Source organism: Pelmatolapia mariae, linkage group LG10_11, assembly GCF_036321145.2.
Source record: "Pelmatolapia mariae isolate MD_Pm_ZW linkage group LG10_11, Pm_UMD_F_2, whole genome shotgun sequence".
Lineage (NCBI taxonomy): Eukaryota > Metazoa > Chordata > Actinopteri > Cichliformes > Cichlidae > Pelmatolapia > Pelmatolapia mariae.
The window spans coordinates 2311707-2382853 of NC_086236.1; the positions used below are offsets into that span (position 1 = coordinate 2311707).

Here is a 71147-nt window from a genome sequence, read left to right on the forward strand (position 1 = left end):
ACTTAATAATCTTGATTAACTGTGGAAGTGAACACTAACATCACTTTGTTTGGTGAGTGTGACAGTCGCACAAACCTCACAGCAGAAATAAACATATTTAAAGCCCACTACAAAAAGCAGCTTTGGTCGCTCCATTCATAACATCTTTATGGGGAGAAGTTATAATGTATGTTTGTATGCTCCCTATCTCCTCCTAGACAAGCAGAGGAATCTTAATGAAGCTTTGCTACATTGTCAGTGCCAACGTCTGTTTGGCATATACAAATATTTTCTACAATTCCTACTACCATATATATATTTGCACATTTGAAAGTTCAATTGAGCTCTGAATGGTGACCTCATGACTGCATTCACCGTGCGCACATTTGCTGACAATTAGTATTTGTTGCTGTGTTCATTTAGTTAGTGCATATTCTGCATTTATTATGCTGCTGATTATTGATCAAGTTGTTGAAAGAAGCCACCATAAAATGCTTAAAGTCTAGAAAACAGTGACCCACAGCAGAAAACAACAACGTTGGTATAAGAGGACGAGGATTGGGTGAGCATCATCATGTCACAACGCAACTCGTTGGATATTAAATCTTCTATATCAATGTATCATCATGTTACAACATGTATCTATATTATTTTAATACATTCTTCATTTTACATATTTATATTGTTCAACATATGACATCTAACAGATTTGTTACAGTCTTACAATCAGTATTGCTCTAATAAATCTCCCAGGATACTGAACTTGCTAGTTTTATGAAATTCTGTGTAAAAAACATCATCTACTTGTGGCCTCAAGTTCAAGATAGCTCTTTACCTGTCGCCATTATCACCTGACACACGCACACGCACGCACGCACACACACACACACACACACACACACACACACACACACACACACACACACACACACACACACACTGCTGATAGTCTCTATCAGAGCTAAGATAGGACTGTTGTTGAAGGCAAAATGATCTGAGAAGGACAAAGGTCCAAGTATGGACGCACAAACACACACACAGCAGATAGCAGGATACTGTGCTCTGTTTGCCTAGTGTTCCTCTCTGCCCTTTGGACACCACACCTCAACTGCTGCATCAGTTAGCAAATACATGTGTGTGTGTGTGTGTGTGTGTGTGTGTGTGTGTGTGTGTGTGTGTGTGTGTGTGTGTGTGTGTGTGTGTGTGCACGCAACTATGTTTGCTTTGAGACCTGAGTTTAACACTTGACCCTGAAAGATGGTTATTAAACTACAATGATAACCTAAAACACAAAGGAGATTTGGATGGTGTGGGTGCACTCTGACCATTGTGTGGACGTCCTTCTGAACCAAAAAGTATACCTCATCCAGTTTTCCCTTACACAATAATAAGAATGCAAAAGCTGGATACCAAAACTAAAGCTGCACATTGTGGAAGAACAAAGCCCCGGTGTCCAGGTTGATTGTGAACATCAACACATGTAAGATTTGCTTTCTTCCCTTCTGACACATCAGTGATTCCTGATTTTTCAATAATGCCGCCTCACCAACATCCATCCACAGTCTGCAAGGACGATGTTTACTCATCAGCTCTAATTATAATTTAATGCTGTGATAAATTATTTTAAATGCAGATTATCTGAGTAGGGCAGCACGGTGGCAAGGTGGTTAGCACTGTTGCCGCACAGCAAGAAGGTCCTGAGTTCAATTCCACCATCAGGCCGGGGTCTTTCTGTGTGGAGTTTGCATGTTCTCCCCGTGTTTGCGTGGGTTCCCTCCGGGTACTCCGGCTTCCTCCCACCGTCCAAAGACATGCAGCTTGTAGGGATAGGTTAATTGGAAAACCCAAATTGCCACTAGGTGTGAATGTGCGAGTGAATGTGAGTGTGAATGGTTGTCTGTCCCTGTGTGTTGGCCCTACGACAGACTGGCGACCTGTCCAGGGTGTACCCCGCCTCTCGCCCTATGACAGCTGGGATAGGCTCCAGCGCCCCCCGCGACCCTGAAAAGGATAAGCGGCAGTGAATGGATGGATGGATGAACTTCCTTTATTTTTGTTGGTGCTCAACCTGCAATTTAAATACTTTTAAACTGAAGGAAATCAAACATGTTGGAGTTTCTTTTAACATACTCAAGGCCTCCCAGTTTCTGTTTTATAGGGGGAGCCTGTAATTTGACTTTGTTCTCTAGTTTGGATCTTGGTACTGGACAATACAATTACACAAACTTTCCTAAGAGTCAAGGAACCACATAACATGTGGCGTTCCTCAGGGCTCCGTCATTGGGCCTGCTTTATTTAATACTCACACTTAGATTGGATGGGATTTAGGTCAGAAAGAGGCTCTATGCAGGTGAAAAATATTACATTTATGGGACAAATCGTTTTTCTTGTGGTATTTTTCATATTCACATCTGTTGTAGTTGCATTGAGAGAGGATGTCCCGTTGTAAATATTTAATGTTGATTAACTGAACTGAAAGACCCGAATAAGTCTAGAAGCACCCTGCAGTCTTTCTCAGTACAACCTTACTGTAATACATGTTTGTTTGATTGTTGCCTTCAAACACTTCTACACATTCAGGAGTTAAGCAACCAAACTTGGCACACAGGTAGATCTTCAGCCCCTGAAGGTTGTTATTCATATCAGATATTACGACATCATCGCATTGCACAGTAACAACCTACAAATGAGCTAAGAAGACCCAAGTGCAGCATTTCAAAACTTCTAACACCTATGAAAAGCATTACATGATTTTATGTTCATAATATTGATGTCTTACGACCACATCACAGGGACCTAACAACAAACTAAAATCACAGACCAAACACTGCTGTAGCGTGGATGTGTACTAGTGAGGTTTAAAAGAAGTGAAATTACTTTCTAGTGATCGGCTGCAGCCAATCATGTTACACCCAGTTATTTATCAGTGGTGTTTACTGCACAAGACTTTTGCTCTTTGACTTCAGCTTTAAGGCAGCCCTTCCTCCCAGTCAACATCCTGGAAAAGAACTACAGCAAGTCTGCCAAGAAGCACTGCCTCAAGGACAAACTCCACTGTAACACTCGGGCGTTCTGTTTAGTCTGGAAAATACATTTCTTTAACATTATGTTGCTTTTCTAATTATGTGAATGAAAAAAGAGATCATCAACCTCTTTTATGATAAAGCTTTTCCTTTTTAATAAAAATTACATTTGAAAATATACATGTGACAAAGTCTGACAGGTGAGATCATAAACATTTACAAGACATTCACTGTATGTAGAGCAGAACAACAAAAAAAGATTTGACTGATTTTACTCACTCATACCACTGCTTCACTCATCCATGTGCCACTAAATAGGTTTACAAGCACTAAAGTAACCAGATTACTTAAAGTAGTCTCATCTGGGCCTTATTCTGGAGGGATGTAGCTTCCTGTTCTGATATCATGTTAGTATTTTGTCTGTTAAAGTGGACTGAAAAACAACTTTTCCTCACAGTTTAACAGTCTAAAGTCAAGTAAAATTCTTGCAACTTCTGAAATGTGAGGACTTAAAAGTTTTTGTTTTTGTCACATATCATCCTAAAGTGAACAATTTCATTAAAAAAGAGAAAAAAGCCCAATCAGTGCTGGAAACCAGCTCCAGGTGCTGCAGAGACCAGGAAAATCAGGTTTAACTATCATACACAGAAACCAGGACTGCTACTCTCACAGCTTTATCCATTACAATCAGCATTACTGTAACCTGGCTGACTAAATCTGTCAGCTGAAGAAGATCCCGAGTGAACTGAAGACACTGGGCCTTTAATATGCTAACAGGTGATCTGCTGAACCCGTTTCACATTACAAACATGTTGCTTTAACCCTTTGGGCCATCAGGCAGTAAAACGACAAGAAAAGCAATCAGTTCATGCTTCTGTTTGCTTCCAGAGACTTTGGGCTACAAGTTTAAAGTGGACCCATTTCATCTGCAGTGGTAGATGTTCATGTTAAACATGGACACCGTCAGCAGGCTACCAATCAGAAGAAAGTGTGCTTTAAAGTTGGAGGGCACTGCACCAAGGCCAATCAGGAATCATTATTATGAGCTCTTAATGAAGAAAAGCCACTCTAACAGAGCTCAAGAATAAAATATGGAGCTGGAAATGAACATAATCCACTTTAACGACACAAAACACACCTAACCAAAAAACAAACAAATTACAGGATCCATTTATAACATTGAGTGGCGTCACATCAGTGACTTTCTTATCTCTTAAAAAGAAAAATACACTTAATTTAGTAAAGAGTAAGAAATCCAAGGCTTCAGTGAAACAACAGTGCAAAGACCCTGAAGAGACTAATGAATGCTAGATTTGTTTTGATTAGTAAAACATGAGCTGATCACATGATGCAAAAAGAGTGAATCAGGGTCAGTCTGATGACATCTGAGCTGATGTGAGGCTAAGAACCAAACCCCATGAAACAAAGGTTTCTGTTGAAGTGGGCACCAATGGCTTCTGAAGTCTCATTTAACCTTCTCATGTACAAAGCTCAAGTCTTAAATAAAGACATAAAACTTTCCTGGTTGAAAAATCTGTTCAAAATACAAAAAATTATTTGATTTTTTAAAATAAAAACTGAAAATTTTAAGAAGCACGTGGACATAAAAATGTCTCAGGACGGGTTATTCCACTAATACGTTAAAAATAAACATCCAAAAATCCAGAATCTGCTCTCAAAGTCAGAATTTCATCCTGTGTCACATCTTTATTTTATCCTCCTGACTTCACTGAAATATTGATGGATGGCAGTTTTAAATAAATGGTTACTTCTTGCTATAACTGACTGAATATGAAACTCTGCAAGACTACAAGTGTCTCAGAATTTGGAGTCCAAAGTAAATACATTTGATTCTACTCAAACAGCTTGTTAAAACTTTTCCTTAACTACTTAATTTCAAGCTTTAAATTAATTGAACAGGCTGAAAGTAGATGTTTAAAAGTCCCTAAAAACCATGAAGAAAGCTGCAGAAAGACATGCAAACACTTAAGCTAATAGTTTTCTACCATTGTCCACGTTGAGTTCTACATGCTGTGAGTCGTGAACTTCCCTGAGCTCAATATCTGGACTTCCAGCTTCAATTAAATGCAGCATTAAAACTGGGTGACACTAAAAATGGACTCAAACCAAAGGAGCACTTCCTTTAAGCAATCATGGTGCCATATTCATGCATTCAAAAACATTGTTTTTGAATTCACAAGCCGAGTTCAGCAGCAGCTCCGGCTGGAGGGTTTTAAGCTCACACAAAAAAGTTGTCATATTTAAATCAGCACAAAATCCGAGACAGTTTTATGATCAGTAACATCGGGGCTGTTGCTGTGAGGAACACCAGCTGTTTCTACACCTTGTTAGTTCATGCTACACTCATAACATTTATAGTTTAGTGTTTGGATCAAATAAGAAGATTTCACTCTAACAACATTGAAACAATATTAAATTGAAAACAAACTTCTACAAACTTAATATAATTTGAAAATACCCTCCTTAAAGTATATTTAGTGTTAAAAAACGACTATTTTCCACACTGACGGTACAGTTTGTATCCTGTATCTTCCTGCTGCAGCTCTTCATAGAGCTAAATGAAATATTTAAACCACTACACTCAAGAATATTTCACAAAAAAAAAGAAAGAAAAAGGAAAGAGACTATTCTGTGTGAGAAGACAATGCACACAAAGTCAGCATTATATTTAGTACCTCTGTTATTTAACTCGGGCTTTTGTTTAAAGAGTTTGAAAAAACTTGTTTTATAAATATAAATTTGCAGTGATGAGCTCAACAGCATCTCTGTCACAGGTGAAAAATGTGTTTTTCCCCAAATACAGAGCTCCACCCACCACAAAGTTAGTCTAGGACATGGTATGGTTGTCCTTTAACGACTGACCAATCCTTCGAGAGATGGAAATCACCTGCAGAGATTCCTTTTTGTTCAGATCCAATCACAACAGGGAATTATTTGATGGACTGGAAGTTGTTAGCAACATCTCTCATTGAGATTTCTCTGATTTTCAGTGAACTTTAGCTTTAAGAAGGCAAACAGCAAGGTGCAGGATGAATGTCTCAGTCTGTAGTTCAGGATTTTTAGTCCACATCCCCGAAGTCAGTGTCCAATAAAACATCGTCCTCAGTACTCCTCTTTGATGTTCAGAGCTAGAGAAGGAGACACCAGCCCGTTGCTCCCACTGCTACTTGTCACCATCGCGACGTTGCTGCTCCCGTTTGCATGGAGGCCATTGCCTCCACCTCCTCCGCCGCTGCCGTTACTGCCGGTGGGAGGGGTTGGCGTAGTGGTAGAGGAAGCCGGCTGCTGGAGTTTCTTCTTGTTGATCTTGCGCTCCTTTGCTCGCCGGTTCTGAAACCAAATCTTTACCTGGGATAGAAAAAAGGTCAGACATTGTTTACAGATTAACATGAATTATTCAAACACTTCCAACTATTGCACATTTTTTTCAGTAACATATTATTGTTTCTGCACGATCAGTAAGAATTTGAACTCTGAGATCTAACTTATAATTAGTGACAGCAGTCTGAGCTCTGAAACCTAAGATTACGTTTGGGAAAAAAATAAACAGTTCTTCAGTCTTTGTTCCCCGATTGCCGGCACTCTACGATCATCACACATGAGGACTTTAACAGTGTTTAAGGCTTCGTTCTTTTTGCTTAAAGGAACTCGTCTAACTTCTAAGCTACAGGAGATGCCAGAATTAAAAAAATCAAAAAAAAAAAAACCCACCCAAAAAAAACCTGCCCAATGGTCAGAAGCCTCTGAGTGTCTCTACATCCATACTGCTTTTGAAAACTGCAGTTTTTCCTTTTTAATTTGGATCCAGTCTAATTAATCACCGAATGTATGCAGATGATACACTCAGTTTTGTGTATATCAGTTCTGAACAATAAGCATTATTTATAGGCTAAAGATCCAGATGTGACACCTTACTTATGGTAAATGGCCTGTATTTGTATAGCGCTTTACTAGTCCCTAAGGACCCCAAAGCGCTTCACACATCCAGTCATCCACCCATTCACCCATTCACACACTCATTCACACACTGGTGATGGCAAGCTACATTGTAGCCACAGCCACCCTGGGGCGCACTGACAGAGGCGAGGCTGCTGAACACTGGCGCCACTGGGCCCTCCGACCACCACCAGTAGGCAATGGGTGAAGTGTCTTGCCCAAGGACACAACGACCGAGACTGTCCGAGCCGGGGCTCAAACCGGCAACCTTCCGATTACAAGGCAAACTCCCAACTCTTGAGCCACGATCGCCTTAGTGTCAAGAAATGAAGAAGTGCATTAATAATTCCCCTCCTACCCAGTATCCTCCCAGTGCCAAGATAAATGCGAGGGTTTATTGACTTCACCTTTAAGCTGTGCAGTTAAAACAAACGAGAATCTCAATTGTTTTCCTCATACTGGACAAAATCTATATTTTGACATAATGTCAGTGCTAAAAATCATCACGTTAGTTTAAAAGGACAATCAAATATTTCAGTGGTCTTTCTCAGTAACAGGACAAAACATTTAGCTTTTGTGTACCTGTCTCTCTGACAGACTGAGTGCCGTGGCAAGCTCCGCCTTCCTTCTGATGGTGATGTATTTGCTGTAGTGAAACTCCTTCTCGAGCTCGAGCCGCTGGTGGTCGGTGTAAACCACTCGGTATTTGTCTTTAGTTCGTGTCTTTCCATCTGTAAAACAGAAACAAAACATTGTTTTAAAACTGTTTATATGAAAAGCTGAAGTCTCTTCTGCAGGATGTGTCCCCTGCAGGTAATCACTGCAAAGTTAAAGGGGGCTCATGTCAGTTTAACTTTTCTCGCTGCATCACTCAGCTCATGCTCGATTTGTGCAATATCAGCTGAATTTCTGAAGCAGTTTTAGCAGAAAGATGAATAATTTAGCTACAATTAGCCAAGCTACAACATGTATTTACTTGTCAAGTAATCACAATACAACTACTCAAAGTCCCATAAAAGCATATTATTCTGTTAGAGGCTATTCCTCTACATAAGCAGTGTGCACTGAAGTCATAATTTATATGGCTTCAGTGCACACAGGACATCTCACACCTCCATGTTTAATCATCTGCTTCAGCTACACAAAAATCACACCAGCTATTAGTGTGTAAAAGTGTGAATGAAGCGTATGTAGTGGAAGCATTTTATATTATGTGCTATAAACCTGTGAGACAAACTGCTGTAACCCTGATGGAGCTGCGTGTTCTTACCATGACTCCTGCATTCAAATTGACTCCCCGCCTCGGCTGCATTTGCATAAAACAGAACCCTATCTGCTTTTATTCCTTTATGGTCCCGGTGTTCGTGTGTTACTGTGAACGCTGAAAATGAAACGAGCTGTTCAAACATTCAGTTAAATATTAAACTTTGAAAATTGGTTGTATACTACACTATTCCTTCACCTTAACTTAGGTGCCTACATTACCCACAATGCAAGTGGACTCCCAAAACACCCAAGAGCTTAAAGTCAGAGTGCTTTTAACCAATAAGTCAATGGATCCCATGAATAACTCACACAGTTGGCTTATTTAGCAACATTTTTGGGTTATTTGCAAACACTTCATATTATGCAATGCATTATTTATGTTATTATTTAAAAAAGAAAAGAAAAAGAAAAACCCCCTGAAATGATTCAGTCTTATATGAAAAGATTACACAATACAATAGTTGTTGATGTGTCTCAGAATCAGGACAAAAAGATCAAAGGTTTGAGTTTTGTATGTCGACCTCGAACAGCTCATGACACCTGCTGTGAGAAAAGCACAGTGAAATGTAATCAGTCGTGTTTAGGCAGTAAAGCCTGCTTCTTTTTAGTCAACACAAATATACTCGGTTACCTACATTGGTTACTTTGTTACTTTAACTGTCAAGAAATACATAAATCTTAAGGTCGTGCTGTCCGTTATGAAAAATGATGTATTCATATCTGGGAACTGCTTTGATTATCTTCTGTGCTGGAGGGGGAAAGAAAAAGAAACAAAAACAAATCAGACATTTTCATTGGTGGATTTTGAGAGAATGGGCCCTGATGGAGGGTGAAAAACAAAAGCCCCCAAACCTCCTAAGATTAAACCAGAGACTGAAAGTCATTCCAAAGACAATGGACAGATTAGAATTTGTCTCTTTGCGATTTTCCATTTCTATGTGAATGTTTAGAATCCTTCTTGGCCATTTTTCATCTATTTTCAGTCTTTTGTATCCTTTTAAAATAATTTTTTTTTTTAGTTGGTGGGATTTATTGAAACTTTGCTTTTTTAAAATTGGAATAAATAAAGAGTCACTTCAGAAGGAAGTCACTGAGTTTGCGCCTTCTAGAAACATTTGGTAAGTCAACCACGGACATAATCTAAGGGATGATTTTAGTTAAATTGGGAATGCAACTTCAAAACTAAAACATGGAAAAGAAAGAAGCTAAAGGAATCATTTCACAGCTTTAAACAAGAAAACAAACCTACTTTCTGTGTATGTGTGCACATAACAGGAAGACAGTTGTGTTTAAGTTAATTAAAAAGGCCTTCATGGCTCTTTAACACGCTCTGATTCAATATTAACACTAAACACACAACAGCTCAATAAGCAGCGTGCCACCCCCGTCTGTGCTCTAATCGCTCACCGGGGCGAATTAAAACTCAAACATTTTAGTTTGAGAGGGAACATCTGTCTGAACTTTAGAGTTTCTGCTTCATTTGTTAGAAAGTAAAAACCAACAGTTTGATTCTCCTTCAGCTGATAAAGAGCCGAGAGAGCGGAGACGCTAATGAAGGAGCGTAAATCAAAAAGACAGAGAGGTTTACTCACGGCACAGACTGAGCCAAAGATGGGCTTTCAGAGGCACCGACAGCTGAAACTGATGAGCAAATACAAGAAAAATAAGGAATTTTTGCTCATTTCCTAATTTCTGCTTTAACGAAACCTGGTTCTGATTTCATGTGTGCTTCTTGTGGATGTTAACTCACAGTTATGAGACGTATCTACAACAGGGAAACTGATATGACTCTAAACAATATGGAAATGTTGGAAAAAGCAAACACGAGTCCAGGTCTGTTTTTGAAGGACAATAATCCACACAAACATAAACCATTCACTCTAAACTTACAGTCAATAAGAGAAAAGTACTGTATTTTATTTTACAGCTTCTATTGCAGAGTTACAGCTGATTACCAGGAATAAATGTGCAGTTCTTTACTGTATTCTTACATCTTATTATTAACAGTAAATTCCTGCAAATGATGACCTCATCGTTAAATGCTCTAATGCGTGTTTTCCCATGCAGCAGTTTACTAGAAAACTACAGCTGAATACAGCTCAGATTTCACTCCAAACACCCGTCGAGATTTCGAGTGTTGCGTTTTTGTCCTTCTCAGAACCAAGCGGGGCATTTACAAGCGTACAGCTCTCGACTCCGTGGATGTAAACCACTATTTTATTGTCATATTTTCACACTACAAATAAAAACACCCATAAAAGTCAACATGCATACAGAAGAGTCTTGCGTTTAAGCGCCGCACGCAGCCGTAAAACATGAAAATACAAAGAGTACGGGAATAAAACAGCTCCCCAAGTCTCACCCAATAAAAACAGAAGCAGTAAATTATAATAATAAGAGTACAAAACAAAATATTCACATCCACAATAGAGTAGAAGATGAAATTAACTTAACCAGTACCTGAGGAAAGTACTTTATATACGCAGAGAATGAAATGAGACCTAGTGGAGGAATGTAAGATTCACCCGACTGTTTGTTATTCCCTCTCTCTGTCACTGACAGAGTCGAAGCGTGAGGTCATTTTTAGAGGTTTCTCCTGTATGTCATGTGCACCTCCAGTTTTGGGACCTTCTTACTGACAAAAATGTTGACTCTTGCAGGTGTGGTCCGCAGGGATGGGCGGTTCATCAGATGTTAGTCTCACTGATGATTTTAGCTTTAAATACTTCTGTAAACAGCATCATCTGCATCAAACTACTATTCTTTGGGCTTTTTTTTAGCTTTTGAAAAATGCCCAAGTTACTTGCCAACAGCTGCAACTCTCACCCGCCTGCATCTTTCTTTACCGACCTGCACAGCTGCAGACTTCCTGCGGTGGCGGCAGGTCGACAGAGGCCGACTGTTACCTTTGAGTTGGCTTCATGTTCAGAAACACCTGATAGTCCGGCTCTAGCTCCCCAAAGAAAGATGCTTTATCCTCTAACATTACTTATTTATTTCTCATTTATATTTAAAATGAAAAACACATATTTAAGTTAAAGGATAATAGAGACTATAATTATTCTTTTTTTTTTTTTTTTACATAAACTATCAAAATCAGAGAGCTGTGTTCAGGCTTTTCTTTGTGAGGTCTCTAAACCTTCTATATTAACAGGATCCTTTACGATAAAGAGTTTTTAAAAGGCTTCAAAACAATTATCCAACATAAAATAATAAATGATGTTTAAAGTCTGTTGCAGTGCCACTTTTCATGTATATGAATTAGGGAATCGGGCTCCCTATGGAACGTTTTCTACACCAGATTCATGCATTTTTATTAAATATTTTAATCACCTGTGGCCCCCACCTCCCCCGTTCTGTGCCACCCTACTGTAAAATTCCTGGATACACCCCTGCTTAAAATGGACGGTGGTTGACCTCTTACTGACCTCTCATCTCTGCAGGTTTCTAACAAATCCTTTTTAATGTCCATCATAAATGCAACTTCAGACCATTTCAGGGAAATAAAGCTGAAGGTAGTTTTTAGCCAGGTGTGTGAAACACAGGACGTATCCAAAACACCCAGTCAGATCTTACTGACCCTGCATTATTTTATATTAGAAAGTAAGATAAAGAAAAAAAAGAAGAAAACTCCTCCCGTGCACCAGTCAATCCTGCTGTTCAGTTTGATTCACTGATTTTATTTTATTGCTTTTAATTCTCATCACTAAAAAACGCATTAAGAAGCAAGGCTGAAGTTATTTAACAATCATTTCTTTCGAGCTGATAAGATGTTTTGTGACATGTAAGAGCTGCAGAAACCTCGGAGCCTGAGCAAAATTCACACTTCCCACTTCAAAGTGGGAACTATCTTGTCGGCTCTTGTTTTCTCCGCCCAGGGACAAGCGGAGGACAAAGGCCGAGCTCAGCCTGCCCGGAGTCACGACCAGCGGGGCGCATTTACATGACAAGGCTTCAAAACCGGCTTCACACGTTTGATCCGGAGACAGGCCGGGACCGGGACCCGGTGGGAACGCTTCAGCCGTCATGTCCTGACAGCTGCACCAACTCATTCTGCAGGTTCAAACCTCCACGACGAATAAACATCGAGTACCAGTCAAAATCGGTGCAAAGAAGTGAAACATGCGGTTCTGATGAAGAAAAGCTTTCAAAAATAGTCTGAATGGGACGAAAGGAAATATTGGGCAATAAATTTAAAATAAAATAAAATAGCGGCAGGAAATCAAATTAAGCCGAACTGAGGTGAAGCTGCGTGACATGGTGATATATGGAGCTTTTAATCTGAAAGTCTGAAGGAAACCAAAACATTAAAAATAATGAGAGCGGTTTAAAATAAATAAATAAATAAATAAATAAATAAATAAATAAATAGAGCGTCAGTGATGAGGTTCCAATTTAAATTAATTAAATTAAGTTCCAAAGTGACGACGATTACATCCAGATAATAAAATAAAAACGATCTGGGAAATTATTCAGGAATAAATCTGCACAAGTAAAGGGGGAAAACGGAATTTAAGTAAATATAAAATGTAAGCTTTTAAAACGTCAATTATGCGGATTAATAACGTTTAAATCATTTTATTTTTACTGTGAGCATGAGCGGCTACATGCAGCTTATTTATAATATCTATGAAAGGAAAATCATCTCGTCATAAGGAAAAGAAACCATTATCAGGATCATTGCTGCTGAACTTTAAAGAGTCAAAAGGAGGGGCTCGTTTTTCGTTAACCAAACTTCATCTCAGGCCGATTAATCGATTATAAGCGTGTTTCGTGCCGGGCTGCCGCTATCTCCAACCTGAGTACACATGTGCAGACATTTGAGTATCACTGCGTCTCATATCAGCCTCATATTAAAATGTCAAACAGACTGTTGGAGCTCGGTTTGCTTCAGGAATAAAATAAAACCACAAGCAGCTGAAAAGTGACGAGTAAGCGGTTAAAGGCGGAACCATGAGCGGGTTTAAGGTAAAAACCTGGCTATTGTTGGGGTGTTCGTTAGCTTAGGTGAGCGGGAGCAGGTACATCAGCGGCATTAAGAGGGAACAGGTGTGGGGGTCTTACTGGGGTTGCTGGGCGGCGCGGAGGTGCGGATCCACTCGTACGGGGTCCTCCTCCGCGGGGAGCCGGGGGACAGTGGCCCCGCGGAGGCGTTCAGGGAGGCGGGGATCAGCGCAGGCGGCTGGCCGGGGAACTCCGTGGGCCCGAATCCCAGGGTGGTGCCCACCGTACCGGTCACGGAGGAGGCCGCGGGAGGCGCGTAGGGATGCGAGGACCAGTCGTCCCGCGCGGGCGGAGGAGGCGGGTATGCCGGGCTCCAGCCGCCGGCCGCCGGCGGGGCTTGCTGGGCCGGGTGTTGCTCGTTGCCGATGCCGTGGTGGTGGTGGTGGTAGGAGGCGAAGTCCGGGTACTGCGGGGGGGCGGGCACCGAGAAGTTCTGCGGGCTGAGGCTCAGGCCCGGGTGGCGCGTGACCGGGTTCTGGTGCGGGTACATGGCGGGGTCCTTGTCCAGCTGCAGGTAGCTCACGTACATCTTTCCAGGTGAGGGGACTCCCTCAGCATACTGCGGATCCAGCCTGCCTCTCTCACCTGGTCTGCAGGTAAACTTCAGTCTCTGAGTGCGCGCGTGTCTACCTGTCCACACCTCCACCTGCTCGCTCTCTCTCTCTCTGTGGCGTCTCCATCAGCTGCCTGTTAAAAACTGCAGCAGTCACATGTTCACTTTTATTGCTCTTATCTCCCTCCCTCACCTCTCCTCACCACCCTTACACGCTGTCTCTCTTCCTCTCGCGCTCTTCTTCCTCTCTTCACTTCCACCCACTCCTCCTCTTCCTCCTCACATCATCCTCGTTATTTTAAAACTAAAAAACCTCTTTCTGAATTAAACCCTGATAAAAACTGAGACTCCACAGCAGGTTTTTCCCACACTCACCTCCGCCTCCTCTCCTCCCAGGCTCCTCTCTATCGGCCTCCATTTGCATGACAGTCCGCTGCTGGACTTCAAAGGCCTCCATCAAAGGGACGGAGACGATCCGACAAATGACAGAAAACAGCTAATATGTCCTCAGAGAGACGGCAGACCGAGCCATCCATCATTTTTTAATCATGACACTTTCAATATGATCTTTTCTTCAGACACGTTTATTTAGCGAGCTTGAATTTCTTTTTCAAAAAGCTGAAATTTAAATGGAAGAAATCTTAAAATGTGAACTCGAACTGAGAAAAAAAATCTGATATCAAAGTGTTTATAATTAAAATGCATGCAATCACAGTATAAACACGTATATCACATATTAAATATCAAATAAATAAACTCATTAAAAGTTTATCAAACAAAAGACTTTAATAACTTTGTAAATCATCAGGCTTTAAACGTTTTTCGCATCCGAAGTGTAAAAATGATCCATTTCTTGATGAATTCTACATTTAAGGGGAAACTTTTTCTTCATGTGGACAAAATGTATAAAGATCATGAACGAAGCATTTAAATTTTGGATTCCTATTTTGTTTAATCCGTATGAAGAGAGTGTAAATAAAACATCATCTGTGTTCATCAAAGTATTTAAAGGGTTAAACTATTTATCTTTAATCAGCTGATCTGTTAGGAGGTTAATATTGATCATTTTCCTCTGATTTATATGCCTGTCTGTGAGACACATTTCCCTCGTTTTAGTCTCCAGATTTAATGATTTCTAATAAATGATTCTAATCTGAGTATTTCAAAGGCAGATGAACAGAAGCAGCTTTTCACTTTAGGTTAATTATTTTTTCTCTGTCAAAGTTCATATAGTGTTTATTTGTGCAGCATCATTCAAATATAATAACTAAAATAAAACTGTGTTTAAAAAGAGGATAACAGGACGAAAAATAAAATAACTAATATTTACAGGTCAAACACATTTTTCCTTTGTTTTATTTATTTATTTATTATTCTCAAATTTGTGTTTTTAGATGTTTTCATCTACCATATATCTTAATGCTCATATTAATATTATACCTTTGAACTATAAAAATCTGTTGCAGTTCATGTAAAATATGAAATGTGAAAAAGATAAAAACTTTTTACTGTTTTGTAAAAACGTTATTTTTACTTCAAAGTACAAATAAAGTTAAAATAAAATGAATCCCAATCGGTCAAATTTGGTAAGAAACCGTTTCATATTAAAATAAAGTATTTTTTAATTTTGTTTTTTCAATTTAGTTTAATTTAACATGGTTTTATAAATATAAATAATATAAATTATAAAAGCAGATATATTTTACTCCATTTAATCTCAAACAGAGAATAAAAAATAGAAACAAGAATCTTAAATATGTATAAAAATAAAAAATGCAGCTCTGGAGGAAAAAGGGGTTGATAAAGGACGCATCCAGGGACAAAGGAAGGAGGAAGGTCGAGTGGAGGTCAACAGCAGCTTCGTCTCCTTCCTGATCTGAAAGTAAAAAGAAAGAGGGCGCGACTATTTCACAGCACACTGACAGAAGCTAATGCGAGGCTTCAGTGGGTTTAAATATCTTATAACATTAAAGTTTGGATGACTTGTGGAGCTGCAGTGTAGGAGAGGAGGAGAAACTCTTCACTCATTTTACCCTGGAGACGGTGACGATGTTTAATCAAATAGATTTATATGTTTATTGAATTATTGTAGCCTGTATACAAAAGAAAGAGAGAGGGGCGTAGCCACGGTGACAGCACTCGCTGTAACATTTTGAGGCGTCAGCGTTGCTGTTTTGGATGCTGCCATGTTTGATTTTTGGAGTTAGACGTTGAGCATATTTGGATGAGAGGGTGGACTGCGAGTGTATCCCTGCTAATATGAAAGCTACATCAAAGTGATCTACATTTTAACGAATCAATCACTATGATCAAAAAACCCCCAAAACGTACGTCATTCTGCACGATGAGTATTTTTACTTTAGGTACTTAAGATCGATTTGGATGCTACAACTTTGAGTGAGAGTCTGAATAGTTACTTTGTCACTTTACAAAACAGTTATTTCATACAAAATGATGCTTAATTATTCCATAAAAAGTAAAATAAAATTATACTAAGAAAAACTTTTCTTTGGAATTATATTAGAATCTGTTGTTTTAAAAGAAATAACAATAAAATTAATGTAAGGCCATGATTAAAAATAGAAGTTAATGTCATAAAATGTAAGAAAAAAAAAGACAGACACTATGAGAGATAAATGTAGACACTGTGTAGATACTTTTTTACCATTACGAGTTATTAGCGTGTCCTGAATAATCCTCCCGAGTCTTAGAGTTATTTACTTTACTTATTTTATTCAACCTGACATGAAATGACAGCGTGAGTCCAAAAACTCATCAGGCCACTTTATTAGGTACACATTGATAGTGCCGGTTTAGGCCCCCCGGCCAGGAGCTTCCTAAACTCTGCATGCTTCAGATTCAATAATTCCGAGATTTTGGGCTGTGTTGATGTGATGGCGTCCCACAGTCGATGTGTTTTGCCATACACATGACAAAACACACTGAGATTTAAAAAAAAAATTGTCAGAAAACAACTATTTTACCATCCACATGATCAGTTTTACTTTAAATTTTCATCATTTATGAATTCATGTTTTGATTGTTGGGAAGTCAAATATACATTTTGGAAACTTCTAAAATCTTCTGTGTCTTATATTTAATATAGACCTTGAGAGGATTGCATGAACTCATTATGAAAGTGTAAAGACTCCAGGGATCATGTGACCAGGTGCATTTCTGGGGTGACCCAGCAGGGACAATCAAAAAAAGCAAAGTGAGGGAAAAAACACAGTAAGAAATCACTGAGGCCATCCAGTGAGGGCATTACATGTAAAAAAAAATAGAAGAAGAAAAAGTCAGTTATTTATATCCATTATTAATGCTGATAATTTAACACCTCACCATGAGGCTCAGATCCTCCACTGTCCTGCACTGAACAGCAGTTCCACTTTTTTAGCAGCTGAACTGATCAGAGCGGCCTGATCAGCTGACAGGCTGTCCCCGTTTACACCAACACCTAACGCCAGTATACAGTCAGCTGTGAACAGAAATCTGATGTTTTCATCACAATTTTTATTATTTGAGCTACACATCTGTCTCTGTTTCTTATTCTTCGTTGGGCTGAAAATCAGCGCCACCTGCTGTTTGTCTTGTGAACCAAATCCAGATGTTTACAGAACAGAAAACAGAATTCTGGATTTATTTTTAATATTATTTTGAGGATTTTCTAGAAATGTATATAAAGGTGTGTGACATTTGAACAAAAACATACTTAGACATGTTTCATGTAAAAAGAAATCTATGTAAGCATCATGCCGGGCGCTAAAAAAGTACAAATGTGCTCTGAAAAGATTACTTTAAATGAAAAATACAACTAAAGTTAAATATTTTACTATTTTTTGTTATCATTTATGATCTCCAATGCTTTTCCTTTTCCAGAGAACTGCATTTGTCATTATTAATCATTTACATATAAATATGCTGCTGATTTAAAATGTAAATATCTATTTAAGTATTAATCAGGAACTTATTACTTTTCAAACCTTTTAATTATTTAAATTTGATTTCAAACCTCTTTTAAACATTTTAAACAAATCTGCAAATAAACATTTTTGGTCCCTGCCTTGTTCATCAGTACCGTGCAGCAGGGATTTAAACCAGCAACCCTGTAGCAGAAGCTGCCATCCTCCCTGTCCTCCGATCGCCCCTCCGCTGCCCTCCTGAAGAGGAATTATCTGCGTCTTTATGGATTTATGGGAGATTTATTGTTTTACACTGATGAGTATTTAGTTTAGTCTGCTGCAGTAAAAATCACATAAAAGCCACAATAATTCACACCAGCATTCATGTTTTCAAGTGTTTGATAGTTCTTATATCGATATCGTGTCATGTGAGGAGCTTCTGGTTAAACTGCTTCTGTATGACCAATATTTAGCGCATGAATATTTATTTTCTCTCTCTGTCATATATAATATATATATATATATATATATATATATATATATATATATATATATGAACATTATGGACATCTATGGTTTGAGACATCTTGTGAGAATTCAGTGTTAATAGTAGCTTTAGAAATATATTCACATATTGAATACTTATTCTACCCGCTTTTTGTGTGTCTGTATATGTATAATTAATCCAATGTGAAATGTAAAAGTAGGTTTTTGTTTCATTTTTTATTTAATTTAATAAGATACATAAAAGCTATACATTATTATTATTATTATTATTATTATGAATAATAATAATAATAATAATAATAATAATAAACAAAAACAATATTGAAAGTTTTGTGTTGTATTTAGTAACATGTTGTAGCCTTAGCAGCACTCGTTGTGACTCAGAGCTGTAACTGGTTATAAAAACAGAAGGCAGACAAATCTCATTATCTAAATATAAACATTCCATAATTTGTGATACTTATTTTTGGGGCCTTTCCATGCTAACATGCTGACAGTGAATGATGAACATAAACATAAAGCAAAGGTCAATAAATCACCTGATTAAATGGAATATGACATAAACACATTTACAGAACTTTGGGTAAAATTTAAATTTCTCGAAAAAAAGAGGAATAATAAAAAAATCTTATGAATTATTAGCATTTTGCACATTTTCAAACATTTCTGACGATGCTAATGTTTGTTGTAAAAGCAGCTACCTGTGCAATAAACACTGGTGTTTGTAATATTATAGCCAGTTTTATAAAATTAATTGAGGCAGTGTGTAGTAATGAATAAGATAAAAATATAGAACAGCAACAAACAATAATATTTTATATTTAATTGAATGTACCTAAAATAAGAAGAAACTGCGACCCTCAGCGTTTCTTCCTGTGTCTATAATAGTTTTCCTTTCGTAGGTTGGTATTAATCTCCCACGTATGATTTCACTCCTATTTTACAGCTGTAAAACTACAGACTAATCTCAGGACGGACAGGTTGGTTAATGACCTCTCACAGAATGAGCACATCCAGACTCAAAGGTGATCTTTCTTTATTTCCTTTAAACAGGTCAAAGCCTCTGTGAGGTCAAAGAGCTTTTTTCTGAGCAAAGATGGAAACTTTAATAACGTAAAAACACAGCAAACAAACAAACTCAGGTTGGGGACGAGTTTAAGAATCATCACGATCTCCACGAGCTTTATGTGTTTCTAAAGACAAAAACAAAATGAGAGACAACAAAGAAGAATTACAGAAAGAAACAAGCGAGAAGATAAGGATGATTGTATGTGTGAACTCGCTTCCATTTTCTTTCTGTTTCCCACTGTCACCTGTCTCCAGGTAAACCATTAACCAGCAAACAGCCATAAAACTCCACTTTATGGAAAGTTTGATGATGGTGGCTGTAAACAGCAAAGACTTTTATTGCCTCGCTGGCTGTTGTTGCTCACCTTGACACAGTTTGCATGCAAGAAAGAAATGCAGACGAAGGTCGGGCTGAACCCCACCCACGGCCTAAAAGTAGCTGCTGCTTCCCATCAGGTTTATGTCTTTGTGAAACAAATTGCTTCTAAAATGCCTTAAAATGAGCTAGAAGTGGTTCTAGCTCTGCCTGTTTAAAGCCCACTTCCTCCTGACTGGCCGGCTATATCCACAGTGTTACTGGATCATTAATGTTCATTAATGAGGTTAATGTTGCAGCTGGAGATGATTTTAATGCTGGCAGATTTATCTGTAAGAACACAGAATGTTTATATTAAAAGTCTGTAATGTAAGAAATAATCGAAATAAAGGTTTTGGGTATTAAATTCAGAATATAGCAGCAGGTGGAAGAGAAAGGATGGCCTTCTTTTGTAATTAAAGTTTTTTTTTTTTAACATTTAAACAAGCATAACAACACAAACCACACTGAGTGAGGAAGAAAGACAATGAAAACGGCGGGGGGGGGGTTACTATAAATAAAGTGTTGTACACACAAGACCCTTAATTCTCAATTCAGACTGTATCTCACATTGTCATCATGCTGTAGACCCATAAAAACAAAAACTGTCACATTGTTCTGTTAGACTCTCTGTCTTGCTGCTCAGTCTTCCCAGCATTTTCTCCTTCCACATTTTCAGGGTTGGAGTCCGAGGCGCTTTCCAAAGTGTTAAAATAAGACAAACACACGTCACAAGCCCAGTATTTAACACTCGGAAGCCTGCTTTGTCTGACTGTGGCACCTCGCCTCTGCCCCCCAATAGGCACAATCTCAGTGAGCTAGGTAATTTAAATTTCACCCATCCCTCCATATATTTTAAAACATTTTCCCATATTGGGGAGACCAGTAGTGATGGGAATTCCGGCTCTCTTTGGAGAACCGGCTCTTTCGGCTCGGCTCACTAAAAAGAGCCGGCTCTTTCGGCTCCCAACCGGCTCTTCAGGTTGTTTTGTTGCTCTAATTAATTTATTATCAAAACAATATAAAATTATGCACAAAAAAATTACTAATGTAAAAGAACCATGGTTTTATTTATATGTTTACATACAAATATATACGGTGGCCCCTAGAGACAAAGCACGTACAAACTCCAAAACACATTGATATCGTTAACTGAACTTCCAAAACAGAGCTACCCTAGATCACTTAAATTACACAGTTGAAAGCATATGTGTATTGTTTGTGTATTTATACACAAGCACTCATATATGTTCAAATAATTTTAAAAAAATGTTCATTTAGCTGTTACTACCACACACCAAATCCGGTCGTTGGTACTTCTTGGCTTGTGTAGTCACTAGGTAACAAAAGCTCAACACTGCCCCCTAGCATCGTGCAGCACCTCCGTTGTGTTTTGGAGTTTGTACGTGTTTTGGAGTTTGTACGTGCTTTGGGGTTTGTACGTGCTTTGTCTCTAGGGGCCACCGTAAATACACTTTTATTTATTCACTCCACATAAAATGTAATAAATAAATCATATAATACAAAAACCAACTATTTACATTTCAACTTTTAACTATTTAAATTTTCAGCTTTTTCCTTTTAAGCAAATTTAAAGTGAAACAACACAAAACACTGCAAACCACAACACAATAAAATATAAATTAAAATATGCAAAACAAAAAGAAGATGCACATTCTCTGTCATATGGGCCTGCATGAATAAACTTTCTGAATCCTTTATCATCTCCAACTGAAAACAGTTGTGGATGCTTACTATACCTTTCTAATGTGACGTTGTTGTCCCTGGCTCTCTTTCTCTCTCTCTCCCTCCCGCTCTGTTCCTGTGCTACTGCGAGTGTAACTACCACCCCTCCCCCCTCTTCCCAGCGCAAGCACAAGGCTCGCGTGCGGAGTGAAGCGGAAAAAAGTGCGAGAGAGAGGGTGAGAGAAAGGAAAAAAAAAAAACAACCCACGGCTCGTGTCGTTCACTTCAAAGAGTCGGCTCTAAGAGCCATTTCGTTTGCGACCGACACATCACTAGAGACCAGTGGACATTCCCATATAGCATGTACTAGTGTACCTTTTGCTTCTTGGCACTTCCAACCAGTGTTGGTCAAGTTACTTGAAAAAAGTAATCAGTAACTAATTACTGATTACGTCCCCCAAAAAGTAATCCCATTACTTTACTGATTACTTATTTTCAAAAGTAATTAGTTACTTAGTTACTATGTTAAAAAAACATAATTTACAACCTGAATAGGTAATAAAGTGATAGATCTTTCAGAACAATTCTATTTTTTTCTGCATAATCCATCATATAAAATGTAATCAAATGAAAAAGTCTCTTTTTGAAACTTGTTTTATTAGTTTTAATCTTTTAACTTTATGCATCAAGCAAACATTAAATTATATGCAACATTCTCTGACTGGAAGAAATATGTTTAACATTTAAACCTATTTTCTGCATATTCCAGCATATAAAATAAAATATTTTTTTGTGTTTACACTCAGTCTTTCAAATAGATGCAAGTAAAACACAGCAGAAAATAAATAAAATCAAGGACTCAGCGGTCCTGTTGCTCTATTTTCACCTGTATAGCAGGAGTGGGGCAGGCGGAGGTTTGCCCTGGTGCAGGTGTGCCGCAGCGGTCAGTGGGAGGATCTGGGAGTTTCTCTGTGAATGTCACATTCCCGTGGCAGCGTACTCGGTGCTTCCTTGGAAGTTTTGGGGTTTTTTTCGCTGTAAAAAGAAGTTTTCTTCCCACGCAGTGAGCAGCGGACGCTGATGTTTTTGTCACTTTTTGCAGAATCAAACTCAAAGTAAGGTCAGTACTTCCACGCTTTGAAAGCTGCACGCTCATACTCTCTCCTGCACTCGATATATTATCCATTGTTGATCTGCACACAGCTGTTGCCACGAACGTCGCCCTCACTTACGTCACTGTCATGAGACACTCTCGCAAAAAATCACGGTTTTAGTAACGCAATAATGCAGCGCGCTTACGGGAAAGTAACAGTAATCAAATTACCTTTTTTGCAATAGTAATCCCTTACTTTACTCGTTACTTGGAAAAAGTAATTACTTGAAAAAAGTAATCGGATTACAGTAACGCGTTACTTGTAACGCATTACTGCCCGTCTCTGCTTCCAACACAGGTCATCTTTACTAATTCCCATTTTATAAAGTCCCGTTGATGTGTAATAGTACCTGTAAAGATGGCCTTTAAAGGTTCATGTAGATGGACACTAATCGAAGCATATGGGTGGGAGTCATATTTCAAAGGGGCGGGGCAAGGATCTGCAGTCTGGATGGCCCTTTGTGCCTCTTTCTTCTCTCACGCTGCCCTCTTAAAACCATCTTTCTTCTGACTGGCCAACTTCTGGAAACCTGCCGAGGGGCAGTGGATTACACGCTGACATCAGTTCTGGTCCACATGTCTCCTACACTGAGTCAGGCTCTCTCATCCTGCCATTAGTTTTATATGCAGTATTTTAATGGTTGAATTATGTTTTATTTTGATGTACTGTAAAACATAGGATTGCCTCTTTTTGTCTTTTCCCCTCAGATTGTTTTATATTTTCTTTTTGTATTATTATTATTATTTTTGTTATTATTAATATTCATAATATATGTGCTATTTAAGCTGTCATAGAGGTGATTTATCAGAATTTATAAAAATCTACATTTCTGTGGATGTTTGGATGAAAACAACAATTTATGCAGATGTAAGAGTCTCCATGCAGGGCGCTGCTGGTGATTGGAGTTTTACGTACTGCTGCCCTCTTGTGAGAGATTTATGAACCACGCTGACAAACAGTGAATAATAAATCCAGCTGTGCTAGTTATAGTTTGAAGAACTGAGGCTTATCTAAGTTACAGATTTGAAGTGCATGTGGGCAGTAGACATTCTGACATTGAGCGATGCTATTATGGAGTTAAATTTTGAATTAACTGCAGTAGTTTTATGTCAGTGATATGGAAGAGCAGGAATAAGCACTGGTTCCCAATATGAAATAGAATTTCAAAAAGTGCAAAAAGGTAAACTTTCATGGTTCATATGAGCATGTGGTGCTGTTCAGATCATTTTTTGGGAATTGTGTCTGTAATTATTTTTATGTGAACCACACATTTTATTTAACATGTACGATTGCTAAATTATGTTCATACTTATAAGGCCGACAAGTCAACTGATATGCCTGACACCAACCAAGATCAGCAAATACCTGAAATGTAACTACCTAAAGTTCAGTTCAGTTTGATTCGTGTGACACTTCTGAGAGGAATATGCAACTTATCAGCTAACATTCCACTCACGGTCTGTATAAATAAGTATGTAATAATAATAATAATAATAATAATAATAATAATAATAATAATAATAATAATAATCAAATCAAATCACTTTTATTGTCACGTCACATGTGCAGGTACACTGGTACAGTACATGTGAGTGAAATTCTTGTGTGCGAGCTTCACAAGCAACAGAGTTGTGCAAAAAAACAATAACGTAAAACAAGCAAAATATAAGAATGGCTAAATCTGAAAGTAATAAATATATGTACAATATATAAGAGTAAGAGTATATGCATTACTGTTGCTTGGGGGAGCTCGCAACGAGGCTGCCATACTCGGCGCCATCTTACTCACTTTTTTACTTAATAATAATAATAATAACTTTATTTATAAAGCGCTTTCAAACAAAGTGCTGTACAACTGTTTGAAACTAAAAAGATAAATAAATAAAAGCAATACAAGTAAAAAACAGTAAGAATTTAAAAACTAAAAGCCATAGAATTAAGACCTGTAGGATAGGGTGAACAAATGTGTCTTCAGCTTAGTTTTAAAAACCTCCACAGAGCATGCCTGCCTAATATCTTGAGGGAGGTTGTTCCACAGAAAACGGGGCACGAAAAGAAAAAGCACGCTCTCCAATTGTCTTTTTTCTGGCTCTAAGAACCTTTAAAAGGCCAGAATCCTGAGATCGTAGAGCACGGGATGGAACATAAAAGTGTGAAATGTCAGAAAGGTATGAAGGTGCCAATCTGTTTAAAGCCTTGTAGGTGAGCAGCAGGACCTTAAAATCTGCTCGAACCTGACAAGGTAGCCAATGCAGAGATCTCAGAACAGGGCTAATGTGCTCAAGTTTCCCAGTTCTTGTTAAAATGCGAGCAGCTGCATTTTGCACCATCTGTAGACCTCTAAAACCTTTCTTTGGTAGGCCAGAAAGAAGAGCATTACAATAATCAATACGGGAAGACACAAATGCATGGACAAGAACCTCTGCAGTGTCACTTGACAAAACTTGTCTGATTCTGGCGATGTTCCTCAAATGATAAAAGGCGGTCTTTGTTATCTCTTTTACATGAGACTCGAAGGAGAGCACCATGTCGAACCACACGCCCAAGTTTTTTATGTTGTCCCTGCAATTTATGACATCGTCATCAATTTTCAAGATGAAATTTTGGGACAAGTGCTGACATTTTTGTGGCCCAATGAGCATCAACTCTGTCTTATCAGGATTTAGGAGCAAGAAATTATCCGATAACCAGCCCTTAATTGCAGATAAACAACATTCTAGTTTAGAAACTTCAGCACAATTTCCAATGGTTAGAGGAACATAAAGCTGCAGGTCATCAGCGTAACAATGAAAGGTTACATTAAAAGAATGTAAAAAGAACACCAAGACGCAGCAGATACATAGAAAACAGCAATGGTCCAAGTACAGAGCCCTGATGGACCCCATGCCTCACTGCACAGGTCTCGGAGAAATCATTTTTAAAACTAACAGTCTGAGACCTCCTAGACAAGTAAGATCTCAGCCATGATAAAACATTTCCTGTAACTCCAATAAAATGTTCAAGCCTATCCATTAAAATACAGTGATCCACAGTGTCAAACGTAGCATTTAGATCCAGCAGTAATAAAACTGAAATGCGATCGTTGTCTGTATTTACCAGCAGATCATTTACCACTTTTACTAAAGCTGTTTCTGTGGAGTGATTTGGTCAACAAGCAGACTGAAATGGTTCAAACAGATTGTTTGCTGACAAATGCTCAGTGAGCTGCTTAAAAAACACTTTTTCAAAGACTTTAGACAAAAAAGACAGATGTGAGATAGGTCTATAGTTTGCGACCATGTCAACATGCAGTCCAGGCTTTTTTAAGATTTGTACTACCACATCTGATTTAAAACATTCGGGGAAGACTCCAGTTGTCAACAAAGTATTTAAGAGAAACAGAATGTAGGGTCCTAATACTGACCACAGTTCCTTTATAGCCCAGGCTGGTAGAGGATCCAAAGAACAGGTTGTACATCGAGCTGCTTTGACAACCTTAGTTAATCCAGACAGGGAAACAATCTTGAAGTCAGAAAACAGTTTATCAGCACCAACAGGCAAAGCAGCTGAATAGTCTAATGAACAGCTCGATGAGGGAGTAATCTGATTCCTAAGTGTTGCAGCCCTGTCCCTGAAAAACATAAAGTCATGAGCTGTCAAATTAGAACAGCAGAGAGTTGACTTACTCTCTGTAAGTTGCGACATTGTGTTGAATAAGAGTTTTGAGTTATGTTTATGACCCATAATGAGATTTGAGAAATAATTTGCTTTCGCTGCTGACATCCCTGATTGAAGAGAAGACAATGAGTCCTTCCAAGCCTGGAGAAATACTTCTAGTCTGGAGGATCTCTAGCGACGCTCTGCTTTTCTACAATTTCTTCTCAAATTCAAGAGCTCCTCATTTAACCAGGGCATAGGGTTCCTTTTTTGGACATTTTAACTTCTTTACAGGAGCAACTGAGTCCAGTAGTTCAAGAAGTGTATTATTAAGGTTCGCAGTCAAGGTGTCCACACATAACTCCTGGGTAAAAATGGGTAAATCAAGGTTCAAGGTTCAAGGTTCTTTATTTGTCACATGCATAGTTATACAAGTATAACACACAGTAAAATGTAACCTGACACGCTCCTCGACTTGTGCAAAAGAAAGGGGGGGGGATGTCTGTGAAGGTTCTCAGTCATCCAGGTCATCGTAGTCTAAGGAAAGGGGGGGGATGTACCAAAAAAGTCCCGAAGTGCATGAATTTTATTTGATACAGATCTTGCATTTAAGAGAGCTAATTTAACTCTTTGTCCATCCGTAGTAGCAGGCAGTAATTGTAGGTTGTTTATATTCGCTCCATCTCCCCTCGTATCCCGTCGGCATGGCGACCAATAAAACAGCGTCGGGTGAGCGTGCTCCGATGACGTCGGGTAAACAGGAAGAAGGCAGCGCTGTTTGTCCTAAACAGCCAGGGTCGCCGATGGTGAGGACCCGCCGCATCCAAGTTCTGACCCGCACACGCTTCCCAGAGCGCCTGCCAAGTATACGTCCACTTCTCCAGCGCTTCCGTTTTGAAGGATTCCAGGGTGGATCACGGCGATCCAGTTCCTCCTGTACCGACGCCAGAGACGGCGGGAGTCCTCCACATCGCTCGCTAAAGCTGGGGAGCTTCAGCAGCGAGTCACGGATATTAAGCAGCGTCTGTCGCTCATATACCAACAGGCAGTGGGTTTTTAAAACTAGCAGGGACACCACTAAGAACACAAAACATAAACAATGCAGAAACGAGAGATGGTGTGCCGTGACACCCGACGCCATCTTCCCTATAAGGTATGAGTCTGCCGACAATCATGGAGAGTGACTCCCAGCCTCTCCGTAACACCCAGAGCAGTTTCAGCAACAGTTTCCTTCAAGCTCGCTTTCTGAGGGAACGTTACAGGTCGTTCCTTCTCGCTGCTGTCAGACTCTTTAATTGGGTCAGATCCACGCATGTGGAAAAGTATTAATCACACCTCAGTGCACCCTGTCAGCTTTGTACACCATGACATATTTGCGCACATACTTGTCTTTTTATGTTTATATGTATATTTATGTTTATATCTTTATCTCTATAATTAACTATTTATTTTATTTTTTATCTATCATAAGTCTGTTTCTACACTCATTTTCTCATCATATTTGAGTGCTTGATTTTTGTTGTATATTTGTTGCCATGACAACTCAGTTTCCCTCTAGGATTAATAAAGTTTCTCTGATTCTGACGTATGACAGTGTTGCAATTCAAGGGTAAAGATCACATAAAGGATGATATCTCAGATGTGTGTGTGTGTTTTTAGAAAATAAAAAAAGTATTCGTTTTCTTTATTTTCTTGATTATATCAATTAATGTGTGTGTATGCCTAGTTCTACTAAACGAAAAGAAAAAACGTCTTTGGGGGCTGACATCAAACATAAAGGTTTATCAGCACCCACCAAGAATGGTGATTAAGACTCCAAAATAAGAAAGGCAGCAAAGAATGTGACGTTCCCATCCCACAAAGACCTTTTTTTTAGCTTAATTTCCACATCCAATGCTACCTTTTAATCTTTGAGTCTTAGATTGCATACAGAATACCTGTGCTGCCACACCACCTCTACAGTTACCTCTTACAGACGCTTTCTTCTGTGTTTTACTCTCCCTGTTGTCTTGACTTGTTCCTTTTTTCCTTGAATCCTGTGCAAATGCCTAACCTTTGCCCCTGGGCACCCTTTTTGAATTACTTATAATTTTGTTATTGAAAATGTAGTTTCTCTGTTTTTACATTTTTTAGATCCATTTAATCCAGGTAATCTTTATAAAAGCTATCCACATGTTCTCTGAAAACATGTCCGCTATTGTTACTGTCTGTCCCTGAAAGTGTGACGTCAGTGAGCGGTTTTACGTCTTTCCGTAAAGACGGTTGCAATTTGAAAAACATGGGCGGGGCTTTGTTAAAATTCGCCCTTTTTTCTCTGTTACGTCCGCAGATGGGACACAAATAAACAGCCCCTGCCAAATAAGCCCTATTCAGCTTTTTTCGGTCAAAGAAGTTGTAACCATGAGTGGAAGGGGCAAGGGTGGCAAAGGACTCGGAAAGGGAGGCGCCAAGCGTCACCGTAAAGTTCTCCGTGATAACATCCAGGGAATCACCAAACCCGCCATCCGCCGTCTTGCTCGCCGTGGCGGAGTGAAGCGTATCTCTGGGCTGATCTACGAGGAGACCCGCGGTGTGCTGAAGGTGTTCCTGGAGAACGTGATCCGTGACGCCGTCACTTACACCGAGCACGCCAAGAGGAAGACCGTGACCGCCATGGACGTGGTGTACGCTCTGAAGAGACAGGGCCGCACTCTGTACGGCTTCGGCGGTTAAACTCATTCATACCAACTAAAAAAACTAAACGGCTCTTTTAAGAGCCACACACCTCCCTTTAAGAGCTTTGGTTTTAAATATTGTGTTAGTTGATTATATGGGTTTATGTTCTTTTGGTCTGGACATATACGCTGACATATATTTTGTAGTGGAAGGATTTGTTACGATAATGCATGACTCTTTAAATAAGAGCTCTTGTTTTAATTGGTGTCCAGGACTCTAATATGAAATCTGAGTAGTTGAATAAGTTAGCTGCACTACTCTTTAATAGTGTCAGACTCTGGAGCTTATTCCTAATGTGGGTGTGGGGCAGTGTTCGTCCTGGACAGGTTTTCCATTTCAGGAGTGACGTGGTCTCAATTTTATTTTCCACAACACTGGCCTGGAGTGGAACAAATTTGGCAAAGCGAAGTAGTAACAGTGATGTGTTCACATTAACAGACATGACTGAATACACAAGTAAATATTACATAGTTATTCCGGTGATTGCTCTATTGTCAAATACAGGATTTACATTTGTGTTGAATTATGTAATGCATGTTTATTAAAGTCAAAACCTGTTTATATGCTAGGACTATAATTTTAAGTTCTTTAATAGTAAAAACGATGCATGTGATTTAAAAAATGTCTTTAGTTTAGTTGCTCTGATAAGAAATATTACATGTTTTCAGTTTGATATCAAGAACATCATCAATACATTACATCAATCTACTTTCTTTAACTAATCCCACAATCCGGACGTGTCGCGTTGTGCATGTTAGTCCAGTGAATGAAAGCTGAAGGTCCTATTTTTTTCCATTGTGAGACTGCGCAGTAGCAATTTACCCACTAAAGACGGGGAGCAACAGCTCGACCAATAGCAGGCGGGGATCTGCACAGCCTTATTTGCATACAGCGGAAATAAAAGAGCCGGTCGGCGCTGGCGAGCACATTCTCTGCTGTGAAGTAGCAAAGAAAGAAAATGCCCGAACCCGCCAAGTCCGCGCCCAAGAAGGGCTCCAAGAAAGCCGTGACTAAAACCGCCGGCAAGGGCGGCAAGAAGAAGAGAAAGACCAGGAAGGAGAGCTACGCCATCTACGTTTACAAGGTGCTGAAGCAGGTGCACCCCGACACCGGCATCTCCTCCAAGGCCATGAGCATCATGAACTCGTTCGTCAACGACATCTTCGAGCGCATCGCCGCTGAGGCCTCCCGCCTGGCTCACTACAACAAGCGCTCCACCATCACCTCCAGGGAGATCCAGACCGCCGTGCGCCTCCTGCTGCCCGGTGAGCTGGCCAAGCACGCCGTGTCCGAGGGCACCAAGGCCGTGACCAAGTACACCAGCTCCAAGTAAACTGCAGCTCTACTGCACCCACCCAACGGCTCTTTTCAGAGCCACCCAACTCTTCTGAAGAGCACATGTCCTGGTGTTTCCCACTGCTGTTGTGTTGAATAATAACAAATCCTACACACTGCTGTTTGCCTTTTAATTATTAAACTGTACACTGGCACAATCTTAAATCTACGAATGACATCACAGAAGTGTATTCTGCAGGGTTTGATGATGTGCAGCTCACCACAGCCGTCAACACTGTTTTTCTTTAGACCATTCAAAGGCTCCACTGGAGCGAATGTAAAAATTCACACTAGCTGCTTTCATTTACATGCTTTCATATGACACTGTTGGATACTACTATATTCCATGTGGAACTTTCAGAAAATGCTCCATAATTCTAAGACAAAGCCATCATAAAAAAACCTTTTGCTACGACAGTTTTGCCCATTTCTGTTAATTTTGTTGTCAGTATTCCATATCATAATATTCCTCTTGTTTCCCTGATATCCAGGAGAACACAGGTTTTAAGAAGCTGCCATTTTGGGGTAATTTAAAAATAGGTATAAGTTTGAGATTAGAGTACGGTGCCAATGATATATTTATTCTCTGTAATAGTCTGTATATTTATATTTCAGCCATTTGTATGTATTAGAGATGTTTCACATGTTATAACTTTTGGAATATATTATTTTATTTAATTTAGTTCAGTCTGCTATGGTTCTTATTGTCTTGGAGTAACTGTAACCACATTTCTTTTGGGATTAATAACATATTCTGATTAGGAATTTCTGGAAAAAAAAATATTACATTAAAACACTGTTTTAACAAATTACTTTTTAAAAGACAAGCTTTTTGATAAAACTGCATTCTGCCCAATAATCACATAAAGCTGGAATCATGGACCAAGTCTCACATGGAACAAACATGGTAAGACAAAGAAGTGGAAAAAAAAAAGCACAAACATTATACCCAGAATTCTGGAAGGAGAGTGATCCCGAGTGCTGAGGTGGAGGAGAGCCGTACGGGAGATAAGGAAGGTCAAAGGACATGTCTGCTTTTGAGCATAGGTAGGGCCAAAATAGCAGCATTCACTACGCCCATTATGAGTAAAAAGTAATGTGTAAACTTGACCTGGGAAAGGAATCATCTGCTCATCTACACAGGTCTCAGCAGACTGAAGCTTTCTTCTTGCACTCTGACAAGAGACGAGCTCATTTGTTAACGTGATGAATCTTGAAGAATCTGTCATGAGTTATTTCATTAGCTATAATGAGATCAGCTGAGCAGCTGATTTTGTTTCATGTAAAAAATAATTTCAACCCAGTTTCAAAAGGGTTGAAATTGGACTGAGAAAGAAAAAAGTGATGGGGTTAAGTGCGCTTCTAGCAAATCTACATCAGTCTGCTGAGATCATGGAAAGCCTGTGCAGATTGAGCAGATGTATTTCAGCTGTGCAAGGGAAACCAAATCCCCCAGTGTAAGAGATCGAGCTTTCACATTACTTCTAATCCATACTGGATTGTGGGTGTTGTTACTTCGTCCCTAATCTGGCTCCTTGAAAGCTGGTTTACTCGTCCTCAAACATGTCACCTTTCTGCTGCAATGTCTGGATCTGCTCCACCTCATCTCCCAAAAGCTGAAAGTCTAACCCTCCTTCCACAAACTTGAATCAAATCCTTTCTAGCTCTTTCAGCCCTCAGCTTTTTGAAGTATTAAAAATAGGAGGGTTTAAGTCCTGCTGTTCACCACAAAGGACAATGAATAAGTTTTATTGTGAAAGGGTTAAACTTATTGTACATTTATGACATCTTAATAAACCAAATTGAAGATTGTAATGTGGAAGAAACAATTTCATCTTTAAGAGAAACAGAATCTCTGAAAAAAGTTATCATGTAACCTCCCTGATTGCCATAGAATGTGGAATTGCAGGCTCTGTTTCTGTTATTTTAAATGAATGACATTGCAAGAATGTGTACTGCGATTTTTTTTAGTGTATCTGTTTATATTTATATCTGCTTATATTTTGGGTTGTAAAGCAGTAAAGACAGCAGGAAAAATGTTTTTAAGATGCTTTTTCATTTGCAGTAAGTGCTTCAAGAACAAAATAAAATGAAAAATGCTAGTTGTTTGAAAATAAAAACAGACTTTGCTCAGACATCATGAGGAGGCTTTGGTGTGAGTCTTTATGACAGATGTGTAGATCGTTTACTGGCAGTATTCTCATGGCTCCACATTTGATTTAGGCCAGGTGTTTAGGCTGGATATCCTCTTTGATGGAACCCTCTCAGGGATTTGTGTCTCTTCCAACCTCGAATCATGTGCTAGACTAATGAGTTAATCACTATATTATATCTTATTAAAAACAAATAAAGCTAAAATCGGTTCAGGTCCACACTGGGGCAGGAAAGTGGACGGGGCTCATGAAATTTGATTCACCAAAAACAAAACAAAATACGGCAACTGTTTTCTATTACGTCCGCCACTCAGAGATAAGACTAGAGAGCTCGCGTGCGATGTTATTCGACTTTGTTCGTTCAAAGAAGGAACTGTAACCATGAGTGGAAGGGGCAAGGGTGGCAAAGGACTCGGAAAGGGAGGCGCCAAGCGTCACCGTAAAGTTCTCCGTGATAACATCCAGGGAATCACCAAACCCGCCATCCGCCGTCTTGCTCGCCGTGGCGGAGTGAAGCGCATCTCTGGGCTGATCTACGAGGAGACCCGCGGTGTGCTGAAGGTGTTCCTGGAGAACGTGATCCGTGACGCCGTCACTTACACCGAGCACGCCAAGAGGAAGACCGTGACCGCCATGGACGTGGTGTACGCTCTGAAGAGACAGGGCCGCACTCTGTACGGCTTCGGCGGTTAAACTCATTCATACCAACTGAAAAAACTAAACGGCTCTTTTAAGAGCCACACACCTGTCTTTAAGAGCTTTGGTCTTTGATGTGTTCTATCCTGTTAATCTTGTTTCCTAATTATGACAAATAAAAGACATTTGATTTAATTAGTTTCACTAGCAAGTTAAAGGCATGTGGTAGTTACAAAGATTATCAAGGGATCATTGAGGCATGGTTGTCTCTCCAAACCTTCAGCCTTTAAGTATGACAAACGTTTGTGTAACTAGGCAAATGCAGGCAGTGATACGTTTGTCTTTAAGCCACACACCAAGGAAGAATGGCTTCAGTGCGTTGTCTGCTGAAACTGATCAGTTCAAAATACAGTCATGAAAATTGTTATCAGGTGTTTTGTGGCTTCATTAAAGGATAGAATCAGAAGGATTTTGTTTATCCCCCAGGGGCAATTAACATACATCAGAGCAGCGCGCAGACAGGGCATAAACAGGCAATAAGAGTGAGATAATAAATACACAATATAGATAAATTACAGTTTTGAAATTAAAGTGACTGAAAGGTGAATAAATAACTATAAGTGAGTAAAGTGTCGGCAGTATTAAAAAGAGTGTGGTTTATGGGTGTGGGAAATGGTCTTATCAGCTGGTGTTAAAAAGCAGAGTGGCTTTGGGGACAAAGGTGGCTCCTCCTCTCAGTCCTGCAGGAAATGCAGCGGAGGCGTCGCCCAGAGGGGAGGCATTGAAATGCGGGGTTAAGAATGTGAGAGGGGTCGTTGATGATTTTAGCTGCCTGTCTAAGGGCCTGTTGGCTGAAAACCTGTGCCAGAGTTCTGACAGGCAGGCCGATGATCTTAGAGCACACTGATGCAGTGTGCTGCAGTCTGTTCCTGTTCTGAAGGCTGAGGGAGTGGAACCAGCAGGTGATGGAGAAGGTCATGATGCTTTCCAGGAAGGCATAGTTAAAAAGTCAGGGGACCCCTGTTTGTTAAACTGGTCTAAAAAGGAATGTGAAATTAAAGAAGTAGCGAAATGGGAAAATAAAAACACCAATTATAAAGCGCAAGTTAATATAGTTAAAACCCACATAGTATCGAAACTTCTTTTTTTCGCCACGGTTTTTCCTCCTCCTCATAAAACAATTATACTTTTAAACAAATTGTGTGTTAAATTAATATGGGAACAAACCGAGAGGTAACGAAACGAACCTTGATGTATAAAGGTAAAGAGTGTGGTGGATTGGGTGTGCCAGATCTTAGCATCACTTTGAGAATTCCTTTTATTAAAAATGTTTTTAGCGCTCTTAATAGAGGAACTCCTTGGATTAAAGGTAATGTAGCACAATGGGAAAATTTAAAAGGTAGGGCTAGATCAAATATACCTTATTATAAGCTTCTTTTTGGCGACATTACAGAGCAGTGGAAAGATCTTGACATTAATTGGACACAAACATGCACTAAACAAGTACATAATATAATTAATAACAAAATTAATGAAGGACAGATAAAATATAAGGACGTGGGCGTAGAAGAATACCCGATAATAGTTAAAAATGTCTATGATAAACTGATTTCTGAAAACATGAGAGACACGGTTTGGTTGATTTCTGTCAGACGTCTCCCGGTTAGAGCAGTAGTTCAGTGGAGCTGCTATGTCACCAATATGAAACCCTGGAACATTTACTGTTATCCTGCTACAGAACGGTAGAGATCAGACAGCAAATGGCTAAAGTGGGGTTTGATATTGATAATAACATAAAAGCTATAAAGTATGGTCTGTTTAAGGAAAAAATGTATGACAGTAAAAGATGCCTTTTTTGGCTAATCATGTGCATTATCAATACCCACATTTGGAAAACAAGAGCCAAGGTGGTCATTGAACAAAAGATGATGGATAGTGTGGCTGTTTGTAAGAATATTCTTGCAGACTTAAGGAGGAGGAAAACTCTAGAACAGAAAAATAATAGTCCTTTACCTTGGGATTTTTTAAAGATATGAATAATGTTAAAATGTTTGAGTACGATTTTGGGGAGGTTAATTGAAATTTTATTTTCATGTATTTGTTGTAAACTATTATGTGTATTGCCATATATTTTGATGCAAAGTTTTTTATGTGTTGCTTTGTTGTGAATTGCCATGAATTTTGAAAATAAAGGCTATTTAAAAAAAAAAAAAAGTCATCATGATGGCTGTGCTGACTCCAAAGGAGTTGAGTTTCCTGACGAGGTATAGCCGTTGGTGGCACCTCCTGAGAATCTCCTCTGTGTTGGCAGAGAATTTCCGGAGGTTGTCAAAGATGGTTCCCAGGTATTTGTACTCCTCAACTACCTCCAATGGCTTCCCGTGGATGGTGGTGGTGACTGAAGCAGCCAGATCCCTCTGCCTACTAGAGAAGGTCACCACCATCTCTTTGTTTTTGCTCACGTTCAATTCAAGTTTGGAGCTGTCACACCACTCTACAAACTCCTGAAGAGCAGGCCCGTGGTGTTGTGAGGGGATACACAAAGCATATATAGAATAATTAAACTACAATGATCTCTGGTTCAAATTCACAAGGATGGTGGTGGCACTTATGTTATAAGTTGTTGCTGGAAATTCAAAGGATACTCATTTTGAGGCAGCATCTTAACCGTCACAGGAATAGTTGTTGAAAGATGTTTTTTTTAAAGCCTTTATATTCAAATCACATGGCAATTTACATCAAAGTACAAGTCAAGACATAACAATTTGCAACACACAGAGAAAGAATAGAGATTAAAAAAAGAAAAATACTTAAAATTATTTATCTATTCATATGTTTAAAAGTTCCCAAGGTAAAAGACTATTGTTCTTCTGTTTTCTCCTCCTCAGATCTGGAAAAATGTTTTTACCAACAGCCTCACTGCTAATCATTTTTTTGTTTCACAACCACTTAGTTCTTGTTTTCCAAATGTGGGTATTAATAATACACATGATTAACCAGAAAAACTGTCTTTTACTATCAAACATTTTTTCTTACTTTATAGCTTTTATGTTGTTATCAATGTCAAATCCCACCCTAGCCATTTGTTGTCTAATTTCTGTGGTTCTATAAGAAGATCACAGCAGATGTTCTAACGTTTCATCCCCAGCACACTGTGACATTGGACATTCCTTAGTGGCAACGTAGCAGCTTCAATGGACTACTGCTCTAAAGCAATGAAAGACCAACCCTGATCCACCTTAAATGTATGAATACATAATCTTTTAGGACGTGTTGTGATGCAGCAAGTAAAGTAAAGGATTTATAGTTGTACTTTTTTTTCTCTGATTAGAAATTGTACTACATATTTCTTTCAGTTTGATTTCCAATTAAAGCTGGACACAAACATATGTGGTTTGAGAAATCAGAACATGAACAACTAACAATGAAGCAGCACAAATTCTCTTATGTCCCAAATACCTCTCTGTTTCCCTAAAACACTGCATAAATGTCATGAAATCTGCTTTCTCAGCATCATTTAAAAAGACGAGCTGCATTTCATTAAATTAAACAGAGGGCTGTTGCCGACGTTTCTTTTTTTCTTTTTTTTTCTTTTTTACACTTTATTTAAAGTATACAACATTACAAATAAAATTTACATACACATACAATTACATATACAAAACCATGATCACATTAAAGAAGAAGGAAAACAAGGAGGAAAGTCGAGCATCTGAGTCCACAAAACACTTAAAACTGCCGACGTTTCCTTTACTTTGCATTGTACGACTGCCAGTAACTTTTCACCCACTAAAGACGGGGAGCAACAGCTCGACCAATAGCAGGCGAGGATCTGCACAGCCTTATTTGCATACAGCGGAAATAAAAGAGAGCCGGTCTGCGCTGACGAGCACATTCTCTGCTGTGAAGTAGCAAAGAAAGAAAATGCCCGAACCCGCCAAGTCCGCGCCCAAGAAGGGCTCCAAGAAAGCCGTGACTAAAACCGCCGGCAAGGGCGGCAAGAAGAAGAGAAAGACCAGGAAGGAGAGCTACGCCATCTACGTTTACAAGGTGCTGAAGCAGGTGCACCCCGACACCGGCATCTCCTCCAAGGCCATGAGCATCATGAACTCGTTCGTCAACGACATCTTCGAGCGCATCGCCGCTGAGGCCTCCCGCCTGGCTCACTACAACAAGCGCTCCACCATCACCTCCAGGGAGATCCAGACCGCCGTGCGCCTCCTGCTGCCCGGTGAGCTGGCCAAGCACGCCGTGTCCGAGGGCACCAAGGCCGTGACCAAGTACACTAGCTCCAAGTAAACTGCAGCTCTACTGCACCCACCCAACGGCTCTTCTTAGAGCCACCCACTTCTTCTGAAGAGCACATGTCCTGATGTTTTCACCGCCGTATGACTAAGGAGAATTAAAAAGCTACTGAGCATAAAATCACCGTTAGCTGAAATGTCATTTACTCATTAAAACAATACTCCACAAAATAGGATCAATACGAAACAGCATGCAGTTTGTGCAAGTAAAGTATAAACAATTTTGCTATGCTCAGTGTTTCGCTTATGAAAAGTAGAAGTTAGAGTGGTGTTAAACACAAGGTCTAGTAGCAATTATCACTGATAAAGACAAGGTTCAGTCCACGGGACAGTTTTGAGAAAACATGGAGGGTATGTTCCAAAAATTCATCTGGGTGAGGCTTTTGTGGCCTTCAATGTAAAATAAGTTTGACAATCATCTGCTCAGTCGCAACTAGTGATGTGTCGAATCACCATTTAAACGAGGTTCTTTGTGTTGCTACAGTATGTAACTGTCTTCCCAAATACATCGCACACAGCATAGTTTCTATGCTGAATGTAAACGCAGTTATGATCTGTGAACAAAGTCAAGTTTGCATGTTTTGTATCTCGGGCTTCTCATTAGCTCGCACTCTTGCGGAGGCGTAGCACACACATGAATACGAGGCGGAAGGCAATTGTAGTTCAATTCTTGTCTGTATGTCGCATTTACGAAAAATAAATTTAATCAAATTAGATAATTTTTTCATATGGGAATTGATCCTGCAACATGAAACTATGGTATTGGAAGTATTGACATTTCAGGATCGCTCCTCACGTCACACCCCTCAGTCAGTGAGACGGTAGACAGCGGTGAGGAGGAGTCAGTTGCGGTTTACTGTTTTCCAAGTGCGTTAAATAATCCACATGACAAACAAGAACAAACTTTTACTGTAAGTAAAATGCCTTCAAAAGGTAAGACATGAACATGTCAACTTGTATCAAGTTAGAACTACAACAGGAAAAACTGGGCTTTGGCAGTTAAACCGGTTTGACTCGGATCACATTTAAAACCAAAGCAGGATCCACTTCATCTGAACAACAATCCTGTTCTGCAGGATTATTAATCTGATTAAGTTATAAAACAATTGAAGATATTTACTGTATGAAGAAAATTGCACATAAAAATAGCTGGACTGATGTCTACATTTCTTAACCTATCAAGATAAGCCTGTCTATCACTTTATTTTTCTTTACACTGGTTTGAATATCACTGTAGTGATATGTTGTCCCCGTGACATAAAACTATTATATTTTACAATAATATATTATTATATAATATTTATTATTATAAAGTTACACACGTAAGACATGAATCCTTACAATAATTACGTTATACAGAAGCACAATAAAGGATTTTAAACAAAGATCCATCCAGGCTGTGTTTATATTATTAACTAAACTAATTAATAATGACGGCCGTTGTAATTTATTGTTCTGAAATTACTCTTTAATCTTTTTTAAACGTACTTTTAATCTCGTATCCATAAACGCGCGCATTTCAACCGCCTTGAAGGGAGTGGTTTCCTTTAAATTTTCAAATTCTCTTGGTCCAATAGCTGGGCTGATCCCGAACACGCGGGATACTTGTCTGAACCAATCAGCGCTACCCTAGCTCTGCCTCTTCCAATATAAGCGCGCGAGTCACCCCACTTAAGCATTCGTCTTTTGCTGAGAAGACAAGCGACTCGACTAAGTAAGAAAATGGCCAGGACCAAGCAGACTGCCCGTAAATCCACCGGAGGAAAAGCTCCCAGGAAGCAGCTCGCCACCAAGGCTGCCCGTAAGAGCGCCCCCGCCACCGGAGGCGTGAAGAAGCCTCACCGTTACAGGCCCGGTACCGTTGCTCTGAGGGAGATCCGCCGTTACCAGAAGTCTACCGAACTGCTGATCCGCAAGCTGCCGTTCCAGCGCCTGGTCAGGGAGATCGCTCAGGACTTTAAGACCGACCTGCGCTTCCAAAGCTCAGCTGTCATGGCTCTGCAGGAGGCCAGCGAGGCTTACCTGGTCGGTCTGTTCGAGGACACCAACCTGTGCGCCATCCACGCCAAGAGGGTCACCATCATGCCCAAAGACATCCAGCTGGCCCGCCGCATCCGCGGAGAGAGGGCTTAAGCTGTTCTGAGACCAGTTTACACCAAACACAACGGCTCTTTTAAGAGCCACACATCTTCATTAAGAGCTTGGGATTTTTCACTACGTACTAGGTTATAACTCATTGTTTGAACAATGCTTTATCAGCTTGTCTACAGCCTTATGTCACCCAGTGTTAAAGACTAGGAGCCCCACTGAAATTATTAATTACATAAGTGAAATTGCTATTTTCTGTTACTTAATATTTGTGATTCAAGCTTATGACAAGTATCTTAAGGTAGCGAAGAAAAAATGTTGAGTATTTGTAGTTTTAAGAACCAGACCTAGTGAAGATACAAATTTTGTGAAGTTAATTTGTTAGTACTTCACGTGGCTAGCATGACCACTTGTCTGCACAGTATGATCCTGCAGGAAGGGTGCTCAATGAAAAACGGGAAGTCTTTTTTTAAGATATTCAAGTGGCAGTGAGTCTGTCCGAATGTTGCCCCACAAGCTATGTTGGTATTACAAAGTGCCAATTTATACTGAGAGTTGCAGTTTTTACCTCTCGGGATAACATAATTGAATAATACAAAATAAGCTCTCAAGTAAGACAGTATGCATGCAGTTATCATCATTTCTTTAAAAAATGCTAAAATAAAGATAAAGCTAAAACAAATTGTACAACAACGTGTGTTCAAATTTCCTGTTCCGACTTGGCCTCAGGATGTCTAGAGGCAAGAATCAAGTTCACCCAAAAGGAATAAGTGCATTAGTGGTCATGTGCTCAGCACGAAGAGGGAGAGTGAGAGACTAACAGAGCATATGTTATATATGGTCAAAGGTAACTTTATTGTCCACAGTGGAAAATTGATTTGCAGTCTGTCCATACAGAGAGACAAAACAAAAAACAGCCCAAATTTTATTATCAAAAAAGTACAATGTGTAGTACAACAGCAGCTGGTATAAAAGAGACACTCTGTCTCTTTGGGTTCACTGCAGGCACTTTATACCGACGACCTGAGGGAAGCAGCTGAAAATCATTAAAGAGAGGATGCTCTGAGCATAACATGACAGAGGTTGCCTTCCTCAGCACCTTTAGCAACTTGTAAGACCAAGATCATTGTTACTACAGGACTCAAAAGTCACAACATAAATGTAAAAATGGACACCAGAGTTTTAGAAACCCATGGATTTTATTCTAAGAGTACCTGAAGAGTATTGCATTGACGCTGACGTGCAGGGGTTGCACAGGATCATAACACTATTACATTAGAGCAGAAATGTTGAACTCCAGGCCTCGAGGGCTGGTGTCCTGCAGGTTTTAGATAACACCATGGGTCAACACACCTTAATCAATTGATTAGTTCATTCCCAGGCCTCTGGAGAACTTCAAGACATGTTGAGGAGGTCATTTAGCCATTTAAATCAGCTGTGTTGGATCAAGGACACATCTAAAACCTGCAGGACATTGGCCCTTGAGGTATTGTATTTAGTTAGCACAAGTTGGAAAGGTTTTATTTAAACATCATTTATTTGGCCTTTACATGGAAACCTGGTAACCTGCACAGTTTATTGTTGTTTTTAAGCTCAGACTACCAATATAAGAGTGAACACAGTGTTTGTCTATCTATAGATCGATAGACTGCCAGATACACAGAGATAGATAAATATTTTCACACAGGCTCAAACACCTGCTAAAGTGAGATATGATTGAATGCCTGATGAGGTACTGAGGTACAAATTTAAAACCTTTGTTGGTTTGATGTTATCACTGACTCCCTGATGCTATTTTAGGTCATGGTGATAAATAATGTGTGTGATCTAAATGATGAGATTCATTTGTTAGGAATTTTAAAAATACACTGGAATAAATGTGAATGTTCAGAGCTGTTTTCAAGCTAGAATAGAACAGAAGAGAAAAGAAATATGCTTTCTGGTCCCTCATTGGGGAAATTCCAGTTTTCCAACAGCAAAGTGACAGGAAGATGGAGCATCCAGTTTCACACAAAAGTAAAGAATATATATTTAAAAAAACAAACAAACAAGAAATAAGAGATTGTACAGTGCAAATTTAAAGCATAAGAAAAAAATACTGTATGGTTATTAAAAATAGCATCAGACTCAAAGAAATGTGCAACTACATAGGATAAGTTTGTACAAAAAGTATATTTGTGCTGAAAAACAACAATGACAGTCTATTTACAGAAAATGGGAAAACTGTGCAAATAGCAGCAGGGATGTAAACCACGTTATGTGTACTATTTGGAGGTCTAACAGCTGCTGGGAGGGAGGAAATGTGATAACGCTGTGATAAGGATGCAGCAGTCTGTCACTAAAGGAGCCCCACAGTTCTGCAACAGCTTCATGCATGAGGTGGAAGCTAACACATGTAGTTTATTACAAATGGATCTACAAGGATGGCAGGGGGCAAGCAGAATTCCAATACCAAAAGCACAGGATGTTTTGAAAAGCGGGTGCAGAATAGCGTTAAAATGTTTTTAAGGAGGAATTTTTTGATGTTATTAAAATATATTTTTTGGAATCTGTAGTAGAAAACGAGAATCTGAATGATGATCAGGAGTATTCAGTCACAATGTGATTCTCTAGAAGGACGTGAAGTTTTGTAACTAAAATGGGGAAAAAAAGAAAGACGTTGTTGTTAAATAAGATAAGAAACAGTTTGAATTTGAGTTACTATTGAGGGATATTTGACCAAGACTTCAGATTTCATAATATCTGCGTGTGTACTTTTATCAAAAAGTGGAAATATATCACATTAATAAGAGTTCCAGTACAAAAAAACTTTTGATTTTACACATTATTTCTTGCTGGGTAAAAAGGCAGAACATTACAGCCTCTCTAATTATTAAGACATCTGATAAAACAGAAGCAGTGTTTATTTTAATGGCAGCCTGTCAAAGATGAGACGCATAACATGTCAGGTACGTCAAGACAGTTGTTTGGAGCCATTGTTATTTTCTTTATATGTATCAGATTCCAATTGGGATTACAAAAAGGCTCCCATAACAGAGGTTTAACAGTATGCATCCAAAGCCTCAGCTGATAAACTATATGAAAAAGTCAATGAGATTTCTGTAGAAGAACTGTAGGACATAAAACTTACTGCTGTAATGGTGGATCACAAACATAGTTAAAGATAATAATTGATAATATTATAAGTAATGTCATGAGCGGAGGTTTGTCAGTGCTTCAAAGAGTTTCATAATTAATATGGAAAAATGTTATAACAAGCTCATAGGGTAATAATCCTGATTTGCTGCTGTGCATTATTTACATATGAAAAAGAATGTGTGCCTGAAACATTAACAAATTTAGGGTAATATATTCTTACATTTCCTTGTATAGAGTCGAATTAAACAACTTAATCTGTATTTTGGAGTTACTGTTATATATTTGAGTATTTCCAGGGTGAATTACTAAAATCGCTTATAGCATGTCAGTTCGTACAGTATAAAACGGAAGTTAAATGTGAGGTTTGACGTCATCTCTAATCTGATTGGACGCTGTTTCTCACGATCCCGCTAACCAATGAGCGAACAGCTAAGTAGTATATAAAGCTGGTATTGAAGCTGTCTGAGTTATACTTTTCTCCTGTCAATAAGAGAAAAAACAAACAAGATGTCTGGACGTGGAAAAACCGGAAAAGCGAAGGCAAAGCCGAAAACTCGGTCTAGCCGCGCTGGGCTGCAGTTTCCTGTTGGTCGTGTCCACAGGCTGTTGAGGAAGGGTAACTATGCTGAGCGTGTTGGTGCCGGCGCCCCGGTGTACCTCGCGGCCGTGCTGGAGTATCTGACCGCTGAGATCCTAGAGCTCGCTGGGAACGCCGCCCGTGACAACAAGAAGACCAGGATCATCCCCCGCCACCTGCAGCTGGCCGTCCGCAACGACGAGGAGCTGAACAAGCTTCTGGGCGGAGTGACGATCGCTCAGGGCGGCGTGCTGCCCAACATCCAGGCCGTGCTGCTGCCCAAGAAGACTGAGAAAGCTAAATAAAATACCACGACCACCTTCAATAAATTAAAGGCTCTTTTAAGAGCCACTCACAACCTCTTAAGAGCAGCGTTTTCTTCGATTTTAGTTGGCACACAATTTTGGTTAACAGCTGTATATTCAGTGTTCTCGGAGCAGTGCCGAGAAATTTACAATTACAATGATCAATTGTACATGTTAAATTGATATGAAAATTGGTAACTCAACTTTTAAAGACATTCCCATCTCTACAATGTTTACATACTGTGTGCGCTCACTCTGATGGACGACTTAAGCATAAAAGCTAATGAAACTCCACTCGGTAATAGTGATGGGAATTCCGACTCTTTTTAGAGAACCGGCTCTTTCGGCTCGACTCACTAAAAAGAGCCGGTTCTTTCGACTCCCAACCGACTCTTCAGGTTGTTTTGTTGTTTTAATGAATTTATTATTAACAACAACAAAACTATGCACGAAAGCAATTACTAATGTTAAAAAAAGTGGTTTTATTTATATATAAATATATGCAGTGGCCACTAGAGACAAAGCACGTACGAACTCCAAAACACATTGCTAGTGTTAACTGAACTTCCAAAACAGAGCTACCTAGATCACTTAAATTACACAATTGAAAGCATATTTGTATTGTTTGTGTATTTATACACAAGCACTCATATATATTCAAATAATTAAAAAAAAAAAAAAAAAAAAGTTCATTTACCTGTTACTACCACACACCAAATCTGGTCGTTGGTACTTGCTGGCTTGTGTAGCCACTAGGTAACAAAAGCTCAACACTGCGCCTAGCATCCTGGAGCACTTCTGTTGTCTTTTGTACGTGTTTTGGAGTTTGTACATGCTTTGTCTCTAGGGGCCACCGTAAATACTTTTATTTATTCACTCCACATAAAATTTAATAAATCATATAATACAAAAAACAACTATTCACATTTCAACTTTTAACTATTTAAATTTTCAGCTTTTTCCTTTTTAAACAAATTTAAAGTGAAACAACACAAAACACTGCAAAGCACAACACAATTAAATATAAATTAAAATATGAAAACAAAAAGAAGGTACACATTCTGTCATATGGGCCTGCATGAATAAACTTTCTGAATCCTTTATCATCTGCAACTGAAAATAGTTGTGGATGATTACTATACCTTTCTAATGTGACGTTGTTGTCCCTGGCTCTCTTTCTCTTTCTTTCCCTCCCGCTCTGTTCCTGTGCTACTGCGAGTGTAACTACCGCCCCTCCCCCCTCTTCCCAGCGCAAGCACAAGGCTCGCATGTGGAGTGAAGCGGAAAAAAAGTGCGAGAGAGAGGGTGAGAGAAATTATAAAACATGTATTAATATTGTAAAATCACACATAATTTCAAAACTTATTTTCCTCGCCACAATACTTCCTCCTCCGAGAAAAACCGTAATGAAAATAAGATGTGCATTAAATTATCTGGGGATCCAATCGTGAAGTGACTAAGAGAAAATTTATGTACAAGAGTAAGAAACACGGGGGATTGGGAGCCCCAGACTTAGAGATTGTTTTGCGAATCCCGTTTATTAAAAATACTCACAGTGCAATTTCTCGGGGTGCCCCGTGGGTTCGAGGGAAGGAAGAATTGTGGAACAAATAAAGAGGCAGGGCCAGAGCGGGCGTACCATACCACAGACTTATGTATGGAGATTTATCAAGTCAATGGGAACATTATAGTCTTAATATTCTCCAAGATAATACGAAAAATATCTATAAAAAAATTAATGAAATTAAAAATGAAGGTATGATTCAATATAAGTACGTAGATAAAGACGAGAATCTTTCGATAGTTAAAAATATACAAGATAAATTATTATCCGAAAGCATGAGAGATGTGGTGTGGCTCATCTCGCTCGGGCGCCTCCCTGTGAGGGCAGTGGTTCAGTGGAGTTGTTTTGTTACCACCATGAAATGTCCTATGATAGACTGTGATGAAGATGAGACCTTGGAACATCTTCTATTGGACTGTTATAGGACAACTGAGATAAGGCGGAAGATGACAGAAATTGGTTATGATGTTGATGTTAACATTAAAGCAGTTAAATATGGTTTGTTTAAAGAAAAAATGGGTGAAGACAAAAGGAGACTCTTTTGGTTAATAATGTGTGTAATTAACACACATATTTGGAAAACCCGTACCAAAGGAGTGATAGAACAAAGGATGATAAGTAGTGATGTGGTGAGTAAACATATCATTTCAGATCTGTGGAGAAGAAGAACAATGGACCTGAAACTTGGAAAAGTTTTCCCCTGGAATGTATTGACACTGTAAGTTTTAAAAGTGTTTTGTGGACTCAGATGCTCGACTTTCCTCCTTGTTTTCATTCTTCCTTAATGAGTAGTATGTGATCATGGTTTTGTATATGTAATTGTATGTGTATGTAAATTTTATTTGTAATTTTGTATACTTTAAATAAAGTGTAAAAAAAAAAAAGAAAGAAAGGGGGAAAATAAACAAAAAAACCCACGACTCGCGATAAGGAGCCGGCTCGCGTCGTTCACGTCAAAGACCCGACCCTAAGAGCCATTTCATTCGCGACCGACACATCGCTACTCGGTAAGCATAGGCTGACCTGCGAGTTTGCTTGCACCCGATCAGAAGTTCCCTATTACGTCCTCAGAGCACACATAAAGACACAGGACCTGCGACTGTGACTTTCATTCGTCTTTGTTCGTTCAACGAAGAAACTATAACCATGAGTGGAAGGGGCAAGGGTGGCAAAGGACTCGGAAAGGGAGGCGCCAAGCGTCACCGTAAAGTTCTCCGTGATAACATCCAGGGAATCACCAAACCCGCCATCCGCCGTCTTGCTCGCCGTGGCGGAGTGAAGCGCATCTCTGGGCTGATCTACGAGGAGACCCGCGGTGTGCTGAAGGTGTTCCTGGAGAACGTGATCCGTGACGCCGTCACTTACACCGAGCACGCCAAGAGGAAGACCGTGACCGCCATGGACGTGGTGTACGCTCTGAAGAGACAGGGCCGCACTCTGTACGGCTTCGGCGGTTAAACTCATTCATACCAACTGAAAAAACTAAACGGCTCTTTTAAGAGCCACACACCTGTCTTTAAGAGCTTTGGTCTCAGATAACATGGCAACGTAAGAAATCAAACTCGCATTTGCGGACATATTTATTCAGCGAACTAGATTATGTTAAACTATGACTGGGTTCAGACACTCGGGTGGGTTGTCTTCAAGCGATAGTATTTTAACCGAGTCATGAAACTCATCTGAGCCCCTTCAGTATTTGTGGTTTGAATGATTATCTGCTTCAATTTGAGGCACCAAGTATTGCTCAGACATATCAGCACAAGTGGAGTTTGCTCATGTCTTTAAAGTGCATGGAAAACCAAACAAATGTGGCATCAGTAAACTCAGCACTGTTTCAGTACTTTCCAGAAAGTGGGGAAAATACAAAGGATTTCTGAATGTATAGAGGCTCAGAGACTGGTATGTCATGGCAAAATATTTCACCAATTTGTAGCTTGCTTTTTTTTTTTTTTTTTTTTTTTTTGTGTAGGATACCATGTGAACCTGGTTGGTTATGGAAATAACTGCAGATAAATAAAAACATAATTGTCTGTGAAGGTTCTCAGTCATCCAGGTCATCGTAGTCAAAGGAGTTCGCAAAGAAAAGCGTCTGGACTTCTTAAGGTTGCTTGAAGACGTTTCACCTCTCATCCGAGAAGCTTCTTCAGTTCTAAGGTCAAAAAACATAATTGTTTAATCCAGTCAAAAAGGGAACTTGGGAATGTGTGTAAACATCCTCTGAAGGAGATATTCCCCTTCATGTCATAGAAGGGAATCGTGAAAGAGCCAAACAAGGGGTTTAGTTTCTTATCCACTTTAATAAAAATGTGTTACATCAAACTACATCACAGTAGAACATGTGCATTTATTAAGTAGCTCATATCACCTTGGATGAGTTGGATTTCTTTATCAGAATTCTCTTTAGGAACCATCCACAGTGCTCTGTAACTCCAATAATAATAATTATGGGAGGTCCATTATAGAAAAAAACTAAGTAATTTCAGAGACACTATATTCATAAATCTGGAAAAAAGCAGCTACATTTTAGTTATAAAGCGATGACTATCCACATTTAAATATAAATATCACAGGCATATAATAAGTATAGGTAATATTACTACTACTACTACTACTACTACTAATAATAATAACATGTACTATTAGGTACACAAGCATCACCTCTGAGGCTAAAATTATCAGAGCAACTCTGAAGCTCGTGAGGTTTTAGAAACTCGAGAAGGAATGAGAATACAAAGAAAACTTAGACACAGATGAAAAAAAAATGTTGGCTTTTAAAACAGAGAATGGGATACAGAGGGGCCTTCAAATGCCTGCCTTCAAGTTGGAGCATCAAATGGACATATCACAGATATTCAGAAAAACAGCGAAACTGAAGAGAAGCCAAAACAGTACAACAATGACTCACCTGCTCCACAGCTGGCTCATTTTTTCTGTAATTTGTAACATTTCTTTCTGTCATTGCCTCGCTCTACACATTTTCTTTCTTTCTTGTTTTCTTGTGAAGCAGAAAGTTGAAAGAGCCCTATAAACCGGCCTGTCTTCTTTAAACCGTCACAGCGTCCAATAGGCTAATCCCTTCCTTCGAATCGCGGACTCAACAAGGCTCCGAGGGGCTCTTAATAATACAATTGTGTGTTATAATCCCCTGTAATGTTCAGTATTTCTCTCAATTCGTGATAAATGTTCTTAGCAAGAGAAACTTTTAAAGCGAACAGCTCCGGTATGAAGCCTGGCTGTCACCAGCCTCCACCTTCATCAGTGTGTTTGCTGCGGTCACAATATCTTCATTTTATTCCAAACTGACTGCCTGCAGGTGGATCTTTTCACTTTGAATGTGTAAAAGAACATGTGGCTCTGCTGGAAAAGTGATTTTGGTGCAGCTTTACTTGATCTGAAGTCCTTTTATGGGGTAAAAGAAGGGGCGAAGCCGCCAAGCTCCGCTGTGACTCGCCGAGGTTTCGGAGTTTCAGGGAAAAACTGCAATAAGCACCGGGGCTCAACATGCGCTAAATTTGAAGACACTCGTGTCCGCTTGTCGGCTGCTTTACTGTCAGTCCGCAGCGTTGCCCCTTGAGCTACTTTTTAACGTGTTTATCTGGAAGAGAAAACACAGAACAAGTTCACTCAGGCTGCAAGCGAGAGCGCTGCGCTGGATTGAGTCTCCACGGTTCTCATGTTGCATTGAAAAGGAGACTCCTGCTGCGAGTTTCTCATCTCGTCTCTCGGACTCCAGTTGGATCACGAAAGCAGCAACGAAAACACAAGAAGGAAAAATGGCAGAAGTAGCACCAGCGCCAGCCGCCGCTCCCGCTAAACCAGCGAAGAAAAAGGCTTCCAAGCCCAAGAAGACCGGCCCTAGCGTCAGCGACCAAATCCTTAAAGTAGTGACCGCTTCCAAAGAAAGGAAAGGCGTGTCACTGGCTGCCCTGAAGAAAGCTCTAGCTGCAGGAGGATATGATGTGGAGAAGAACAACGCCCGCGTTAAGATCGCCATCAAAAGCCTGGTTTCTAAGGGCACCCTGGTTCAGACTAAGGGCACCGGCGCTTCTGGTTCTTTTAAGCTAGGCAAGAAAACCACTGAGCCCAAGGCTAAGAAGCCAGCGAAGAAAGCCGCTCCTAAAGCCAAGAAGCCCGCCGCTGCCAAAAAACCTGCGGCAGCGAAGAAGGTTAAGGCAGCAAAGAAGCCCGCAGCCGCAAAGAAGTCTCCCAAGAAGGCTAAGAAACCAGCTGCTGCCAAGAAGCCCGCAAAGAAAGCCGCGAAGAGCCCGAAGAAGGCCGCTAAAAGCCCGAAGAAGGTGGTCAAGAAGGCGCCCGCAGCTAAGAAATCCCCGGCAAAAAAGGCTGCCAAGCCTAAAGCCAAAAAGACCGCAGCCAAGAAGAAGTAAGCTGTCCTCGCTGTTACGTTTGAACTCAAAGGCTCTTTTAAGAGCCACCACAATGCTACAAGAGCCTGTTCCTAAAGCCATCAGGTTTACAGATTTATTGTTAAACGTGTAGCAGACAGTGCCCAAAGATAAATGGAGTCTAGAGGGGAATCAAATCTCTTTACATCTGCTATTATATTGTTTTTAATTTAATTATTACTCGCACACACGCCAGCTAGCGCTTATTTAGCACATGCTGATTTTGAAGTTGGTAATGTCAGTTTTCAAAAATGCAGAAACCGTATGGGGGGAAATTGTATTATTAAAAAGAGCTTTTAGAAATTTGAGCATCTACAAAATATCAGATTAATTTACTTCAGTGCTGAAAACACTAAAAATGATATTTCTAATTTTTTAAATGCTATAAATAAACTACTAAAGTCATTCAAAAACTCCATAGCCTACTCATAACTACTGGCAAAGTGACCTCTTGGCTCCGCCCAATGAAAACCGCTGTCATTGGCTTTCTATTACGTCCGCACATCAGACAGCAAGTGGTGAGACCTTCATTTGACTTGGTATTGAAACAACTGAGCAAGATGAAAAGGGGTGTGCTGTGACTCGTAACATGGAATCACGTCCTTATTCTACAGAGAGTAAAGAGTAATATGCGATTTAAATATAATGAATTAGAAAATACTAGCTACAGGTGTAATGAATAATGTTTGAAGGTGGGTAGCAAAGTGAACTAAATAAATACATCCTTAAAGAATTAAATGGGTCAATTAATTAAAATAGGAAATAAATGCATTTAATTATTATGTGTGCTGGGGACATAAGAGAAATTTTAAATAAAACGAATGTCCATTCAATGTCCATTTAGTGATGTATTTATTTTCTTTAGTTTTGCACCCATGGCCTTCCATGCAGAACCACTGTGTCCAGGCTTGGTTCCTCTGAACAGAGTCCCATGTTCATTGACTTCCTGAGCTACATTCAGTACATCACTGCTTCAGTCCTATAAGGAATTTAAACATTGGCTTGGTTTGTGCTATATTTGGGTGATTTTTTGTGTGCAAAACAGCGAGACAGTGTACAACATAACAGACATGGAGCCACACAGGGAGCAGAAAAAGCAGAATGTCCTCTACATTCTGCTTTTTCATAAATAAAATCCAGTTCATAAGCAATTCTACCACCAGGTCTAAAACCTACCTAAGAAACACACACACACACACACACACACACACACACACACACACACACACACACACACATATATATTTATATGTGTGTGTATGTATATATTAGTTATAGTTAAAATAATAAAAGTACCAGTCTGCTCCTTAATTACATAATCAAATCAAGGCAAGACCTGAGTTGGGAGTAAGCTTGAGTTGTATATTATTATATATAATGTATTTTTAAAATTTTGTATTTATTAAAAAAAAAACTTCAAGAAGTCACAAACTGAGTGCACAGCGTGGCACATGTTTAAACAAGCAATGTTCATTCTCCAGAATCACTTTATAATCAAATAGACACAAACTTTTTTTTCCACCCCAAAAATACACGTTCAAACCACCTCATCGATATCGCAGAGAATTGTCACGTGATATCAAATACAATGTATCAACTCAGCTGTGCAGAGGCAAACATAATGAAGTAGTTCATTTCAAGTTGTACATTCAAGCGCCTCTTCATATTTCTGTCCACCAGAGGGCACCAAAGCAGAAAAGTATTAAAAAGCTTAGAGTAATTAACCCTTCTTCAATACAAGCATCAGTGCTTCGGAAAGCTTAATTTGGCCACCAGTACACTTAATAATGATGACAATATTTTGAGCCAACCTTTTAATATTACCTTTTAATATTGTCCTTTAAGGGTTAAACTACAATGAATTCATTAAGACTGTTGTCTTCTTATCTCCAAAAGTTGATTCTGTTCATCTGGACGTAGCGTTTTGTGGGAGAAACGTTTCGTCATCATCCAAGTGACTTCTTCAGTCTCAGCTGACTGCAGGTTCTTCTTACAATGCTGTAATTGCAGCTATTCCTCAACTCTCTGTGAATGGTACTCATGGCCATTGATCAGTGGTCTTTGATCAGTGGTTGTTGATCAATGGTCATAAGAATTTGCATAATTAAAATTGAGGAACTGACCTCACAGCCCATTGTTCCTTCAGTGGGCTGGTTTCAGTCATTATGCAAATGTACTGTTTATAAGATTGAAACCTGCAGTCAGCTGAGACTGAAGAAGTCACTTGGATGAGTGACGAAACGTTTCTCCCACAAAACGCTACGTCCAGATGAACAGAATCAACTTTTGGAGATTTACTTACCTGGATGATTGAGCATGCATCAAGATGTTTTCTTCTTAATGTGTTTTAATGCTTTGTATCTTAAATAGTGCTTTGTATCCCTCAGTGATCACTGTCAGCATCTCTGGGTTTTTATTAGAAATTTATTAGCATGTTTTAAAGCTCAGTTTTTAAGAATCTTACGATGTAACTACTGCCAATAAGACACCAAAGAGTCAGAAAAGAATCACTCTGAGGTCAACAAAGATTTGAATGGGCATGTGAAGCTGAGGATCAGGCAGTTTTCATAGCTAGTAATCCAAATCAAATCACTTTTATTGTCACATCACATGTGCAGGTACACTGGTACAGCACATGTGAGTGAAGTTCTTGTGTACAAACTTCACAAGTAACAGTGGTGTGCAAAATACAATACAATAACATAAGAACAAGCAAAATATAAGAATGGGTAAAACTGAGGATTATAACAATAAATATATGTAAAAATATAAGAGTGTATGTGCATTACTGAATAAGTATAGTAAATATGTATATCTACGTGTGTGTGTGTATAAAATTATATTATATTAAATTAAAAAAATTACAGAGGTCAGAACCATGCAGCAGTATAATAATGACTGTGTGGTTGGGATGGATTATCTCAGGTGTTCTCAGCATCTTTTCCTCCCTCCTTGTCTCTCCCCATCAATGACCCTCATGTTAATTTTTATTGAGGGGACAAATAGTATTGTTTGTCCTCCAGCTTCATTGTGCTAATGCCTTTATATTGCCCTAATCATAGCTTTGTAGCTAGCCACCACATAACACACCATTATATACCAGCCAGTCCAACTTCAGTAACCCTAATTTATGTCTGAAGTGATAGCAGATCTCTATGTTTTAATTTGTCAGAAATCCCTCAGTAAGAACATGGTACATCATCTTTAGATGGAAACTAGAAAGCTAACTCTGTTAAACTTTGTAAATTCTGTTTTATGGATGCCTGGAACTTTATTGTTATATCTGTGAGAGCAGCCACACTGATGATTTTATTAAAGATGAAAGAATTCAGAGAGTTTTTAACCCACTGCTATAATTCTTGAATAAAGGCATTAAAACAGCAAGAGAAGCAACTGGAAACTACTCACACAGATAAGAAACAACATCCAAGTAAAGCAGGAAAAGTAGCCATTATAGTTAAACTTTTCTTAAAATATAAAGTGAATAAAAAACTGAATTTCCTGGAGGAACCAACCCGAGGGATTAATAAAGTTTCATCTAATCTTTCATCTAATCTAATCTAATCTAATCTGAAGTGACAAAATAAAAAAATATGATACACTAATAAAACATGACGCTAATATAAAATAGGGAAGAAAAATGTTTTTCTATTATAACATCTGAGGAAATCAGCTTTAATACTGAAATACATAATGTTTATAATCAGTCAGGATTCATTAAAGAAGGTAATCTTTAAGAAAAAACAAGCGGGAATTTACAGTACAATATCTAGATGTCTATTTTAAACTATATATATATATGTATATATATATATATATATATATATATGTATATATATATATATATATATATATATGTATATATATATATATATATATATATATATAGTATCAAGGTTATTGTTATTGTGCTTTCAGTTAACAAAAATAGTTCTTGGCTTGAAACCACACATTATTTAAAACAAACATACAAAAAATGAATAAACATTCATTGTTTACAGGGAAATAGTCTATACAGTGAGGACTTGTTCCTTCACTGTATAGACTATTCTTTGCAGCTGCCATAGCGCAATGACCTCCTCGGTTGTTTTCTGAACACCGTTGGGTACGGTGCTGGTATCCCTATCTGTAGTTACAGAGACCAATGGTGTTATCCACAGACTTCACACATGGATTTGATGAATGCATGGAATATTGTTCCTATAGCATTAATTAAAGCAGAACTTGTAATATGGTGGTTTGCAATGTTGCCTTACAGGAAGTTTCTGAGTTTTAATCCAGCTGCCTGCTGCTTTTCTTTCAGCAATTGCATGTTCTCCCCGTTGTTGCGTCCCGCAGTCCAAACACTGGTTAGTTTAATTGGTGATTCTAGACTGACTGTAGCTGTGAATGTGGGTGTCTGTTTCTCTGTGCCAGCTGTGCAGCTCCCCCACAAAGAATAAATGTACAGATGCAGTGAGTGCTGTTCTTCAGCCTGCGAAAGCCATTCATTTAATCTCAGCTATCACACCTCAGACAAAGGAACCCTGGTCAGGGTGTTGGTCTGTCTCAGGATGGGGCTACAGATTGTGTGGAACTAAGTTTAAACATATGTTTATTCGAGTTGTTTATGATGCTTATGACAATGCTGACGCTCGGAACTGGGAATCAAACCAGAACGCTGGAGGTTACTTGGTGCTTTCATCTTCTTTCCTCTGGTCACTTCTTCAGAGCAAATGTACAGCAGTAACACTATCAGTGTCATTTTTTAATTCATATATTTGTTTATTTGTATTAAAAGACTGTGAATCAACCTTTGCATTGTCATGCGCATTATGTGAAATGTTCAACAAATGTTTAACACTTGGTGATGAAATCATATGCAAACTGTAAGCTTTCAAAATTAATAGAAATTAAATATTTATGACAGGGTGCCACATTTAACTGATTAATTGAACTGATTAAAGGGGGGGGGGAGCTGACGCTGACGGGAACTTCCAGCTTTCCTTTTTGGTCTTCCTTGTTTACACAGCACGCCCAATCTTTCGAGCAAAGGCAGAGCCTCGACCAATAGCAGGCGGGGATCTGCACAGCCTTATTTGCATACAGCGGAAATAAAAGAGAGCCGGTCTGCGCTGACGAGCACATTCTCTGCTGTGAAGTAATATAGAAAGAAAATGCCTGAACCCGCCAAGTCTGCGCCCAAGAAGGGCTCCAAGAAAGCCGTGACTAAAACCGCCGGCAAGGGCGGCAAGAAGAAGAGAAAGACCAGGAAGGAGAGCTACGCCATCTACGTTTACAAGGTGCTGAAGCAGGTGCACCCCGACACCGGCATCTCCTCCAAGGCCATGAGCATCATGAACTCGTTCGTCAACGACATCTTCGAGCGCATCGCCGCTGAGGCCTCCCGCCTGGCTCACTACAACAAGCGCTCCACCATCACCTCCAGGGAGATCCAGACCGCCGTGCGCCTCCTGCTGCCCGGTGAGCTGGCCAAGCACGCCGTGTCCGAGGGCACCAAGGCCGTGACCAAGTACACCAGCTCCAAGTAAACTGCAGCTCTACTGCACCCATCCAACGGCTCTTTTCAGAGCCACCCACCTCTTCTGAAGAGCACATGTCTACACAAAATTTTAAAATAACACAAACTGTTTAGTACTTAAAAGTCAAAAGTAAACAGACAAAATGAAATATTTGTTTTGTTGTAAAATAAAACATTACATCGTCACCAGAAGCATCTTGATGTCCGACTTGTTCATAGAATTTGTATGTTTGTCACTGGAGTGAATGCACGGACAATGTTCTGTTAAGCTGAGCATACGCTATGCGGGTTTGGTCTGTGTGTGTGTGTGTTGTGTTGTGTTTTTTTTTTTTTTTTTTTTTCTCTCTCTTCCCTCCCCTCAGTCGCGTTATTCAGCTCCTGCTCAAACTGCACGATTGACTCTCAGGGGTTATAAGTTCGTAGGTCACGATGCAGGGTCTCACACTATACCGCCCGATGCTCTGATGCGACCTGAGTGCTCACACTGTGCGTCCATAAAAATAAAGGTTATAACAGAAAATCTGTCGCTCACTCTCCCTCTGTCTTTCACTCACACAGACTCACACCACCACCATCAACTTTGCTAAATTGCTAATGAAAAACATTGATCAGGCAGCTGTGATTGAGCAGCAATGTAAATCCAACTATTTTCACGGTTGTTGTGGTCGTGATAATTTTGTGAGGCCACATCGAAAAGGCTCGGGTGAGCTTTCCATAGTTCTACAAGTTGTGCCTCCATCGCTTGTGTCCAGATCACACGCTGCACAGCCGTGCTGCTCCGTCTTTTTCGCTGACATTTGTGTTTGCGCGTGCGCAGTGTGAAAAGCTGCGGTGACACCCTCACGACGGTCGCGAGGATTTCAAACCTGTTTGAAATCCTCACGACCACGCGATTGATGATCGGGAGCTGGTCGTGAGGTGTTAATCGCTTCTCGTTACCCCACGTATACTACACGATGCACGACGCACGATGAAGGACAAACTCGGGCCGATCGACAAAACGGTCGCACGACTGAAAAATCGGCTGAAAATGGGCCAAAAATCGCACAGTGTGAGCCCGGCATTAGTTGAACATATCATATAGTAGGATTTTTCTCATCAGTGACTCAAATACTTGATAGCTGTTTCATGTATGGACAGAATTTCCTGTATTTGAAATGTGAACTGCACCTAGCATTTACAAAAACAAAGCTGTGCAAAGGACTCGTCTTAACATGAAAATAAAGGTTTTAGTATTCTGTTGTATCTTATCCATCAGAGAGGAAAATTTTATTTCTTATTCCATATTTCATAATGACTGAAGTACACGTGTACACACACACACACACACACACACGCACACACGTGCATATCTATTTTTAATTATATATGGGTTACATTGTATTTAGTTATTACATGTTAGACTGCCTTTTTGCTTTTCTTCCTTTTTCTTTGCAATGGATACTTAAAAAAATTAATTGGTGTTTTACAGTTGATCATTGTGTTTGATATGAACTAAAAAAGATTCTAGTGATTATTACATGTTAGTTATGTGAAAAGAAAAAAAGTGAACTAGACTAGACTTGGTGTGAGTCTCCCTGACAGACGTCATCTGTCGTTAACAAAAGACAAAATGTCAACATTTGGACAACAGAAGAGTGGGTGGAGCCACTGAGCTTCGATCCGCCCAGCGAAACTCGTTCGCACGGTTTTCTTTTACGTCCTCACAGCACACATAAAGACACAGGACCTGCGACTGTGACTTTCATTCGTCTTTGTTCATTCAAAGGAGAAACTGTAACCATGAGTGGAAGGGGCAAGGGTGGCAAAGGACTCGGAAAGGGAGGCGCCAAGCGTCACCGTAAAGTTCTCCGCGATAACATCCAGGGAATCACCAAACCCGCCATCCGTCGTCTTGCTCGCCGTGGCGGAGTGAAGCGTATCTCGGGTCTGATCTACGAGGAGACCCGCGGTGTGCTGAAGGTGTTCCTGGAGAACGTGATCCGTGACGCCGTCACTTATACCGAGCACGCCAAGAGGAAGACCGTGACCGCTATGGACGTGGTGTACGCTCTGAAGAGACAGGGCCGCACTCTGTACGGCTTTGGCGGTTAAACACATTCATACCAACAGAACTAAACGGCTCTTTTAAGAGCCACACACCTGTCTTTAAGAGCTCTATTCTCAAATATTATATGCTAATGTAAACGAGCTTTGATCACTTTACTGTTTTTATATCAAAAGCTATAACGCCTCAGGCATGTGGGGTTCCCCCCCAAGTCTCTGAAATTTAACATGCTCGGAGAGCTATATTGAACTTGAAAGTTACAAACCTATTCAAGTCTTAACATAGACTAAAAAGAACTTAACAGACTTCACTGATTTGTAACTGTTCCTACCTGAAACTGGTGGACCACAAGATCCACATCCATTAAAATGAATTGTGCTTTAAATGAATTTATAATTTTATCATACAATTAATCATTTTGCTTTTATTTTATTTATTCAAACATTACAAAAGTGTATTTAAAAATAAAATACTTAAAGTACTTCAAATTGAAAATGAATTTCACAAAAAATAATTTGTAATAATAACAGGCATGTAAACAAACTACATGGTCTTTGATCAACATCCCTGTCCAGTTGAGAATGAATGTGTGCACTCACAAATTAAAATAAATGAACTTCAAGCTTCATATGTGAAGCACACATTAGCATACAATAAACGTAGCTAGCTAGTATAGCTGCGACGTAATATTTTCGAAACCTATGATAAACTTACAAGTGTGAGGGCTCATGCTTCAACAGTTGTTCACTCGGAGGTTCAGTTTGCCATTTCACTGCAGAGTCCATTCTTCACATATCCATGTCGGTCAGACTGTAAATCCCAAGGGTGAAGGACGTGTGAACAAGCACACATTTCTTAGCAGCGCAAAGCTGAGCACAAACAGCAATGTTTAAAAATCCAGGAAACAAATCTGTGTCTGTCCAACCACGGCATGTCTTCAGGTTTTCTGAAATAAAATAGCTAATCCAATACTTAATCCCACAGATAATCAATTTGCTATAATATAATAACTAATCCATGAGCTAACAGGAAAGGGAAATTGATTTTCAAATGAGGAGTGGAATCACCATTTTAAATGTCAGAAATGAATCTTTGAATTTTGAATCCATTTACTTTCTCTTTTTTAAATTGTGTTTTAAAAAAGATTTTGAAAATCACTTTTTTAGTTCAGAATTTTAAATGGGCTTTGAAATGAGATTTTAATTGAAAATGTAAGTATTTTGTGTGAAATTCACACAAATAATAATAAATGAAGCATGTATTAATTAGGTAGATATAAATTAAATAATATTTAGTAAAATGTGCATGCTGCTACACTTTAATTAATAAAGTGCCGACACAGAAATTTGCTTGTAGTTTGTCTAAAAAAAAGTGTTTAAAAATTATTTTTCAAACACATTTATTTAAAGTTGCGTTTTTTTCGGGGTTTTTTCTAGAACAATACAAATAATCCTGTTATGTTGTAATGTGAAAATCTCAACACAAAATGGAAGTTTCCTGTTTAAGACATTTTACATGGGCTTCTTAATGATTGGATAATCCCACTCACGCTCACTCTGACCAATCAACGAGCAGCTCTCGTGATATATATATAGTTGGGATGGGGAAAGCCCGGAACAGCAAAAATGAGTGGAAGAGGTAAGGGTGGAGGTTATTAGTAGTTATGTAATCATGCCCCCGTATGCCCCATTATCGTTTGCTTCTAATTTCAGCAATTTATGGGTGAGACTTAAGTACATCGGAAACGGGGATCCCCTGACCCGTGATTATGTTGCTGAAGAGCTGTTATTACAAACATCATGGCTAAATGTGCAAGACATATACTCTTTCATCGCTCTGCCCAGTAAACGGGACTTTGAGCTGTGTTTCACTCAAGAGGCGCCGTTACGTCGCTTCTTAGAGATTTCTCGTTCCAACGCATCGCACCTGAAATGGAAAGACTGGCAGGTGGAGTCTTCTGTCCAGGTAGCAGTAGTGACTCTTGTTGTTAAATTCTGGACTGGAAGGATTCCAGACCAAGATATCGAGCTATATCTTAAAAGGTACTGTGAGATTCTTCAACCCCCAGTCAAGCCAGTGGATAAATTCGGCCTCTGGTATGGAGTACGAAAATACAAAGTTCGGATACGTAGAGATGAAGCTGGACATATAATTTCCATCCCTAATTCCATCTCGTTGGGCCCCTACAATGGTAGGATTATTTATCCTGGCCAAACGGTAAGGTGTTTCATCTGCCAAGATCAAGACCACCAGGCGAGAGAATGCCCCACAATTAAATGTTGGAAATGTGGTGAGTTGGGCCACAAGGCTAAAAGTTGTCAAAATGAAAGTGAGTGCTCCCTCTGTGGTGTGAAAGGGCACACCTTCTTTAAATGCCCCAAGTCCTTTGTGAACATACTTAAATCTTCCCAACAACCTCGACCTCCAGACACTTTGGATTTCCCTTCTTTGGAGGATCCTTCTCAAGTAATGGATGCCCCTGTGAATGCCCAGAAGAGAGAGGCTCCCCCCTCTCCTCTTCTTCCTCCTCCCCCTAAGTCAGTCTCATTGTCACCCTTGGTTCCGCTTGGACTAGACAACCCACAAGTGGATGATCAGTATAACCAACCTAGCCCTATCCAAGATGAGTTACCATCCCCACTGCCTCAGTCAAGCGAAAAAAGTGACGAGAGTAATGAAGAGCTGGATGGCAACCTGGTCATAGAGACATCTGATGGCGAGGATAAGGGCGATAGTGAAGACCAGGAAATTGACAGTGAGCAGACATCTGATGACAACGGTGATAGCGAGGACCTTGGATCCTTCCCTCTCACAGAGGCGGCGTCTTTGGCTTTTGCTGCGCTGCCTGAAGAAACGAAAGGAAAACGGAAGACCTTCTTTAGTGGAAGTCACCCGGCCCTCGATGAGCTTGTCAACGAGAATATGAGAGGAGGCAGAAAAAGGAGTGTCTCGACGACGTCTTATAGCAGAGATAAGAGAAAAGACGATCGATCCAGCCCTCCGCAAGGTAATGTTGAGTCTACAATGTTCCCTCTCTCTACCGAAGAACCTCCTACAACATAAAGATGAGTACACTTAAAATAATAACATGGAATGTTAGAGGGTTACAATCAGAAAGACTAAGAAGGAAGAAAGTGCTTTTTCTGCAAAAAATGGACTATGATATATTGTGTTTACAAGAATTAAGATTGAAAACCAATGAAGGTATTGAAGAGCTGAATAAATTATGGGGTCCAAACCACTCAGTAATCTCAATAGGGGAAGATAGTGCAGACGGGGTGGGCTTTTTCTTTAAAAACCCTCATATGAATATCATAAAGAAAGGAGATATAATACCTGGACGGCTTTTACTTGTGGATTGCCATTATGGTGGTCAAAAGTTCCGGTTAATTAATGTATATACCGCACCCAAAAGAACAAGAAAATGCAACTGCTAAAGAAAATGAGACATTTGTTGGAATGTGGGTTTAATACTGTTTTATGTGGGGATTTTAATATAGTTACGGAAGAGAATGATAGGATTGCTAGTACGACATTCAAAGAGTCCAGGGAAGGCAAACTACTGACACAAATATGTAAAGACGCATCTCTTAGGGATTTATATAGGATCTTAAACCCTCAGACAACTCATTACACAAGGTTTGACTTGTCCTCTAAAACTAGAATAGATAGAATTTATATATCTCCAGAAATGTCAGCTTTAAGATATAATGATTTCATAACTGAGTTCTCTGATCATAAGGTAGTCAGAGCAACGATTTTGTGTGGCACTGACCCCCCTTCCACTTATTGGAAATTAAATACGAGCTGCCTAAGTAACGAGGCACTTGTTTTGGAATTAAAGGGAGAAATTAAGAAAGTTTTACAACTTAAAATACTTACAACATCTAATATACAATTGTGGGAGATACTGAAAGAACGGATGAGAAACTTTTTCAAATTTAAGTGTAGAGAAATAAATTATGCGAAAAATATAAAGTATGATGAACAAGTAAATCAATATATTTATTTGAAGAATAAAAAATTTAGAAACGAGGATGAAGAGAACCAGATCGAAGAACTCAAAATTAGTATTGAAAAAGTAAATAATGAAATATTATTTAATATACAAAAATCTATGGGAGGTGATATAAATGGAAATAAAGACTATATGATCGGAGCTAACCAAAAGAAACGTAATAACGATTTTATTTCCTCCATAAGAGATGTTGGAGGAAACTCCTTTGTTAATGAAGTAGATAAAAGACGAGTTATCAGAAGACTATGTTCCCAAATGTTTTCTCCGTTATCTACAAAAACAAGTGCAGTAGAATCCCTGTTAAGTAAAATAGAGCCCCTTGACTCCATCCAATATTACTCACTTTTAGGAAATATTACTAAAGATGAGGTAGAATGTGCGGTCAGTCAGTTAAATATGAGCAAAAACCCTGGTTTAGATGGGCTCCCGTCTGAATTTTATAAAATAGTAGTGAATGAAATATCTGAATTTTTAGCCACTGTTTTTAACGAAGGCATGCATAGGGGAACATTGGGTGACTCTTTTTACAATGGGGTAATGTGTTTGCTATTTAAGAAAGGGGAAAGAGATGATATAAATAATTATAGACAATTAACAATAATGAATGTCGATTATAAGATATTTGCTAAAATAATCATGAATAGGTTTGAGGAGGTGTTAGAGAAAATTATAGAAAAAGAGCAAACACATGCAATAAGAGGTCGTTTGATGTGGGATAACTTATGTACTTTGCGGGAAATAATTTATAGTAGAAAAGACACCGATTTTTTTATTTTAAGTCTCGACCAAAAGAAAGCCTTCGATTACATCTCTCACTCCTATTTGTGGGAAGTTATGAAAGCCTACAATATGCCTGAAACCTTCATCTCCATGATTAAATTATTATACAAAAAATCCCTAGTCCAGATTAAAGTAAATGGAAGACTGACCGAACCCTTTAGAGTTGAATGTGGAGTGAAACAAGGATGTCCTCTAAGTGCAGCTCTATATGTTTTAGCAATAAATCCGTTACTCAAAATAATTAATAGTGATAGCCGTTTTACTGGATACGTCCTAAACGACCTATACAAAGTGACAGCCCTTGCTTATGCTGATGATGTCTCAGTAATTATTAAAGATCAAAAGGAGCTATTAATACTTAAGGAGTTGTTAATAAAATATGAACAAGCCTCCGGTGCCAAACTAAACCAGGAAAAGACTGAAGGAGTGTGGTTCGGACAATACTCAAAGGAACCTGTAATTGATTTAAAAACTAGCAAAGAGATGAAGATTTTAGGTATTTGGATTTCTAAAAATGATCCATGTCTTTTGAATTGGAAAAAGAAAGAGAGTGAAATAGAGAATGAAGTAGCAAAATGGGACAACAAAAATACAAACTATAAAGCGCGTGTGAATATTGTGAAAACACATGTAGTCTCAAAATTACTTTTCCTAGCTACTGTCTTTCCCCCTCCTCAGAAAACTGTTATTAAATAGTACATTATTTAGTACATTATTATTTGTGTACTAAATTGATTTGGGGGACAAACCGCGAAGTAACGCAGAGGAAATTGATGTACAAAAGAAAAGACAATGGAGGATTAGGAGCGCCAGATCTTGGTATCATTTTGATGATACCCTTTTTGAAAAATGTATATAGCGCATTAGAGCGAAGCACTCACTGGGACCAAGGGAAGAAATCCTTGTGGAAAAAAATGAAAGGGAGAGACCGAACGGGAGTGCCATACTTTAAACTTGTGATCGGGGATTTTGTAGATCAGTGGAAACTGTGTGGTTTAAATCTTTTACAATTAAACTCAAACAAATATATAATAAAATCAATCTAAAAAAAACGAAGGTATGATACAATATAAGTTTGCTGAAAAAGAAGAAAATCAGAAAATAGTTAAAAACATATACGACAAAGTAATATCCGAGAACATGAGAGATACAATGTGGCTTATCTCTGTCGGACGTCTCCCAGTAAGAGCTGTGGTTCAGTGGAGTTGTTTCGTTACTACAAAGAAATGCCCTATGGAGAATTGTGATGAGGACGAAACTCTTGATCATCTGTTGATATCATGTTACAGGACGGTTGAAATAAGACAGAAGATGGATAAACTCAGATTCGATATTGAAAATAATACAAAAGCAGTAAGATATGGTTTGTTTAAAGAAAAGATGAGTGAAAATAAAAGAAGATTGTTTTGGTTGGTGATGTGCATTATAAATGTACACATATGGAAAACAAGGGCTAAAGGGGTTATAGAATAAAAAATGATAAGTAGTTCCGTAGTATGGAAAAATATTGTAGCGGACCTGAGGAGGAGGAAAACTATAGATATGAAACTATGTAACGACTTGCCGTGGGAGTTTTTATCTTTGTAAAATGTAAAACATAACGTGAATAATTTGTGCATGGGGTTTATATTGTGTGTATTTGTAATTGTAAATTTTGATATTTAAATAAAGTATTTAAAAAAAAAAAAGTAAGGGAGGTAACTCTTAGTTTATCCTTGCCCATCTGCTCCCTTTGTGCCCAGTGTTAGAATCTATCATGCCGCCCTATACACCTGCACCCTATGCCTCTAAATTTAGCAATTTATGGGTCAGATTGAAATATGTTGGGGAAGGAGAACCGCCCACTAGAGATTATGTTGCGGAGGAATTGCTTTTTCAGTCCTCTTGGGTGAATCCTCGGGACATTTACTCTTTCATCTCCCTCCCAAACAGAAAGGATTTTGAACTGTGTTTTTTCCAGGAAGCTCCTCTACGACGCTTCATGGAGATTGTTGTTTCAAACTCTGGCCAACCAAAATGGAAAGAGTGGACTGTAGACTCATCTCTTCAAATTGAAATGACCACCCTTGTGGTCAAATTCTGGACAGGAAGAATCCCTGATCAGGACATCGAATTATATTTGAAAAGATATTGTGAGGTGTTACATCCACCTATTAAGCCAGTGGACAAATTCGGCCTGTGGTATGGGGTTCGGAAGTTTAAAGTTCGTCTTCGGAGAGATAAAGATGGACATTTCATCCATATCCCCAATTCCATCTCTTTGGGTCCTTACAATGGTCGAGTTATCTATCCCGGTCAAACGGCTAGATGCTTTATTTGCCAGGCTTCTGATCATCAAGTAAAAGAATGTCCCACGATTAAGTGCTGGAAATGTGGAAATCTGGGACATAAAGCTAAAATATGTCAAAATGAAAGTGAATGTTCTCTTTGTAGTCAAATGGGACATACTTTCTTCAAATGTCCGAGATCATATGCAAACATGGCTAAGAATCAGCATCAATCTCGTTCTGCCTTCGAGACATCTGATCTACAGCAAGCACCAGGAACTCTAGAACACTCTGAGGTCCATTTGATGGTGTCTCAAGCTCCAGCAGGAGAACAAACGCTTCCAGAACAGTCAGGAAATCTCCCAGAACCTGGGTCTCAAGTGCCTCCTGAACAAAATACAACCATCACAGCAGAAGGACTTACTGAACCGGCTGTACCGGAGGAGGAGGAGCATCTGGATCTGCACTTAGAACAGCAGGAAAGCGAGGAAGATGGTGAGGAGGAGCAAGTAGACACACGGGATACAAATGTTTCCAACTCAATATCATCAGAGAGTGAGTGTCACTGAGAATGATGACAACAAGGAAGAGAAGGATGATGAAAGCGATGAGGATATCTCATCTGACAGCTATGAAAGCGCGAGTGAGAGCGAAGGATCTCCTGGGGAAATACCAGCCGGAAATATTACAGTAAGCCATGATGATGATCAGACGGAAGCAGAGCTACGGTGGGCAGTTTTTTCCAATAAGGATCATCCTGCAATGGGTGAGATGATTAATGATTCCCCTAGTGTAGGCAGAAAGAGGAGTGTCTCTGTGGCCTCCTAGAGTAAGGAGAAACGGAAAGACGTCCGACCCAGCCCGTCGTAAGTAACCAGCTTTATACTAATCTCGAATATAAGTCTCCTCAGAGTACTAACCTGGAATATTAGAGGTTTACAGTCAGAAAGAATGATATATCTGCACTAACTCAAATGTGGTATGGGGCACTCTATAGTTTCAACCGGGGAGGATACTGCAGATGGAGTTGGTATTTTTTTTAATGACTCAAATGTGACTATAATCAAACGAAGAGACATTATTCCTGGAAGACTTCTTTTAGTTGATTGTTTTTATCATGGACAGAAGATGCGGATCATTAATGTTTATACTGCACCTGAATGGACAAAGAAAATGAGGCTGTTAAAAAAAATGAAGCAACTCTTGGAAGTTGGTTTTAATTTAATAATATGGGGCGATTTTAATATTGTAACGGAAGAAAGTTGCTACAACGCCACAACGCCATTTAAGATCAATCGTGAAGGTAAATTTTTAGCGCAAGTCTGCGCAGATGCTTCCCTTAGAGACCTTTATAGAGTAATACATCCCACAAAGATTCACTTTACTAGATTTGACACAAATGTCAAAACTAGAATAGACAGGATCTATGTTTCTTCTTCAATACGCGCCTTGAATTATGATACCTATATGACTGATCTATCTGATCATATGATTGTTAAAGCTACAATGCAGTGTGGTCTTGACTATCCTAAAAGCTATTGGAAATTGAATACGGCGTGTTTGAGGAATCTAGCGCTAACACAAGAACTTAAATGTGAAATTAAAAAAATATTGCAATTAAGAGTTCTGGTAAGTTCTGAGATAGAACTGTGGGATCTGCTTAAAAGTCGGTTGAAAGATTTCTTCAAATTCAAATGTCGGGAGCTAAATCATGCCAAGAATATGAAATATAATGAAGATGTAAAAACATATATAAGTCTAAAATGTAAAAAAAGAAACGAAGAAGAGGAACATCAGATGGATGAATTGAAAAAAGGAATAGAATTGATAAATAATGAATTATTATTTAATATGCAGATAACAGCAGGGTGTGATGGAAATGGAAACACTGACTTTGCGATTGTCTCTGGTCAGAGGAGACGTGGTAGCAACTTTATCCCCTCTATTAAGGATGGAAGAGGAAAATTAACCCTCAATGAGAGCGAGAAAAGACACGCTGTCAAAGAACAATGCTCTTCCATGTTTTCGGCATTACCTTCAGACAGCAATGCTCTACGATCGTTGTTAAATGTTATTGAACCTCTTGAACCTTCTGTTTTTGATCCACTTCTTGGGTTGATAAGAAAAGAAGAGGTTGCAGCTGCTATTGAGCAACTGAATAACAATAAAACTCCAGGTCTAGATGGTCTCCCAGCTGAGTTTTACAAGCTGGGTATAGAAGAGGTAAATGAACTTTTAACTTCAGCTTTGAATTCAGGACTTGAAAAAGGAGTGTTATGTGACTCTTTCTATTTTGGTCTGATGTGTTTATTATATAAAAAAGGTGATAAAAGTGATATAAATAATTATAGACAATTAACAATAATGAACGTTGATTACAAAATATTAGCTAAGATAATAATGAACAAATTAGAAGATATATTAGATAAAATTATTGTGAAGGAACAGACATGTGCTATAAAGGGTCGCCAGATGTGGGATAATCTGAGCACCCTGAGAGAGGTAATATACTCCAGAAGAGACTCTGAATTTTTTATTCTTGGTTTAGATCAAAAAAAGGCATTTGATTTTCTCTCCCATTCGTATATATGGGCAGTTATGAAAGCCTATGGGATGCCTGACAGTTTCATTGCAATGGTAAAATTGTTATACAAGAAATCCATCATACAAGTCAAGGTAAATGGAAGTTTGACTGAACAATTCCATGCTTCGTGTGGAGTGAAACAGGGATGCCCGCTAAGCGCTGCTTTGTATGTTTTAGCCATCAATCCTTTATTGAAACTAATCAATAATGATCCTAATATTAAAGGATACTGTTTTAATGACGGCTATAGAGTGACAGCCATGGCTTATGCCGATGATGTTACAGTTATCATTAGGAACCAGGACGAGTTAGACAGGTTACTTTCTCACCTCAAACAATACGAACTGGCATCAGGGGCAAAATTAAACCCAGAAAAAACAGAAGGCGTGTGGTTTGGTTCCTCATTACAAAAGCCGAAAATAAACATACAAGTATATGACGAAATGAAAGTTTTGGGAATTTGGATCAACAAAGGGGACCCCTGTTTGTTAAACTGGTCTAAAAAGGAATGTGAAATTAAAGAAGATGTAGCCAAATGGGAAAATAAAAATACTAACTATAAAGCGCGAGTTAATATAGTCCAAACCCATATAGTGTCGAAACTTCTTTTTCTTGCCACGGTTTTTCCTCCTCCTCATAAAACATTTATACTTTTAAACAAATTGTGTGTCAAATTAATATGGGGAACAAACCGAGAGGTAACGAAACGATCCTTGATGTATAAAGGCAAAGAGTGTGGTGGATTGGGTGTGCCAGATCTTAGCATCACTTTGAGAATTCCTTTTATTAAAAATGTTTTTAGCGCTCTTAATAGGGAAGCTCCGTGGATTAGAGGTGATGTAACACAATGGGAAAAATTAAAAGGTAGGGCTAGATCAAATATACCTTATTATAAGCTTCTTTTTGGCGACATTACAGAACAGTGGAAAGACCTTAACATTAACTGGACACAAGTATGCACTAAACAGGTATATAATATAATTAATAAGAAAAATAATGAAGGACAGATAAAAAATAAAGACGCGGGCGTAGAAGAATACCCGTTAATAGTTAAAAATATCTATGACAAATTAATCTCCGAAAATATAAGAGATACGGTGTGGTTGATTTCTGTTGGACGTCTCCCTGTTAGAGCGGTGGTTCAGTGGAGCTGTCATGTTACCACCAAAGAATGTCCTATGCCACGGTGTGCCGAAGATGAAACCCTTGAACATTTACTGTTATCCTGTTATAGAACAGTTGAGATCAGACAACAAATGACTAAAGTAGGGTTTGAAATTGATAACAATATACAAGCTATAAAATATGGTCTGTTTAAAGAAAAAATGTACGACAGTAAAAGACGCCTCTTTTGGCTTATCATGTGTGTTATTAATACCCACATCTGGAAAACGAGAGCCAAAGTGGTCATCGAGCAAAAAATGATAGATAGTGTGGCTGTGTGCAAGAATATTCTTACAGACCTGGGAAGAAGGAAAACTTTAGAACAAAAAAAGAATAGCCCTTTACCTTGGGATCTTTTGAAGATATAATTAATGTTAAAATGTTTGAATTTTATATTTATGTATCTATTGTAAACTATTATGTGTATTGCCATATATGTTGATGCAAAGTTTTTATGCGTTGTTTGTTTGTGAATCTGCCATGAATTTTGAAAATAAAGGCTTTTAAAAAAAAAAAAAGTAAGGGGGGACAACGCCCGAGTTTATCCCTTCCCTTCTGCTTGTACCCCCTTGTGTGTTTAATCATGCCCCCCTACGTACCTCTACCCTATGCCTCCAAATTTGGCAATCTATGGGTGAGGTTGAAATATGGAGGAAGTAACGACCCACCTTCTCGTGATTATGTGGCGGAGGAACTTCTTTTCCAATCTTCTTGGGTAAATTCGCGGGACATCTATTCTTTCATTTCCTTACCCAATAGAAGAGAGTTTGAGTTGTGCTTTCTCCAAGAAGCCCCCTTACGACGGTTCTTGGAAATTCATCATGCCAACTTAAATCATCCAAAGTGGAAAGAATGGTCTATAGAATCTCCAGTCCAGCTAGAAGTCACAACAAGTGTGGTGAAATTTTGGACAGGAACAGTTCCAGACCAGGATATTGAACTCTACCTACAAAGGTACTGTGAAGTCTTACAACCTCCTGTTAAGCCGGTTGATAAATTCGGCCTATGGTATGGAGTGAGAAAATTCAAGGTACGAATGCGGAGAAATGAAGCAGGTCATATTGTTTCCATCCCTAACTCCATTTCTCTGGGCCCTTTTAATGGGTGTATCATATATCCTGGACAGGCAAACAGATGTTTCATCTGCCAAGCACTAGACCATCAAGCAAGAGACTGCCCTACCTTTAAGTGCTGGAAGTGCAGGGAGTTGGGTCATAAAGCTAAAGAATGCCAAAATGACAGCGAGTGTTCCCTGTGTGGAATGAAGGGACATGCCTTCTTTAAATGTCCCAAATCCTTTGCAAATATAACTAAAGCCCCCCAGCAGCCCTCCACGAGTGCTTTTTGTACAACCTTTCCATCCAACTCAGCGCTGCCAGAAGCCTTAAATTCATCCTCACTACAAGAAACGCTCACATATGGAAATGTACCCTTAACAAATCCATTGGTTGTCCCTCAAGCTGTTTCAGGACAAGAACCCGGCAATCGTACCTCAACAAATCTTCCTGGAGTAACAGAGCCGCAGACAGACAATAACAACATAGAGGAGGATTTGACGCCCTCAAGACAACCTAAAGAGATAACAGCAAGAAGTAGAGAAGAACCGGAAGATAAGTCCTTCTCAGAGACCTCTGAGGTGGAATGTGAGAGCGATGACGAGGATGAGCGAAGGGAAAGTGAGGAAGAAATTTCATCGGAAAGCTACCTAAGCGCAAGTGATACACTGTAAAATCTAATTAGTTCACAGAACTCAAAATGTGCAAACTTGTTGCCTCAAAAAATTGAGTAAAGTTTTACTTAAGATGATTAAGCTAGGGCAACTTACCCATTTTTAGTACACTGTACAGCCTCATTAGTTCCCAGAACTTAAAAAAACTATGTAAACTCGTTGCCTCAAAAAAATTGAGTAAAGTTTACTTAAGATGACTAAGTTAAGGCAACGTATTCACTTTGAGTACAGAGTAAAAACCTATTTAGTTTCCAGAACTCAAAAAAAATATGCAAACTCGTTGCCTCAAAAAAACTAAGCTTACTTAAGATGACTGTTAGGACAACTTATTCATTGCAAGTCTGCAGCATTAAGAATAACTTGATATTTCTGACTGTACAATACTAATTGTTTACCTACTGACAAACATTTCAAGTTCAACTAAATGAAAAAACAATTTGTGGTAACCTGAATATGATTAAAAATAATTAACAACAATTTTTGTAATGATGTTAAAATCAGCCCAACTTTTATTTTCAAACACAACAAAGTACAACAGCCAACATACTGGACACTGTTCTGCTGAACAACAAACAATTATATTGCCATCACTGTTATAATCTTACAATGAAACAAAGTCTCAGATTTAATTATTCTGAAAATAAGTTTAGGCCTACCACAAGTTTGTTTTGTACTTACATTACTTATATAATCAAAATAAAATATTTATTGTTCTGTCACAAGTGCAGTCTCTGATTTAAACAACACATTTGTTTTTCATTCCAACACAGGAGCTGGAATGTTGTAATATTTTAAGGATGCTTGTTTCCAGTCCAGGCATTACTGCCTGAATGACTGTCATGGATCGAGGTGATCCAAATGTAAGTGCAGAAGAAAGTCTTTAACTTCCCTTAAGTACAGTGGCAGTGGATGTGGGTTGGAGATGCAATGAGCTTGAACCTGCAGGTGACCATCTTCACTGACCACACCATCTGTGACGGAGGACTCATCTCTCCTGTTGTCCTGCAAGCAAACAATCATATTTTTTGGAACATGAACTTAATTGCTTTCTTAAAACATTTTTTTCTGCATTTGGTATAAAACAGACTCCAATTTAGACAATCTCAGGCTCCCTCCCAACCGGAGAGGTGACATTCAATGTCCCACTTGTCAGTCTGGATAGCCCTGACCACCACCCGACACACAATAATGTCATGATAGCATTATTTTAAAAAAGGGCTATGCAAACATGGCCAATAACTTTCATTCTAATGATGTGCAAAATGATTTGGGCACAAAACAAATTTTGCTGTTAGAAAACTTGCAGACTTCACTATATACAGTGTAGACCCTCTAAACGAAGTTTGGGGGATGTGATCTTTCAAGAAATGCAGACCAAACTGTTGTTGTTTGTTTACTTACACAGCATGTCTTGTAGAATTAACTGGAGTCACAGCAACAGCATAGTGCAGTCATATCTCAAGTCTAATAACAGAAGACAGGAAAAGATCAGTAAAGAAACAACTTCCCCAAACCAAAGCACAAACAAAACAATAAGTAAAACAGGCTGATCTAAAGTATGATTAAAGTTCAGCCTGATTAATATAAATGTTACTGACAGTTGCTAATATATTGGAAAACCAAAATACTTACCACTGAGTTGATGTCTTTCTGTCCAACAGCAGGAGTGCTGGTCCCGAGCCTCAAAGACAGTAAGAAGCAAGCAGAGGGAGAAAAACCAGAATATTTT

The 71147-nt window shown here is 39.1% G+C and overlaps 9 protein-coding genes across 9 annotated transcripts; 8 read left to right on the forward strand and 1 right to left on the reverse strand.

The window, feature by feature from the left end:
• Positions 1-6125: 6125 nt before the first annotated feature.
• cdx1b (caudal type homeobox 1 b) lies at positions 6126-13758 on the reverse strand. Its single transcript, XM_063488464.2, has 3 exons — positions 13290-13758; positions 7542-7690; positions 6126-6371 (listed from the first exon to the last, which is right to left on the reverse strand). The coding sequence occupies exons 1-3, from the start codon at positions 13756-13758 to the stop codon at positions 6126-6128; spliced, it is 864 nt and encodes a 287-aa protein (XP_063344534.1).
• Positions 13759-28421: 14663 nt separating this feature from the next.
• On the forward strand, positions 28422-29346 carry LOC134636925 (histone H4). The gene has a single exon (XM_063487194.1). It carries the CDS (start codon positions 28491-28493, stop codon positions 28800-28802), a length of 312 nt encoding a protein of 103 aa, XP_063343264.1. The 5' UTR covers positions 28422-28490; the 3' UTR covers positions 28803-29346.
• A 361-nt stretch (positions 29347-29707) lies between these two features.
• Positions 29708-30803, forward strand: LOC134636373 (histone H2B 1/2). The gene has a single exon (XM_063486332.1). The coding sequence runs from the start codon at positions 29764-29766 to the stop codon at positions 30136-30138; it is 375 nt and encodes a 124-aa protein (XP_063342402.1). The 5' UTR covers positions 29708-29763; the 3' UTR covers positions 30139-30803.
• A 1858-nt stretch (positions 30804-32661) lies between these two features.
• On the forward strand, positions 32662-46825 carry zgc:163040 (uncharacterized protein LOC100038789 homolog). The gene is made up of 5 exons (XM_063486147.1): positions 32662-32967; positions 36152-36174; positions 38936-39284; positions 40630-40634; positions 46041-46825. The coding sequence occupies exons 1-5, from the start codon at positions 32675-32677 to the stop codon at positions 46361-46363; spliced, it is 993 nt and encodes a 330-aa protein (XP_063342217.1). The 5' UTR covers positions 32662-32674; the 3' UTR covers positions 46364-46825.
• Positions 36841-37323, forward strand: LOC134636512 (histone H2B 1/2). Its single transcript, XM_063486524.1, has one exon. It carries the CDS (start codon positions 36854-36856, stop codon positions 37226-37228), a length of 375 nt encoding a protein of 124 aa, XP_063342594.1. The 5' UTR covers positions 36841-36853; the 3' UTR covers positions 37229-37323.
• Positions 42912-43516, forward strand: LOC134636248 (histone H2A-like). Its single transcript, XM_063486146.1, has one exon. It carries the CDS (start codon positions 42967-42969, stop codon positions 43339-43341), a length of 375 nt encoding a protein of 124 aa, XP_063342216.1. The 5' UTR covers positions 42912-42966; the 3' UTR covers positions 43342-43516.
• Positions 46826-48634: 1809 nt separating the features above from the next.
• LOC134636419 (histone H1-like) lies at positions 48635-50393 on the forward strand. Its single transcript, XM_063486394.1, has one exon. The coding sequence runs from the start codon at positions 48679-48681 to the stop codon at positions 49288-49290; it is 612 nt and encodes a 203-aa protein (XP_063342464.1). The 5' UTR covers positions 48635-48678; the 3' UTR covers positions 49291-50393.
• Positions 50394-54423: 4030 nt separating this feature from the next.
• Positions 54424-55029, forward strand: LOC134636433 (histone H2B 1/2). Its single transcript, XM_063486411.1, has one exon. The coding sequence runs from the start codon at positions 54465-54467 to the stop codon at positions 54837-54839; it is 375 nt and encodes a 124-aa protein (XP_063342481.1). The 5' UTR covers positions 54424-54464; the 3' UTR covers positions 54840-55029.
• A 1575-nt stretch (positions 55030-56604) lies between these two features.
• LOC134637075 (histone H4) lies at positions 56605-56942 on the forward strand. Its single transcript, XM_063487408.1, has one exon. The coding sequence runs from the start codon at positions 56612-56614 to the stop codon at positions 56921-56923; it is 312 nt and encodes a 103-aa protein (XP_063343478.1). The 5' UTR covers positions 56605-56611; the 3' UTR covers positions 56924-56942.
• Positions 56943-71147: the final 14205 nt, after the last annotated feature.

Excerpts from the sequence above, each read along its gene's own strand:
- cdx1b (XM_063488464.2), bottom strand. The coding sequence starts at position 13,758 with ATGTACGTGAGCTACCTGCAGCTGGACAAGGACCCCGCCATGTACCCG. Across the intron at positions 7,691-13,289 it reads CGCGCCGCCCAGCAACCCCA|ATGGAAAGACACGAACTAAA; the intron begins GTAAGACCCCCA and ends TCTGTTTTACAG. Across the intron at positions 6,372-7,541 it reads TCAGTCTGTCAGAGAGACAG|GTAAAGATTTGGTTTCAGAA; the intron begins GTACACAAAAGC and ends TTTCTATCCCAG.
- LOC134636925 (XM_063487194.1), top strand. The coding sequence starts at position 28,491 with ATGAGTGGAAGGGGCAAGGGTGGCAAAGGACTCGGAAAGGGAGGCGCC.
- LOC134636373 (XM_063486332.1), top strand. The coding sequence starts at position 29,764 with ATGCCCGAACCCGCCAAGTCCGCGCCCAAGAAGGGCTCCAAGAAAGCC.
- zgc:163040 (XM_063486147.1), top strand. The coding sequence starts at position 32,675 with ATGAGTGGAAGGGGCAAGGGTGGCAAAGGACTCGGAAAGGGAGGCGCC. Across the intron at positions 32,968-36,151 it reads AAGAGACAGGGCCGCACTCT|ACCAACCCTGATCCACCTTA; the intron begins GTACGGCTTCGG and ends AAGCAATGAAAG. Across the intron at positions 36,175-38,935 it reads AACCCTGATCCACCTTAAAT|CGACTCGACTAAGTAAGAAA; the intron begins GTATGAATACAT and ends TGAGAAGACAAG.
- LOC134636512 (XM_063486524.1), top strand. The coding sequence starts at position 36,854 with ATGCCCGAACCCGCCAAGTCCGCGCCCAAGAAGGGCTCCAAGAAAGCC.
- LOC134636248 (XM_063486146.1), top strand. The coding sequence starts at position 42,967 with ATGTCTGGACGTGGAAAAACCGGAAAAGCGAAGGCAAAGCCGAAAACT.
- LOC134636419 (XM_063486394.1), top strand. The coding sequence starts at position 48,679 with ATGGCAGAAGTAGCACCAGCGCCAGCCGCCGCTCCCGCTAAACCAGCG.
- LOC134636433 (XM_063486411.1), top strand. The coding sequence starts at position 54,465 with ATGCCTGAACCCGCCAAGTCTGCGCCCAAGAAGGGCTCCAAGAAAGCC.
- LOC134637075 (XM_063487408.1), top strand. The coding sequence starts at position 56,612 with ATGAGTGGAAGGGGCAAGGGTGGCAAAGGACTCGGAAAGGGAGGCGCC.